Below are 72089 nucleotides of genomic sequence, written 5' to 3'. Positions count from 1 at the left end.
GTGATGTTAACGAATCCGCGCCATTGGAGGCTCACGCCTCGCTTGTGTTTAAATCGGCTTTGAAACGGCAAATTCTTGCGTCGCTGGATAGCGACGCAAGAAGTTGCCGCTTTTCACCGCAGTATGCGTGACGGATAGATTTCGCGGCGATATCATCGAGTTTCCCTTTTAGGAGAAGTCCACGTCATATAATGCCGTCCGTCGATTAGGCATCGCGTTTCGGAGTTTGAGGGGCCGCCGTCGGGTAAAAAGGGCACAACGGGCCTGCTATAGCTACGCACTGACGGCACCTCCGATTATCAACACGATGCCCGCCGTTTCTTCTCTTACAGCTGAAAAAACGAACAAGGGGAAGCGGCAGTAAACTCCGTTCTTTCTTCGGACCTAATCGTCAGCTATCGTCGCCAGTGGCGTGCTGTGCGGCGAGGAGGCGTTAAAGGGGGGGGCGGGGGGGGGGGGGGTGCAACGACTTTAATATTAGAAGAATTTGCATCTCGTCATTTTTACGTTGTTTACCGTGTCCCGGAGGATAGAGAAAACATCTTTCTCATTAAAAAAATGTCGCGATTCCGCTGCATAATCGCAAAGCAAAAGTCTAGCTTTTCACCCCACCTGCAGCCGCAAGTGGCAGCCGAATGAACTACGGCGAGAAGATTACGTGACCTCGCTCGGCTCTAAGCTGCAACATAACGCCCGCTCATGTCAGCAGAGAGAGGGAGAGGAAGCGTCCTCGAGAGAGCACACAGCAAGCTACACGGCACTCCGAATGACGTCACTAGGAGTGCGACCAGGTGTGACCCTGAAGACTGGGAGTGAGTTGAGAGGTGCCAGAAATACCAATATTTATCTTTTTTTTTTTTACACAACAACTAGGGCACGCAGGCGAAATCGGTATTTTGTTCTTTACTTCAGAAGTGTCGGAGGGACACTTCCACAAATGCTTGACTGAAGTATGGAAATCGTTGCACTCCCCCCCCCCCCCTTTCTTTAAGAAGCGACACCGGGTTGTGGTGCGAGAGTTCAACTTTAAAAAATTGTTTTCTCGGATTAAACAAAAATGACTTCGATTAAACTTTCAGAATCAAAAGACAATCGATTGTTCTTCCGAACCCATCATAGTTTGTATTTTTACTTGGACCACCTCAGGGTGAAATAAACGGCTGTTTACGCGTCAAAACGCACTTTTTTTTTGCAATTTCAGGATTTTGTTTTACTGCAAGATGTTTAATTGAGCAGTTTAAAACATTTTTATAGATGATATACCTACAGGGCAGGCCGTCAAAAAGTGTTTTTTTAAGTCCCGGGAGCAATTAGATAATTTTAATAAAATAACGAAAATGTTAAAAGTTTCAAGAAATTTAAATTATTTATCTTAAACAAAACTGCACAAGCCGAATCACATTGCAAGTCGAAAGCCGTGCAAATTTAAGAAAAAGTTACTATGTTTCGTAAAAAAGAGATTTTTCATCAATTATTGAGTGATGCCTAGTTTCACGCTGTTCTTTAAAGTTAAACCCGCGCTCACGTCATCAAAAAGCTTTATTGTCAAAAATATTTCAGGACATAGCTACAGACATTGCTGCAAAAGGCCATGAATTTAGGTGGTCGAGCGCAACGTCTGGGACGTTTGGCATGGAATGACCCACCACCTTCAAGGTTGTCTTTAAGTGATCTGGAGTTCGGTCCGTGTGAAGACGCGTCGAACACGGTCCTCATTTTTGTCGTGCCGCTACCCTCTCGCAGAACAACTTGGTTTGGCATATAATAAACACGCCCTTTTGGGAATTTTGTGTGTTCAACGTTCTCAGGGAGGAGCGACTGTGACGCCCCAAGCGGTTAACTTTAGATTACACGGATGGGGACAACAAATACAATGATTCAGCGCTCGGCCGACATAACCAAACGCGGCGTCAGCGTTCGGCTGGAGTTCGTGTTCTCCGGTGAGGGCGAGGAGGGGCTCTTTTGTTTCCACCTTGGCCTGCATGAACAATGCAGCATGCACGGTCCCAGCTCCGCACAAAAGCCGAAGTGGGTCAAGTTCGCAGTCTCTAAGAATAAATACAGCACTTAACGTCGTTTCGTTGACTGTTAGTATTTTTTTACATTAAACTGCCCAGCGCTCTATTGTAGAAGATGGCATGGGCATGTCTATAAGGCCTGTTGGCATGTGTGCAGGCCTTGTATTGAGTAAACACCGGGGGTGGGGACATTGTATTGTATTGTATTGTATTCTGCGGCGCAATCTCTTTGAAACGAGAGTCGAAGTTCGACACGCCAAAAAAGTTAAAAAAAGAAGAAAAGGAAAGAAAAGAAAGAAAAAAAGGGGGAGAGAAGGGGGGGGTCGTCAGGGCCCACCATCTGTCGTCGATGACCCCTGGTGGGCGGAGGGTAACAGCTACACGATCACGGTGGTCCGATCGGTACGCGCTGACTTCTCGGTGCGCAAATCACCGTCGCACTTTCCACCACGCCTCCAGTCTTTGCCTAGAACAGGCCACGTGGTCATGTTCGTTCGTGAAGCCGAGTGCCTGCTCGATGCGGGAATCCCCAATGGGCGCTGGCAGGAGCTTCTGGCACGTGAGCAGCAAATGCTCGGTGGTCTCTTCGTCTTCTCCACAGGCGCTGCATGTCATGTCCGTCACGTTGCTGTCAAACTTTCGACGGTACTGTCTTGTGCGCAGGGCACCACCGCGGGCCTCGATGAGTAGGCGACTTCCCAGCGTGTTTTTGCAGAACGTTATTGGAGCGATCTCGGTCTTGAAAGATGCATACAAATGCATGCTAGTATGCTGTTTCATTCCCAATATCCAGCGCTCCCTTTCGACAGCCTTTATCTGCGTTCGCACTTTACGCACCCAATCTTTTTCAGCTTGAGGCTCATCACTCATGCAAAAGGCTCCAAACTTTGTGCCGAGGCGGGTGACACGATTCCTCCACGTCGAATGGATGTTCTTGAGGTGAATGTAGATGAAAAGTCGCCGTGCCCAGCGGTCTTCGTCCATATGCCGGAGTCGCGCGTAGTACTCTAGCTTGCTGCTGGCTTCTCGTGCCTCGAAAGATGACCATCCGACGTCTCCTTCAACTAGCTCGTTGGCCACTTGTCCATGGCATCCCAGCGCTTGACGTCCGACATCTCTTTGGCGTCGTTCAAGATATTCACGAAGCTCGCTGGGTATGCCAATGACAGAGTTTCCAAAAGTCAGCCCGGGTACCGCGACGGCCTTCCAAAGTTCCCTGGTAACGACGTATTGGTCGCAGCTCCAGAGGCACCGTCTTCGCAGTATGTTTCGCTTACGCACTGAGGACGTCCTGAGGTTTTGGTGATGCTCAGCGAGGTAGTTTTCTGTAGCTGATAGTGTCACGCCAAGGTACCTGTACTTGGTGCAAACAGGGATCGCCGCACCCTGTAGGATGAATGGTACAATGTTCTCCTCCTCGCGGGAAAAAATAACTGTCGCTGACTTGTCAGCATTGAAGCGTAATTGGAGTTGATCCGCCTCGGTCTCACATGTGGCCAGCAGTTTCCTCATGTCACCCAAACTGTCGGCCATCAAGACAAGGTCATCAGCGTATGCAAGTCCAGGTAGCCGCCATGTAATCACCTCCCCGTGTTGGAGATGCGTCAAAGAAAAACCGATGGCCGTTTTCTCCAGCGCCCTTTCCATGCTAGATGCATACAACATGTACAGTGTCGGCGACAATGGACAACCCTGTCGTAGTCCTTTTTCAACTATAACCTCGTCAGATTTCACACCGTTGAAAGATGCCGTCACAACATTTTTATCGTAGAGCCGCTGGATTAACGTCACCCAGGTTTCAGGCATATTAAGCTGTTTTAATCTTTTTAGAAGCATGGTATGAGGAATGCAATCATATGCTTTCGCTATATCAAGGAAGCAAGTAATCAGTGGTCGCTTCTCCCTCCGTGCAATCTCGATGCATTGCGTCAACGTAAAAAGATTATCTTCCAAGCGTCGCCCACGTCTAAAACCGTTCTGCAACTCAGTCAGTATGCCGCTCTCCTCGGCCCACTGTGTTATACGCCCATTAATTATGGTCGCGAACACCCTGTAGGCGACCGGCGTGACCGTGAGTGGTCGGTAGTCGTGTAACAACTGCTTGTTGCCGCCTGTCTTTGGAATGAAGGAAACTCGACCACGTCTCCAGTCGCTGGGAATCGGGTCATCGCCGCAGCAGATTTGACTAAACAGGTGTGCCAGGTGCTCTCGTGCGTCGGGTCCTAAACCTTTGAGCACCTTGGCGGAGATTCCATCCAGCCCCTGTGCTGTGCTGCCGTTTAGCCGCGCCAGTGCACGTTCTACCTGAACACACCCCACGACTGTTGCATTTTGGTCGACTGTGGTACTCTGCGGGGCATCTTCTAAATGCGGGATTTCATCCCTCATGCCTTCATGATCGCAGTTCATTTGTTCCGTCCCAAAGAGAGTGTAGAGATATTCACCCAGAAGTTCTTTTATGTTCTTTACCTCACTTCCATTGTCCGGATCCACCAGTTGGGGAGAGCTGTCTTTCCCATCTAGACTACTAATGTAGCGCCAGAACTTCTCTCCGGCTTTTTTTCCGCCCTTTCGTATGTCTGCCATCTCCTTGCAGTCATGTGCTTGTTTTTTCTTTTCAACAATAGCTTGTGTTAGTGCCTTGCGTCTTTGGTACTCCTCCCAGAGTTGCAACGTCTCTGGACCTTTTCCAAACGACTTTAGTGCTTGGCGATGTTCTCGGTTCGCGTCTTGTCGGTACTGAATCGCTCTCCCGATTTCAGCGTCCCACCATGGGACAAGCCGTCTTTTTCCTTGGGTGCTCCTTGCCACCGAACGCTTGGCAACTGCCTGCCGAAGTTCCGTGGCGTATTCTTCATACGTTGCGGCCTTCATGCGTTGCTCACTTTCTTCGAAGTCTTGACATACAGCCCCGATATCCCCCTCGCGCAGCCGAAACGTCAATGCGCGCTTTGGGCGACTGCGATGCCGTTGGATTGCTCCGAAATGTAGTATTATGGTACTATGATCGCTTCCAACGCTCCGTTCACCATTGTCGTCCACAACTATTTTTTGAAGGCGGTTTGACAGCCTCTTGGAGGCGAGGGCGTAATCAATGCAGGTTTTTTTGTCCCGCACCATCCATGTATACTTTCCTTCACACTCTTCTCTCAGGTTTAATATCTCCAAGTCCAAATCTTCCGCCAGTTGTCTCAACATGTGTCCATTCTTGTCTTCGCGGCTGTCCAGCTCAACCAGGTGACCATTAAAGTCCCCCATCAGTAGCACGGAATGGCTTCGTTCCAAACTTTGGACGTCGTGTCGAACGCAGTCTAGAATGGCCTTGTTTTCATCTTGCCTGTTATTTCCCACCGAAAGATAAATGGCACATACAGCTGTCGGTGCGTTCCCGACTTGTCCTTCCACCCATATGTGTTCTCGGCACCTTTCAAATTTCCTGACCCATGATTGCCCTTTCTGAGGCCATAGTAAGCCCACACCCCCTCCCCGTCGGTTGCCTTCCACCCTGTTACACCCAGCCCAGCACCATGAAGGGTCCACTGGGGGCTCTTCAGCGTCACGCAAGTGAGTCTCAGCAACCCCAAATAAAGAGAATTGTTGTTCACTGAGCATTATATATAACTCATTCCACTTCCGTTGACGTCTTGCACCATTCAAATTTAAAAAACCAACGATAACACTTCCTTTTTGTCTCGTTCGACCAGGAGGCAGCGGTAGTTCGGAAGTCGTGGTTTGCTTCTTGTCCATACCCCCTAACACTGCATTCCCGCCAATTGTTGGCGGACTATGCGATTCACCATTTGCGCAACCTCCAGCGGCGTCATGCCTACCTGGTGTTGGACGTAGCCAGGGAATAGGGGTGACTCCTGATATGTAGGTAGACCCATTCTCAGTGTTGACATTGGATAACTCTCTCTGTCTTGCATGGTCACCCTCGGCCCTGTCATCCCGCCGCTCTGGTGTACAGGAATAAGGGGTACCCCTATCTCGGGAAAAGTAGGGACCTGGGACAGTTGTTCGCTTTGGGGTTGCAGCATATACTCCGGCTGGTTGCTCAGCGGAGGTTGGTGTCCTTTCACCTGAGTCTTCAGTCGTAGATCCTTGACGTGAGGCACTCCGATATGGGGGTCAGACAACAAAGGGGTCAGAGCGCCCCCTATAGTTCGATCTCCTGCCCAATACTTGTTGAAATTTCACTCGACAAAATGCACGAGTTTGAGCTTTCTACGTGCAGGCTCCTATTTTCCAAATCGTTTTACAACGATGAGATAAACTCTGCATGAGGTCTGGCTTTCTGCTTCCTTCGCAGACTTTCGAGGCGCTTAGACGCCACATCTCGGTTACAGTTAAGGTGTACGTCTGTTTTCCAAAGGAGGCCAACCTTCTACCTTCCATTCGTCTTGTTGATGCTTGCTTCAAAGCGTTGCATGATGTCATTATCTGACTGATCTTCCCTTCGTCCGCCTCTTCGACTACTCACATGCTTTGAAGTTCCCAGAACCTCCTCAGGATAGATGGTTCTTTTTTGTCTGCAGCAGATATGAGCACCTCAACGCAACGTCAGAATCCTGTGGCGATTGTACAATAGTCTTCAAGCTCGCATCCGGGATCTTGAATGACTGGAAGTGAGCGAAGAATCCTACTGCTCAATGCTTTACCCAGTGCTCCTTCGAGCGCTCACAGGAGAAATGATCATCGAACACCACCGCTAGACGTCGCAGGGGGGACCGGGAATGCCACCGCCTGTAGAACACCAGCGTCATTTGATAAAATGAGGCTTGTGAAAGGATTGAAAAATAAAAAAAAATGCGTCAATCGGTACCGCCTCAGTGGGCACAACCGATTTAAAGCCAATTCGATATAAATTAATTGGATCCTTGGATCAAGTGGGCATTTCACCAGGAAGCCAATTGGGGACTGTACTTTGAAAAACTGGGCCACATCAAGAGACAGCTCAGGAAACACCGACAGGGAAAAGGACCCCGCAGAGCCTGACACCAGCCCGACCCCGCGAAGGGGCACTCAAGAGTAACCTTTGGGTCGACGACGGTCGAGAGCATCCCTGCGACGACAACCGCCGCCGCAGTGATATTTGCTTTAGCCCCCCCCCCCCCCCCCCCCGGCCCAAGGGCAGACCCCTGTCAGGGAGCCCGCACCTCAGTAGAGGGATAGTCGCCAGAGCCTCCGTTGCAGCATACAAGCTGGTAGGGCGCACCACGAATCGCAGGCATCTGAGAGCGCTTCGGACTCTCCTCGAGTATTGCACATCGAGGTGGAGAGCCCAGAAAGTATCTTAAACGGGCCCTGCAAGGACTTTTTACTGTTTTTTTTTTTTTAATTTGCACCGAACCTGAGCGCACTGAACGTAGTAAGTTAGTGAAACTTTTCTTTTCGCGAAATTCGCTTTATTTTAAAAGTTATAGGCAATTTAGAATTACAAAAACAAGTAAAAAATAACCTCCTTCATGACGTCGTAGGTCGTGGCTTGAGTGGCCGTGAACTAGAGGAGGAATAGTGAGCTCATCGGGCGCTCACGGCCGCCGCACTCCGTATCGACGGCGCGAGAGGGCGCCACTAAAGCATGTTCTGGATAGGCTGTATGCAGCGGGCAGCCAAAGCGGCTTTAATTGCATTTGCTGCGTGATTAAACACTAATTAGGCATGACACTTCATTGGCCACGAACGACAGCAAATACGGGGTAGAGATCAGTTCAGAATGGGAGCCACTTCGCGCTGCCATACCGCGAAACGGCCAAACCGCAAGACAAAGCCTCTCGCCGAAGGCCTTCGGAACGCTCGGAGCCGGTCAAATCCTCCTGTCCCTACGACTGTAGCGCTACCGCGTACATCCGGGATTTTTCCGTGTCGGCGCCTTATCCCACTACTCCTTTCTAGTATGCACCTCCTTTTCCACAGCTTGGCGGCGGGTATGTCGACGAGTCATTTCTTGTTTCCGTACTTTATAAACTGCATTTCTTTCTTTTTTTCATCTATAATAGTGAACAAAAACTACTTTTATAAATAATTCAAACGGTTCGCGCCACTTATATTTTGTATTTCGACCAAAAAGAAGTTTTTAGCGGTTCTGACCAGTAGTAAGCCCAGGGCCAAAGACGTCACATTTTGCGCGCTTTCGGTACCGCGGGTCGCCCTCGTCGGTGGAGGAGGTTTTCGTGTCGTCCGGTTAAAATATCGCGCACTGAAATTTAGCTACTCTTTCCGTGTTTGCTGGCTTGCCCGAACCCCAAGAGACGTGGAAACCGCATAAAAGGTAGACGCTTAAATATGATTGCAGGGCCCCTTTAAGAACAGCCAGAAGACGTTGGTGGTAAATCTACACCCCATCTCACCAAGCGCGATGCTCACAAGAAGCCAGACCTTTCCCGCGAGGGCGCCGCCATCTTTAATTGTAGTCACTTCCAGTATGGGCGAAAACATTGTTTTGCCGTCGCCACGCGAGTAGAAGGCATTTAGGACATAAACGTAACCGTCACACATTCACGTTGCCTCCCCTCTATTTTTTTGCTATTTGCAAGTCACGTTCTGATATGTTTTCGTCGCCCATACCGGATATGCCTACTTGGCGGTGAGCCACGCATTTCTACTGCGGCGGCTCTGCATGATGTTGTGGACGGCCTCGATTTTTTTTTTTTTTTTTGCAAGTTCAAAGAGCATGGCACATCCGACTGCAACTCAAGGATAACGCTAGCTGAAAAAAAGCGCAGGCTACAGAACGCCCAGGGATACTCTCGGTGCACGAAAGCGAGGCACATGGCAAGGATGTGTCGAGGCGCAGCCTGCTGCAACAAGTGCAGAGGCAGACATACAGCCAGGGTGTGTGACCTAAATTATACTCAGAAACGATCTGCCAACAGATCGAGCGCAAAGCAAAATAAAGACGGAGTACTAGTCAGCCTGCATGTAAGCGAGAATAACAAGCCGACAGTACACACCTCTTTAAAAAAACGCTGCTAGGCCGCCGCCATGTTCCTGATCAGTGTTGCCATCTTTTTTTCTCTTTTTTTTTTTTCGCACGCGCCGTTAAATTGAGATTAAAAGTCACTAAACAGTCGCTAGACTCGCCAGGAAGTCGCTAAAATATTCGCTGAATTTCAAAAGCTTATTAAAACCTTTTAAAGTAAGTGAACCTCAAATAATCATATCTCAGGTATTTTGAGAGGTTAAACACACACTGAAAAACAACTAGGGCGGTTTTTATTTGTAATAATATTTGTAATGTCTCTTAACCTTTTTGATTGTCCTTCAACACTGATTTTCATCTGTCGATTGCAACTTTTTTCCAGAGCCGCACTTGACATGTTAAAGGGATACTTCAACGAAATTTAAAATATTCCCGTCGTGTTCAAAAATAGGTTGAATAGGATCCACAATATACGTAAATGACAATCGCACGTTTGTATTTTGATCCTGGTGGCTGTATTTGTCGTTATAAACGGCCCACTCTGGCAAGCGCTCGGAGAAGGCCCAGCTTAGAGCACGTGACATCCAACGCAATCGTGATGTAGGTCGTCTCAAGACGAGCAAAGCTGCGGCGAGGCTGACGTCGAGAGGATGGCCTAGCCGTTCCAGCCACCGAAGCGGCTGCTTTTGTACGAATTTTGAGTGACGGGTTAATCTCCTCTAATCTTCTAGGGGGACAATAGCGACTTCCGCGACACACAAAAGGGATTCTCGGGAAGAGGGGAGTTCCTCCTTCCCCCCTTCTCTCGTCGTGGCCGGAGACAATACAACCTCCGTCACTAGCTGTCAAGGTTCCTAGACGAGCATTACAAACGAGGCGTTAGCGACATCCACCAGGTGCTCTTTGCTAATCGTTTAATTCGTTTTAAAATTCCTTTTCGAGACTTTTTTCACAAGATATTGGTATTTTCCATGTGATACTGCTCTTTTAAACATATATAGACCAAAAAATGAGCGCCGAAATTTCGTTGTAGTATCCCTTTAAGGCTACACCCCTCTTTACCAGTTTAGAGTGAGCACTTTCAAACAAAAACCAGGCTTTTCTTAGTGCGCGGACAATACTGCCAACAGCCACGTTCTTCAGAAAAAAAAAAGTATCAAAATGTCTGAAAACTGAATGCAGTTCTTCACAGGCAATGGACCTTTTGCAGAAACATCGGTTCGAGAGTAACTGGTTCCAGTACCCTCTTTCTCTTCCTTCTGGCCGAGCAGAGAGGGAAGATGGTTTCTTTGTGTCGACTTTGGGGCGGAAGATTACGCACGATGGGGACAAAGGCGAGTTTGGGGGAGCCGTATCTAGGTCACAGCGTCTCATTGGGTAAACAGGATGTAGCTGATGTTTTGGGAGTGCAACGGGTGGGAGAGGCCTCGCGCGCGCGTTGTTTTCTCGCCACTTAGCCTAGTCGCGTGTCTAGGTGGCAGCACGTATTCGCCAAGAGGTCCATTCCCACGTAAAATTAAAGGGACACTCAAGCGGTTTTTGGAGAAGCTACTTTTTGGTGCGATGGTGTTAAGGAAGTGTCTGTGAATGAGTATCTTCAGTTTCAGAAGGCAGAAACGCCTATTAATCACGCAGGAATAAAATACGTGCGGACTCTTTTCTGTACTTGCGAGGACCAATTAAATTATCGTATGTTTGAAAATTTTGGCGGTCTTTTTAAAGTTTCGCTAAAAAAACAATTTTCAGTTCATTTAAATATGTTGTGCATGATAATTTCACAAGACGTAAAATATTTCTAGTTTAGAATACGCGATAGCGGAATTATCGTTTCACAAACAAGGGACTACGTTTTCTATTTGCCTTCCTCCGCGGGGGGTGAATTTCCCGTTCCCCAGGGATGCGCGGAAGCGCACGTATCTCCGCGCGTTGCAGGCCGGCTCCTTCTATCCGCAAACGTGGCGTCGGTGGTGATCGTCGGAATGGACGGCCTGGTGAAAGCTCATCGTTCCGCGTAAAAGCGCTATCCTTGACTGTGAATTTTCGTCCTCTTTCGCTATGATAACCCAGCACGTACTAGAAGGGAACATCCACCTACTCGTGCGGCGATGTCGTGGCGGCACTCTCAAGATAGCAGAAACGCCTGTGCCGTCGTGTTTGTTTACTTCGACTACAGTGGTGCTTTCTAAGCATTTGTGTCCTCGAACATCGCCCGGATTTCTGATTTGGCGCATTTCATGCGTGTGCTTAAGTTCAAGGTATTACTGGCGCGTACCGTATAAAGGATACGAATTTTCACGCGTTTTCATCACCGGAGAAAAGTGATTAGTGTTAGCAATCCTGAACGCTCGCAACGTCTAGCTGATCACGAAATCATATTTCTACGTTGCTATATCGCTGCTAAGATTACATTGTCTTTTATAATCGTAGAAAAGGCGTGTGGCGATATTTGTACTATTGCAATGTTGTGTATTAGAGTCGTGATCGTCCAAGACGGCGCTGCATCTTTTTATTTTTTTTCATTCGCTGTACCCTGCAAGCCTATCAAGAAAAAATAATAAAGCTTTAGACTAGAAAACTGTCTTTCTATATTCTGTTACGGCATTGAGTAGCAGTGCGTCCCCTTTTTTAGAGGGGCGGGGCCGCTGACACAGCTGACGGCGGCGTACAGAAGCGGTCGCCGTGCTGACGACCCGCTGCGCTTGTTGTAGTGGTTACAGGTGTGTGTACGCGCGGCGCAGTGCGGTCGTTCCGGTCGCTCCGGTTGCAACGGACGCAGTCGTAGGTACGCGCTCGTTGCACATGTCTGAACCAGCCTTCCCCCCGTTCTCCCGAGGCGAAAGTCAACGTGGCGACATCGTTTGACATCACGCACCAGAGGTAACGCTGCGATGTCAAACGTTGGTTTGGTTACGACTTGCCCCAACCGCAAATCGAAGAACGCCCGAAAAGGTCCGCGTTTCGTCGTCCTCGGAACCCGAACATGACTCCGAAGCGCTGCTATCGTCCACATCGCACGTCGGAGTGGCGTCATAGGAAATCATCCCCAGGTCGGCTGTCCGCCGAAGAACTTCAACCTCTAACGGCGTCAGGTCCTCGAGCGTAGAGAACTCCGCCATGATCGAAGCTCGAATGACAAAGAGGTTCGGCCGATGCGGCTACCTCGGGATCACTGCGCGACGGAACGTCGTCCAACGCCATTGGCCCGAGATCCTTTTGATAAGCGTGCGACGACCAATGAGAGTGGTTTCGTTTTCGGATGGATCCGAGGTTTGGCGGCCTTCAATTACATTTTTATTAAAGAAGTAATCACCGTATGACTATACTTTTTGGTTTTTAGGGATACTTAAGGCGTCTAAATTCAGCTGTCATTATCAAAACACGAACTCAAAAACCACTTGACTGCCCCTTTAAGTCCACCTAACACCTCCCTAAACAGTTCGACAATCTTCTCAACGTTTGGCGGAGAACACGTGGTTAGTTGGGCGCGAGAGATGGTCTTCAGGTCTGCAGTGTTGACAGTGCTGACATTGTTTTTAAGCGCGCCGCTAAATTGAGCATATATCCAAAGCAAACTCGGCTAGAGAAGCAAAAGACTTTAGGCCGGGAGCATCTCTAAAATTGTTCGAAATCACAAGATTACGGTTGAACACCAAAGTCGCTAAAAAAAAGTCGCTAGCCGCTAAATTAAAAAAAAAAAAAAAATCCGTTGCTAAATATATAAAAAATCGCTAAAATGGCAACACTGTTGCTGGTGCGGCTGGTCAGAGCCGTTTATTGAGAGAGTTTGGCCATACATTGGTTTGAATAGGCGAGCATCTCGGGGCCAACCACAGGCCGCGAAATAGCCCCTAGCGGTGGTCGTGTGATCTAAATATGTGACACGACTATACTTCGTTTCACCTTATGTGCGAGCGAAGGCAAAACTGGAAGCGCGAGCACGGAAGCTCCGTGCGTTCAGGCTTTGCTCGAGCGCGCGAGCTGGGGAGAAATGCAAAAAGCGCTGGTCTCGCGCTTCTAGCTTTGGCTTCGCTCGCAGATAAAGGAAATGAAGTATAATTTGAGCCGTGCCGAGCGCAACTCTCCGCGTCTCAAGACGCTCGCGCACCCCACCCCTGCACTGTTTTCTTTCAGCCAGTCTCAGGACGCTGCTCTAGCAGTGCAGACAAAGGCATGGGCACGAGCGCGTGGCTTTGGAAAGTGCTTCCTATGCACGAGGTCTCGTACAAACAAAAGCGTTTCGCTGAGCTAGGCTCACGCGCCTGTGCCTTTGTCTTCACTGCAGACATTTGTGAGATGGAGTAGAGGTCTCCTGATTGGTCGACGCATTGTCACAAATTTAGTTTACGCTCTAAGCGTGGGGGGAATATTCGGCGCTGGCAGCGGCCTTTGCTCCGCCTATTGGCCAAACTCTCCCAATACACGGCTCTGCGGCTGGTGCGACTCTCGCGCCCTCTATCAGCTAGAAATTTTCTGCCGCTATCTTGGACTGTGAAAACCCACTCAACGCGATTCTCTACCTGTTTTGCGGTTTTGCATTCTACGTTTCCTGGTCCCTCTTGAAAGTTTCCACTTCATTTTTCTGAAACATGCTGCATACCCTCTTTGTGTTATCTTCCACTGTAAGAAAAAGGGCTGGTAAGTGCCTGCCATTCAAGCGTTTCTGCTCGACATTCATGGGAAACGAAGGAAGGGAAGGACGTCGAACGGCACTCGACGTGAGTTAGCGAACAATGACAACTGTTCTCCCCCCCTCTCAGAGATAATCCGCGTAGGGTCCTTCTCAGTCATCTCCAAAAATATATAGTCTTGCCGGCTCGGGTGGGAAACGGGTCAGTCGCGTTCGTTTCTTTGCCTTGGTGCTGGTGCGAAAAAGGGAGGTTCTCCCCAAAGCGTGCCTCAAAACGAAGTCATCTTGGATTCCGTTCGATCGTCAAAATGTGACTGTCGTCGACTATGACATTTCTCAAATAAATTCATTTCAGATAACGCTGCATCGTGTACTACCTACAATATATTGTTCGAATGTTAACACTTGCTAAATTGTATATCCGTGTCCTGTCCATCGGTAAACACGTTATTTGTGAGCGTGAAAAATGCATGCCTTTCGGCTCTCTTCTTTTGTAAATTATTTTTGACAGCTAAGTTCTTTGTCGTTTCACACGTGGTTAATAGGGTATATATATATATATATATATATATATATATATATGTATATTTAATCTGGTACAATGTTTTTTTCAATATTCTCGGGAAAATACAAACATTATGAAACACAAAATACATCGGGAAAAGGGGAGAATTTAGCCGCCAGCAGTGTTTGAAACTGCGCCTATCGAAATCAAAGTCCACTCGATTAGGGTTAGCGCGGACGCCGGTGAGAGTCTAGCCTCATACCCGACGACTGGGCTCAAAAATGGTTTTGTTGCTTCTGGGGTCGAGTGCTTCATATCGCTGCAACCCCCTCCCCCCCTCCCCCCCCCCCCCCCTCCCCCCCCCCCCCCCCCCCCCCCGAGCACGGGTGTAGCGCTCAGGGGGTGCAGCTGGTCAGTGAAAGGGGGGGTTGCTACGCCACTGATTTTACGTACGGCACGGCCGAGTTATGCGGAAAAAAAACTGTAAAACTCAGTGAATACCTCAATTTCTCTGGAAAGAGACAGTCGAAACTGCCATTATAATTAAAATTGTTAAAATTTGACAGGTTTGTCTACGCCGAGGTGTGAGCGCGAGTTTTCGAGACATCCGTACTAGGTATGTAGCTTCGTACGCGTCATACGAGGCATGGACGTCCTGATCATTTGCAGTCGTATCTTAATGTAACGTGGCCAGAGAGAGGGCAAGAAATATTCCAGTAGACTCATTCATATTAAACTCGGGCTAACTACTTTTTGGGGAGAGGGAATGGTATTGAAAGATCAGTAGAAACATGTGAGAATCAAACGTAGCTTCCCGTTTTGTAAAGCTCCATAGGACATAGTTCTTCAAATGCCCGTTCCGACCATGTTCAAACGCTTCAAGCGAACCTACTTCGGGGTTGGATAATGCTAAAATTAAAGGGACCATGAAGGCAGTTGCGAAGTTTTATTCGACGATTGAAATGGATGGCAGGCATGTCTCAGATACTGTTGACCAAGTTCTAGCCCGAACAGAAGTTTGGGTGCCGCACCAATCGAGCAAACAGGCGCGGTAATAATAGCGCCGGGAACGATGCCTGAGACCCCACCGAGGCGGCGGCAGAAAGGTGAACTAAAGTGCGCCGAAGCGTGACGACAACGGGCTCCTCGTCTGGCGATTGGTTCAAACCACTGATCTCTATTTTAGTAGGCTGGATCCACGTCGGTGTCGCCACCGGCGGCCATTGCTTGACACCAGGCAATACACGCAAGTCTATGGGAGAAACGCACAAAAGTAAGCATATTGAAGAATGTACGCTGTGCTCGGAGGCGAGTATCTTATGGTGCGCTGCGATCCTTATGTCGGGTGTTTGGAGATCGAATCGGTATTTGTCAAACGTCCGGTCGCCAAATAAAAAAATCAAACGTACCGGAGCACCTACGGCTGAGCTGGCAGGCTTGCTCTCGTAGTGTAGTAAACAAAGGAACTTGCCGTCAATAAGACCGTCCTTGGGGAAGCCCAGAAGTTTATGAATGCCAACGAAGTTCCATTTTGACAGCAGCTTTCCGGGAGTGAGCGAATTCCGCGTAGCAAAGCCTTCGAGCTTGTCGTCTGCTAAACCCAACTCAACGAAAGCGCCACCGACTCCGCGATAACTCTAGGTAACTCTCGCCTCATTGAGCTGCCGTACAGCGGAGTCACTCTCGGCCACAAAATATTTATTTATAAGAACTGCGAGGGCTGTCAGTTTTAATATTTGTATGGAAGCTATTTGGCGGGCTTATCGAAAAGCATCCAAAAAGTTTCAGTGCCGAGAACAGCTTAGAAACAAGGGAAAACGTCACTTTTTCTCGTTCTTCCCATAGAGCCCCATGCATTCGCTGGTGTCAATCAATGGCCGCCGGTGGCGACACTCGAACCCAGAACCGACACCACACGGTGTCGGTTCTTGGTCGGTATCCATGCGCGCGAAGGCACAGAGACACGGCACTTCGGCGTGCCAAGGAAGCTTTGAACACGCCGCCAGCCCTTCCTTTCGACGCGTTGTGCCTTTTTCCTGCGACACTGCACTTTCGTAAAATTTTCCACGTGTTCACAACGGCAAGTCTCAACAATACACAGTCTTCAAAAAACTTCTTCGGCGAATGACGACGAACGAGTAGAAAACGTGTCGTCAGCACGCTGGAAAACCGCAGCAAAGGCTAGCAAAAACGGCAAATCGTATCCCAAGCGAGTGAAGCCCGGTGGCTTCACTTGCGGGAGCGGCAAGCGCGATCCAGCAATTGTCATTGAGATCAGTGGTTCAAACGATAGACGCGCTCTTGGTTTCGATTTCGGTGGTGAGATGTGATGAAAATTTTTTATTTGAACGTTGGATAATCTTTTGAAGTTGTAGTTGGGAATTAATAGGTTTCATACCGTGTATAAAAGCATAATCTGAAGCGATCCCTCCGTTTGTCACTGGTTGAACGCATCCCGCACTGCTACCTCGGGCGCGTAAAAAGCATCGAGCAGCCATGGACAAAAAAAGAAAAAGGCACGAGCGCCGGGGGCGGCGGACTTTTGGTTTTGGTTTCGCGCGTCGAGACGACGAGCGAGACACCAGTTCGCTTTGCGAACTGGTGTCTCGCCAATCATTCCGCGTTTATGTGCAGTAGTAGGTTGCGTTAAGGTCGGCTAAAGACGTGCGGTCGATCGGGCGACGTTAGTTTGCATAAACTGCCGACCGATGCAGCAATGCGCAGCATTTGGTTGCGCGCCGTCGTCTTGCGTAGAGCTGTGAACAGCGGTGTCAGGATTTGTTCGTTGCATTTCCGACCAAAAGATTTTGAGCAGCACCTTCACGTCAACCGGAGTCTGGGTAAAAGTGGGGCGGGGAGTCGCTCTGGAGGTGGCGACCGAGGAGTTGGTGGTAACTCTAGGGCGCCCTCGTAAAGCGCCAATCCAGAGTTCTGCGTCCTTAGCAGCATCTCCCGTTCAGTCGGCGTGAGGTCGCTGAACGGAAGCTCAAACTCGTTTGCGAGCGCGGCGTTGTCGTCCATTCCTTTCAGGTTTTCTTCACAGACCGCCATGCACTAGAGCGAACCACGGGAACCACACTGAGTGAGCACTAAATCCTACCGATGCCGACAGTGCTCCCTGACGTCACTTCTCTTTCCAGAGGCGAAAAAGGGAAGAAATCTGAATGTTTGTTTCGGTTTCGCAAATTTATTTGCACATATACGAGGGCGTCATTGAAACCTGAATCCGAGATCCGAAAGAGGGACGAGAAACTTATTCCGAAACCGAAACAGTACCAGCATTAAAACATTTGAAGTCAACCTGAACCAGAAGCCAACATAATCCAAAAAGAAGCCAACATATGCGGTCGGACTGGGTCGGACTCGGCAATCGGCAAAAAGGCGACAATCCGACATAATCCAAATATCCGTTTTGCCGTGCGTTTCGTGTTTCGTTGTCTAGTCCCTGTTCCCGCGGGTTTAGACTCGTCCTCTAAAGATTGCGGCACCTGACGAATTAAGAACCAGCTTTCATTGTTGCCTAAAGAGATCCTACACAGTTGGGAACACGCGAAGTTAACGCTCCACCCTTCCGTGTTTGCGTGTGATCGTGGTGATTCCGAAGCTTTCGACGATGTCAACAGCCATGGAAAGTATCCTTGTTATCGTGTGTGTGTGCGTCATTGGAACGCGAGTGGTGTCTTCGACCTTGTCTCTGACGTGTCTGAGGTAGATCCTACCTGCTAGGTCCACTTTTCGGGTGTCCCTTCTTTTGTAGCGCTGCTTTAGATGTAGTGTTCTGTCGAAATGGTTCCTCAACCGAATTCGCAGAGCATCTGTTCAACCTGAAGTTTGCTGCCAAGGAGCTGGAACGGAACGCCAAAAAATGTGAGAAAGAAGAGAAAGTCGAGAAGACAAAATTGAAAAAGGCAAGTCACGGAGTTACGCCAGATCTCCAGGTTTCGCAAACCACAAAGATATTTTTTTTCTGTCTGTTTGTTTTGTTTACTGTGGAAACTAGTGGAGACTCCATAATATTCTTCGTACTGCGGTATCCTTAAATATTACAACAGTCCACATTGAGTGCAACGTGTGATAAGGGGTGCTGTCCCTGTGCTCCTCGGAACATACTGGCACCTCTGAGAGGTCCTTTGACAACTTTTTCATGTGTTAATTCAGTTCGAACTGGGTTGTGGAGGTTATAGCGTACCTTCAGGACCTTATGCTTCTCTGTCGCTCGCCAAACCTCATGCTTAAAACCTTCGGTGTCGTAATGGGCCTCGTTTGCGTTTACTTCGGTTGGCAGTTCAGGTTAGCTGTGTGCTCGTGCAGCAGCCGAGTGTTCTTGTGTTCGTGGGGAAATAGAAAAAAGGGCCGATACGGACATTGGTATGTTTATGATTCACATTTGTTGATGCAAATTAAATTCCTCCTGGGATCCTAGATCAGATTTCCTACTTACCGGTGTGTCTAATGACAAAACATGAAAGGCCCTTATCATAACTGGGTTACACCTGTCTAAATTTTTTTTTCATTTTAAGGTGTCTGTTTACAGTAATGTAGTGTTCATTATTCTCTTCCTCTCTGCTTGTGCACTGTTTTAATATGATCTGCTGTACAGCCTGATGTGCACTCACTGAAAAGAAACCTGTCCCTTGATAGACCCTTTTTGAAAGTCTGCGCCAGCGCCTGTCTGCCATTGCTTGCTCACACACTCTGGGCCTGTATTGGACGCGAGGGCCAGGTCAGCGTTTGGCGTGAACTTGGTTCAGCTCGTGCTAAAAACGAATGCTGCATCAGCATTCGGCGAGGACTCGGATCCAATCACACGCTTCGTGTCCAAAGAGGCAACCGCCAATGCTGCTTGATGGACTTGTGAAAAGGGACTATTCCGCCTTCAGCTCCGGAGAGAAAGAAGACCCTGTTCTGTTCTCTGGGATCAGCCCTCAGCACTCCTGATAGCAGGGCTGTTAGGCTGTACTTTCTTTTTCTGCCGACGGAGGCCAGTGGTGGACACAGATCAGACATGAGTGCTGCGTCATCGCTCGGCTAGAACCCGTGTCCTCAACGATTGAACACGAGCTCCAGCCAAACGCCGGCGCAGCACTCATCTCCAGTCTGGGACGGACGTGCGTTGGCCTCATGTAGGTAACGTAAGATATAAAAAGAAAAACAGCCTTGCTGTCTAGAAGGTGTTGCCGCAACCCACATCTTTCAAACAGGGACGATAGAACAGTTTGAGAAGGGATTGGTGACGTGTATGAAATTGACGAAACCCAGTAGCTAAAACAAAACTCGTCGGGGCAGGTCCACTCGCCAGCTTTCTCGAGCGAATCGGATCCTGGTCTAGAGATGAAGCTGTGAGAGTAGGTTTAAGAACATGTGGGGAGGATTGCCCACCAGAGAGAAGGACATTGGTAAAATGTTCTCTCCCAGGTAGGAAAAGATCTTGCACGTTGATCTTTAGTAAATCTTTTTCAAACCGTGCCTGAAATACAAACGCGGGAAAACCTTACGAGTGTTTTTTTGCATACCGCAGGCAATTCAGAAGAACAACATGGAAGGTGCGCGGATCCATGCGGAGAACTCGATCCGCCAGAAAAACCAGGCCCTGAACTATCTGCGGATGGCCTCGCGGGTGGACGCCGTGGCCAGCAGGGTGCAGACGGCAGTGACGACCAAGAAGGTGACCCAGTCTATGGCGGGCGTGGTCAAGGCCATGGACGCAGCCATGAAGAGCATGAACCTTGAGAAGGTAAAGCTACCTTGTTTGTTTCTTTCCTTTCATTGTAAAGTGATAGTTTTATACAGGAACACCCCTGGGGCCTTTCTTGCTCTCGTTGGGCTTACCGCACAATGTCACAAGATCACGTGACATTATGACGTCATGTGACATGTGACCATCGTCATGCTTTCACATGGTTCCATGGTAATCTCTCCCACTAAATTTAGTAGGGAAATCGGTGTCACGGGACCTGGTGTCGTGCGGTGTCAGGTCACGTCGAAGAATAACGTCTGAGGTCATGTGACATTTATTTCCTCGCTAAATTTACCGCAAAATTTATGCGGCTTCAAATTGTGGTGTCACGCGACACCACAACTTGAAACTGTGACGTCAATTTTCCGCTAAGTTTGGCAGGGCAACTGATGTCACATGACCAAATGTCGTGTGATGTCAGATCATGTAATATCAATTTCCCGCTAAATTAAGCAGACAAATTGACGCCACATCAATTTTCTGGCTAAATTTGGTGACAGCATTTTAGAGGAAAGAATCTTGATTGGAAGGGCTTCTTTTTAAAAACCCCATAAAGTGCTATCCCACTTTTGATGCAATGTCTAAGCCAGGCGATTTTTTTCTTTGGTGATACAGTCATTAACAGGAGATCTCTGTACTCGCAGACTCATTCCCCCGAGCCTCCCCTTTGTTCTGTTAACACACCCTAGAATCGGTGTCAGACTAAAACCAATCTTTGTGTACGCCTATTTTCCCGGTCGTCTACCTGCCATGAAGTTCCAAATGAACATCTACCAGAAAAAATCACCCACCCTGTTTTTGTGACTAAATATGTGAGGGCGGAAAACACGGAAATACAGTCGTCAACCAATCTTTCAAGTTGTGATGGGACCCCGAAATTGTCCGAATAATCAAGTGGTCCGAAAAATTGATTCCCAGCCAAAATATCATATTTCCACGCATATTCCACTGCGTATTGGCCACTTTCCAGTTGCTTGATGTCAATTTTAAGTTCTCGTGCAACTTCCGCTTTTCACTTTTCACTTGTTTTCACGCTTCACTTTTCACTTGTTTGTTGATCTGTTTGATCATGTTGCTGCAGTTTGTCGGCGCCTTCGTTGGCACAAACAGTGAAGTTGAAGTCGGCACCATTTGGAACTATTTGTAGGCAATGTTTAGTCCACCAAGCTCGCTTCCATACTATTTGATCGATCCTGTTTTTTATTGTTTCTGAGTTGTATAGAATTTTATAGGTTCTTTTCTCTAATTTTCGTGTTCAAAAATCTATGTACCCCGCACTGCTGTGTTAGAACTGTAAAGGGGACAGAGACCCCGTCAGGCATCACGCCTTTAGTCTCTGTCCACCTCCCGGTCAATCCGGAAAGAAAGAAACAAAGAAAGAAAGAAAGCCTATCGGCAAAAAAACCTTCGCGCTCAAGGACCACAAGAACGGCAGACGGCCGCTTTTCTCGCGGTTGCACTCGAGAAGCACGGACCACGAGAAGAACTGGAAGAGCCATAAGAATGGGCAGACGGCAGCCATGTTGGCTTTAGCGGAACTGGGAAACCCAACTAAAACCTCAACCCAGCTTGTTTATTGCGTAAAACGTGGTATAGAGGTTACAGGGCAAAATCAAAACAACAAAAATGGCGGTGACTACTGTAAGCTCGTGGCGCTATCGCAGGGACTGTTTTGTGACTGTAAACTGAGGAAATCGCACAAATTATGTCCGAAATGTCGAGCAATAAGCTTCATGGCATCCGAAATTTCAGTCAGCATTAACTCTATGGGGTGAGTGACAGTTCAGCTAAAACGTCCAAATAATCCAACATGTTCGGCGTCTGAAATATCGGTCGGCGTCTGTATTGACCATCCCATCGAATTCATGTTATATTTTCATGTCTTTTGTCCGCAGATAAAAGAGAATATGCTAAGGTTTCAAACCGAGTAGATTACGTTGAAACGCTGTCTGCCATGCTTGGAACAGTTGAAACTGCACTTCATTTTAATGGGTTTGCTGTTTAGAAAGAAATATATCTAGTCCCGAAAGAAAACTACTACAAACAAGTTCCCAAAATTGCTTATAGTTTTGTACCACACATCAGCCCACTGTGTCCAGATGAGGAATTCAATATTTAGAATGTATAGACCTTTTCTCTGCACTCTCGTCCCCAGCCACCTAATAGGCGTATCCGGTATGGGCGATTAAAAAATAATCCAACGTTTTAACCTGCAAATAGTAAAAAATAAAGAGGAGGCAAAACTAGAATGTGTGACGGTTACGCTTATATCCTAAATGCCTTCTATTGGCGTGGCAAAGGCAAAACAATGTTTTCGCCCATACTGGAAGTGACGTCAATTCAAGATGGCGGCGCACTTGCAGAAAAAGTCTATAGTGTTTTCCAGACTGTGGTCCTCAACTTGTGTATTGTCCACAAAATTAAATTTTGGCTGAAAAAAAAAAACAAAATAAAAAGAAGTTTTTCGTTCCGCATTTAGTACATAGTTCATACCTAAAACAATTTCCGTACACAGTGCACCTCGAAAAATTCCATCTTTATTAGCGCAAAATAAAGCTTGTATCATCGGAAATGAGCATGAAAAGTCCCCGCCCGTAGAAAGTTTGCACCACATTGAATTTAAACTTTTTAACATGTGGGTATAGCCTGATGAATATACATGCAGACTATTGTACGTAATTTATGGTAGTGAAAACAAGTTAAAATCGGTAGCATGTATGCAATTGAGCTCGCATATGTATGTGATTATATGCCCCGCTGTATAAGGTGGCAGCGTGTACCACCTAGAGTTGTTGTTATACATTAACTCACCTCTCTCATTTCACACCACGGCAGTGGCACTTAGGTCAGCCTCCTGGTTTTGCGTGCAGCCAAAAAATGACGATTGAGCCAGCCATTGCAGCATTTTATCGTTGGGACCTGTAGAAATCTGCCCTTTCGTCAAAATGCTGCAGATTTGTGTGGATTGGTGTTGCACCAAAAGAGATAAATAAGTTGTCAGGATGAGTGCATAAGATTTCTCTGCCTGCCCTATCCCTCCAAAAACATGCTCGGCTTCATAAATAAGAAAAACTAGTGTAGGCAGCTTCGGACGACGATAGCGTCTGCGGGAAGCACTTTGCTACATGTGAATTCAGTGCAGGCGTGGATCCAGAGGAGCTCCTAAGGGGGGAGGGACCCCATTATTAAAAGAAAAGGGGTGGGTGGGGGGTGTGCATAGTGGGAAGACTTAGCATGTTCATTTAGCCATGAAACCCCGCTGCACACCTCATTGCATGTTTGATCTTTGTTAGAATGCACATACGAGGGGTGATCAAAAAGTTCCGGGACTGATTTTGCAGCGTAGAAAGTGAGGGCAGTACAGTGATGCACGCGCAGCAGTCAAAGTAAAGAACCTTCATGTTTCATTATACCAAAAAGCGTCGCTCTGAACATTTGGAGCTGCGCTACGCTAGTTTGTTTGACCACATACACGAGCATGATTGCGATCTTTCCATGCACTGCAAACCAAGGCGAGAACGAACATCAATTTTACGTCAAGCTCAACAAACATAAAACAGATCTCTAAAATGATTTAGAAGGCTTATGTAAAAAAAACAAAGTGAAGTGTGCGAGGTGTTTTGAGTGGCACTCGCGCCTCAAGAATGGCAGAACATCACCAAAGTCAAGGAGAGGTCGGATAAAGTCCCCCTACCGCTTTTCGTCTTCCAGTGATGTTCTGCTGTTCCTGAAGCGCAAGTGCCACTTAAAAAACTTCGCGAAATTCACTGCCTTTTTACACAAGCCTGCTGAATCATATCGAAGTTTTCTGCTATATATTTGTCGAGTTTGACGCAAAATTGATGTTCGCTTTCGCTCTGGTTTGTAGTCTATAATAAAATCTTCATTGTGCCCATGCACGTGGTCACGAAAACTCGTGAAACGCAGATCCAAATGTTCACAGAGCGGCGCCCTTTAGTGTAACGAGACACAGAGCTGCCCTCTCTTTTTACACTAGAAAATCAATCCCGGAACTTTCTGATCACACCTCGTATAAATAGTTGTAGAGAGAGGTCTTTACTCCTCAGCGACACAAAATGTCGCATTCTGGGCCTGTTTGCAATATCCCCAGCCTCAAAGCGAGAGATAACGAAATCTTGATTGAACTCTGTGCCCACTTTGCACTACCGAAAATTAGGGTTTAGTGTTTTCGGTAGATTCCAATAAACCGAAAAATTAAACCCTTAGTCGGTTTTAAATCAGGAAAAAGAAAAAGAAAAAAAACTCAGAAATGGAGGTGTTCTTGATAAAAAAAAAAAGGCACGTTTTGTAGGAGGAAAATCTTCATTTACAGTTTTATTTGGACGCATAACACCGCCCCCAATGAACTGTCTGCGAGGCAGGTTCTTGCTCTCGAACCCCACATCCCGTACCTTTTCCTCGTCGGCAAGGGGGTGTATTTCGATTATTCAGGCCGTGCGAATGTTTCCCGGAGCTGGGGATTCCCATGCCCTATTTTCTTCAACATAGTCTCCGATAAACCTTGTTTTTCTGTCCAGCACCAAAAGTTGTCAACGAGCTACACCAAATCTGCAGGGAAAAGTAAACTACGATAAGACATTCTCCATTTTGAAGAAAAATAAACCCTGATAACATAAAACCCTACCTTAGACCGATGAGCTAGGCAGCACCAACGCATGGAGACGCTCTCGAAGTAATGAAAGTTCTAGTTAGCTAGACAGGGCTCTGGAGGTTGACTAGGCTGACTCCCAAAAAAATCAGTGTTTATCAGGACTTATTTGAAGAAAAAATAGGATGGGATTCTTTTACCTCCAAGGGAGCATGCTCGCGGATCCGGTACCGATGAAAGAAAGGGAGGCGATAAGGAGTCTGAAGGAAGAAGCAGCCTCACGTACAGTTGAGTGTGGGTCGTGTTCCTGTTCAAAACAAAATCGAGCGGTAATACTGGTTCTCTTCCCGTGAATCTTGGGTTTTTAATGTTCAAGGACAGCTCCAATTTGTGTTTTTTCTGTTTTCCCGGATGTAACAAAACCAGCTCAGGGTAAATTTTTTGGTTTTTCGGTATTTACCGAACACACGGAACCCGACTTAGGTATGTGTGACAGAACCTCTCATCACCAGCATCGAGTTCAATTACATAACTATATTTCACAGATCCTCATAAGAAATTTCAGCTTTTGAGGTCATTAAAGGAAATTTGTGTATGGTCTATTATATGACGAAACATTTGCCTAAGAGCTCTATACCAGAATATGTGGTACAATAAGGCATACAAAATAAGTTTGAATATTTTATCAAACTATGTCCTGAGTACACTTTGAGCGTGACTCGGTTGTTTTAGTATATAACCAGAAAAACAAGCACTAAATAAGTTAAGGGCAATATAAAAAAGCTTGCCATTTTCATTGCACTGCATAGAAAGTAATGTATCCGATAAGGGGTAAATCGGCAGGCCGGACTTGGTCGGCTCTGGCACCATACAGAAACAAACACTAATCACAAATCCTGGGAATCAAATTCAATTGCTTGTTGCCATTCAGTGTGGCCATAGGGCGCAGGCTTTGCCACCTTCGTCCAGCCAAACATTTTTTTTTATAAAACTTTGGTTGGGGCTAGTTGGTACACATCGATTAAAAGGTTAAAAGCGCGAACAAAGCAGGACGAAAATAGAGACACGTAAGACACGGACAGGTGTGTTGTACACATCTTTTTCTTTTTTTTTCGTCCTGTTTTGTTTGCACCTTTTAACCTTTTAATCAATATGTGGCGCCTGTCCGTGTTGTGTGTATCTCTTTTTTCGTCTTCTGCCTTTTAATATTTTAATCAATTTTTTTTATGTCCATACGCGGGGGACCTCAAGAGAATGGAGCGACAGCCAATAACTTTGAAATTGTTCACAATAATGCTAGCTCCCCCTTTTTGCCTCTCGAATGAATTCTTAGGAATGGCAACAAAACGTTTTCCAAGTTGGTGATCTGTAGCCTTTCCCACTCAGAAGTGCTAATGGTAGCTCGAATGCACCTTGTCTGGACAGGGTGCTCGAAGGTAGGTAATGATCCTCGAAGATCAGATGCCCTGATGCCCACAGAATGGTTTTATATTTCTGTTGTGCCCAACTCTGCTTATTTTCGACATCCTTTCTTCTGTTTGGGTTTGGTGACATTTAATACCCTCTGGTCGGTCAATGCCCTCCGAGGTTGGTGGTGACGGTCGCTACTCTAAAGCCCATTGTCAGATGGAGACAGACACATTCTTTTCTTTTCTATGCTGCATAGTCACGAGGACGCAGGTGCGCTTTGACACTTGGGTTCCCTGCTTATCATGTTACTAGCAAGTCGCAGGAAATGAGTTTGAGTCGTCTGTGTTCGGATACAGATGTTTCGAATTCGTCGGAGGTTCACGCCAGGTTCTGGTTTGCGGAGTCCGTGCAGCATCGCCGGGGGTGGGGGGTGCTGATATGTCTTGGGAGGGGCCCGGGCCCCCGGGGCCCCCCCCTGGATCCGCCACTAATTCAGTGACACTTTTTACTGTATCATTCATTTTCATGGTTCCAACACGAACATGGGAGTAACGTCAAGAACTGTCGCGTTCATAGAAGCTAACAGTGCTATGAAGTTAGTTTAAGCTGGCAAAAACTTCATAACAGGGACGTTGACTGGGGTAAATCGGCTTGGCATAAACTGCAGATACAAGGTGACATTAGCCATTGTCACTGGTGACAATTGCAAACTCCTAATGCCTAATTTATGTGGTGCGATTCTGCTTGTGATTTGTGGCTGTGAAAACAATGCAGCTTTTGTGGACGCATCTTTTGCAGAACGAGTAACGTCGCAACTGAAAATCGCGAGCAGAATCGCACCACGTGAATCTAGCTCTAGCACCCATTCTGCAGCATTCACACCGGTAGATCACTGTACCCCACACCATTCATGCCGAATTTTGCACTGTATTGAGCATTGTCCATTTCACTGAGGTCACTAAAGTTATCGGACATTTGAAAAAAGACTTGGAGTCAACAATTTCAATCCCCCCAAAAAGTGTGGGACTCGCATCGATGCTCGCAACATTGTTTCGCAACGGTTTGTTGGTGGGGAACACTGTGCTTCTTGCCTGCACCACGTCGTGAACGTATGGTGGAATTGGTGCCACTAGGGGTACGCCAGTTTGTATGTAAACACGAGTTTTTGCATATGGCAGTTTTAGTTGGCAGAATAATGACACTGGGCAGAGGTACAGGTGCACCAATGGGAGCTGGCGCTGCGGCTTTTGGGTCAGGGCAACACGAAGGCCATGCGGAGAGCCACGGGTACCTCAAGCCATCTAAAATGAGGTTGGAACGGATGACCGCATTTCCCATCGTTGCATCGTGGCAGTCGATCTCACAGCTCAACCTGCCGGAGACACCCCGTGCAGCGTTTTACTTTTTCCGGCTCTCACTAAATGGGGCCAGCTTGCATTGCCACCGACTGTACTAGGCGTGCAGCACCAGAGCCAGCAATCTCTATTTTGGTCTCCAAAATCACAAAGGTACGCAGAGCCAGCCAGCATCTAGCCAATACTTCACGATTTTTTAGAGCGCAGCTCTTAGGGGCCCGTTCCCGGCTTGAGCGGCGTCGCCGTCGGCGTCGGCGTCGGCGTAACCGCAACCCTCGTAACCCTCGTGAGGGTTACGAGGGTTACGAGGGTTAATCTCATGAGGGTTACCCTCACGAGGATCACGAGGGCCACGAGGGTTACTTACCCTTGTTACCCTCACGAGGGTTACGAGGGTTAGTTACCCTCAAAAGGGTTACCTTCACGAGGGTTACCCTCACGAGGGTTACTTACCCTTGTAACCCTCACGAGGGTTACTTACCCTTGTAACCCTCACGAGGTTTACGAGGGTTAGTAACCCTCGTGAGGGTAACCCTCGTGAAGGTAACCCTTTTGAGGGTTACGAGGATCAGTAACCCTCGTGAGGGTAACCTTCACGAGGGTTACCCTCACGAGGGTCACGAGAGTTATGAGAGTTACCCTCACGAGGGTTACTTACCCTCGTAACCCTCACGAGGGTTACGAGGGTTAGTAACCCTCGTGAGGGTAACCTTCACGAGGGTTACCCTCACGAGGGTCACGAGGGTTATGAGAGTTACCCTCACGAGGGTCACGAGAGTTACCCTCACGAGGGTCACGAGAGTTGCCCTCACAAGGGTTACTAGGGTTACCCTCACGAGGGTCACGATGGTTACCCAGGTCAAGTGACCCCCCCTGGGGTCACGTGACCTGGGGATACCCCCCGAGGTCACGTGACCCCCCGTTGACGTCATAGCCACTGATGACGTCACCGGCATCCGCATCGTCATCGTCATCATCACTGATGACGTCCCCGGCATCCGCATCGTCATCAGTGATGATGACGATGACGATGCGGATGCCGGTGACGTCATCAGTGACGTCACTGATGACGTCACCGGCATCCGCATCGTCATCATCATCACTGATGGCGTCATCTGTGACGCTACTGATGACGTCATCGGTATCGTCACGTGGCCCCAGGTCACGTGACCCCCCCGACGTCACGTGACGCCCCAAGGTCACTTGACTCCCACAAGGTCACGTGACCCCCAAGGTCACGTGACCCCCCGCCCCCCGAGGTCACTTGACCCACCCCCCAGTACCCTTCCCTCCTCCTCCTCAAGAGCTGCGCTCCAATTCGGCGTTACAGGGAGTTGTAAACGGCTTTCACTTTTTTCTCTTCATCGTACCTGTTGAAATTGGTTTGGGACAGGGTATTGCGACACCACCGCGGGAGCGAAAGTCTAAACTTAGTCGGAGAAGCAGCTCAAAGTTCATGTCCACCGTCTGCAGACCATAGATCAAAACAGGCTCCGATGGAGTACCGTCGGGAGGTAGGAGGAGCAGACAACACACGAACACCGTCTGATAGAGCATGGCAATTCTCGTCAGTGTTGGCTGTCAGAGAAATTGAGCTAGCTCGCACGTATATTATGGTGATGCACGGGATCTTTTCAATCCAGTCGTGGCAAGGCCGCACAGTCAAAGCTGCCGTACGCAGTTTATTCTGTGTCCCCTAACCGACAGCGACGGTTACGGGACACCGAATTTGTTTCAGTGCCCCCTAACCTTTGCTAACACACAAGTTTTGTTAGACATATTAAATACTACTCTTTGTTTGATCGATAAAATAGCTTGTCATAACGTTCGTCGAGCTGAAGTAGAGCACCGTGGAACATGAGTTCATTGTGTCCGCAATCTGCGGTGTCGGTTTGTCGTTTGTGCGAGTTTGCAGCGGGTGCCCACGTGTTAATTGCTCTTTTTTTGTATTACAATTCGCCACCACATGATGAAAAATTACCCACCCATATTTTCCCAGTTCACATCTTCATCTTGGGGGGACGGCTTGTCAAAACTTTACAGTTGTCTAGAAATCGGTGGTGCAGTTGGGGAAGCTGACGCTGGAATGGAGACTGTTTATGAACGAGTCTTTTGCCTTCAGTTCTCCACAAAACCGTGCGAATGCCCAATCGTAGCGATCGATGGCAGGTCACAGGACGAGGATAATATCCACACTCAAAAATGGTATATGCTTAGATTTCATTTCGGCAGAGAATTGTTTCCTTTACCTCGTCGTTCACCATGTTCCTTACATACAACGTGAGGATCGGCTGTTACGCATGCTCTGCAGAAAACAAGATGCGCAGGGCTTGTTCACGAGTGGTGTTTCTTGCTCGAGTAAATACGCACGGTTGAAAGCCGAGTTATATTCGCCAACATGATAAGAATGCAGGTCTTGTCCCTCGGACGCTCGGCCTCAGCATGCGCTCACTGTCTTCTGTTGTGCTTCAGCTGCGCGTGCACACTCGATGCTCTTGAGACTCCGAAGCTTTGGCAAAGATAGGAAGCTCACACTGGAGGCAGAACAACCGAAGGACTTCCTTCCCAGTCTTGTCTTGTCAGGGACTATAGTAGGTACCGGTTACCATATTTACTTGAATCTAACGCACACCTTTTTTCCGGGAAAATAGGTCCAAAAATCGAATGCACGCTAGAATTGAGTGCGACCCAAAACTGCGCTACGATATCGCCATCGACATTTCAAAATGGCCACTCCATTGCACTCTGAGGAGCTTAGAGCGTAGCCAGCTCGTTTCTTGCGTTCGTATCAGCGTGCAAATTACCAGTGCAAAGACACGCCGCGTTCACCATGATGCTGGGTTCAAAAGAAAAGTAATATTGTGCGCGGAGAGCTATGGAAATCGACCCCACATCACGTGCGTTTAGTGTTCCAGAAACTTGCGTCGCTGCAGGATTTCGTCGGATGGCCGAAAGATGCGTGGCGCACAATCCTGTCTGCCATGGTTATCAAGGCCTTCAAGAAGTGCAGAATTTCTAACGCTATGGACGGCACAGAAGATAAAACGCTTTGGGCCGCTGACAGCGATAAGGAGTCGTCCGACAACGATGACGAGTGATGCATACCGCCCCACGGGCGCTGCACCGGACCGTTGTCATGATGACGACCTTGCCGGCGAGAGTCAGCGCCATTCATTTCATCGCAAGATTGAAGCATTTGGAATAAATCTTCGTTGTTCCAAGTGAGAACAACGTTTCATTTCTGTATCCAACCTAGAAAATCTGGTGCGCGTAACAATCAAGGTCATCGCTTTTTTATTTTTATTTTTTTTATTTCGGACCTCGAAAAATGGGTGCGCGTTACAATCGAGGGCACGTTCGATTCGAGTAAATACGGTAGTAATTTTAAACAATTACGGAACTGGGAAAAGTGTTGCACCTCTTGCCAAGAGTTTGTGGCATACTCGTAGTGGGCTCCTTGCCGACCGTTGCTTGTGTGTCTTGTGCCCGCAGATCTCCGGCCTGATGGACAAGTTTGAGAAGCAGTTTGAGGACCTGGACGTGCAGTCGGGCTGCATGGAGGACACGATGAGCCACACGACCACGGTGACGGCGCCCCAGCACGAGGTGGAGGGGCTCATGCACCAGGTGGCCGACGAGGCCGGGTCAGTGCCTTCTCCTTGTGCTCTAATGATGATGTCTGTTGACCCTGGGTTTGTCGGCAGATGTGTGCACGTACAGCAGAAATCACACCTCCAGTTTTGCGGACTGTTGATTTATACAATGTCCCACTGATATCTATTACGACCACTTAGCTTGGAATGTTTTAAGGTGTGGAATGCTTTTTAATGGAATCCCCTAATCCCAGAAATTTGTTTGTCCATACATTTTCCAACTAAACTTATCGGGGAAATTGATGTTGCGTGACTTAGCTTAAACTTCAATTCAGTTTCCCCGCTAAATTTTGTAGAAAAATTTATGTCTCATGTCCCACATACCTATTCAGTTTATCCTACAGACGTAGTGGGGAAATCAATGTCTTGTGACCAGTGCGCCAACTTAGTTTGCCTGCTAAATTTAGCATCGAAATTAATGAGCCACAAGTTCATCTTCACTCCCCAAAACAACTGTTTAATGTCTTCTAAACAAATTTTAATGACCTCTCCTTAAAGGGACCATCAAGGCAGTTTGGAAGTTTTATTTGATGATTGAAATGGGCGTCAGGCACTTCTCGGACATTGTTGACCAAGTTCTAGCCCAAACAGACATTTGGGTGCCGCACACATCAGTTAAACAGGTGTGGTAATAATCATGCTGGGAAGATGCTTGAGACCCCCCGAAACGGCGCCAGAAGATTGCACTGTGTGACATCGAAGCATGACGAGAACGGGCTTTTCGCTAGGCAATTAGTTCAAACAAATGATGCGCTCTTGTCGTTGCATCGGCGTCGGCGAGTCAAAGGAGTCGCCCGCTCTGAGGTGGTGCCGGCGGCGGCCAAGGTGTAGGCAGCAAGTCCGGGGCACCCTCGTAAAACACCATTCCAGAGTTTCGCGTCCTGAGAACATCTTCCATAGCGTCGGCGTGAGGTCGTTGAACGGGAGCTCAAACCTGTCTGCAAGCACGGCGTCGTCGTCCACTTTCCCAGTTCACAGGCCGCAGTAAACTATTTGCCACTCCCAATGCCCTATAGATGGCTTGTCAGTAGTTTCGAGATGGCGGAAGAGACGGAAATAGATTTTCCATGCTCCCGCTCGCTGATGCAGGTCAGTGTGCTTAAATACAATTTATGTGGCCACGAATGCGAAACGGTCAGGACAGGAGCATGTAACAGGTGACCGAGGTGTTGACATACGTAAAGAAAACCAGTATGTTTTTTTTTAGAACTGTATAACATTACAGAAGTTGCAACACTTCGTGGAAGGCGAGCGTGCTTTGGGCGCCAGTCACATCATTGTGTGTGGCAAAATATTTTTGTATGGCGAAAATATTGTGGTGTTAGTTCTGTGCCTGGCCACCAGGGATCTAAAATGTGAGCCGTGCATTATTACCGTCAAGCTTCAATAGAGCACTGCTCACAGTATTTAATGTGACAGTGGCTCACAGCTCACTGCACACCGTCGTGGCTTTCGTGCATTGCAGCACGTTATCAACCTTCGTCATGGTTACTAATGGGCAGTTTTAGCATAGCATAGCCGCAGGCTACCGTACAGTGAGGCATTGCGATGAGAAGTTTGCGCTGCACCTTTGACAATTGATTTTCAGCGCGTGCCAGGAGTGTTACTGTCGTTAGGGTAGCCTATGATAACGCTATGCAAGAACTGCATAATAGCGCTATCGGCGTGTTTGCAGTTTTTATTTTTGGCTATTCATATGCAGTATGTTTCACCTCTGTACCGTGTTGTTTGCATCATCGAGACCGCCTTACCAAAACTACCGTAAAAACCCGCGTACAATGCGAACCCACGTATAATACGAGGCATGACTTGAGGGTTGCGAAAAAAGAAAAAAGTTTTATCCGCGTATAATATGAAACAATTTAAGGAACACGAAAATTTTCCACATAAAATACAACCCAGGAAGTCTTAAAAAGACGGCTTTTTTGCGTCGTAATTGAACCTTAATCACTGTCATCACTTTCATCAGACTCCTTCCGACGCCTCCTTCCAAAGGCAGACAGACGTCTTCAGTGCCGTCGAGCGCATTTGAAATCCCGCACTTCTTGAAAGAGCGAGCGACGAGCGTGCGCCGACGCAGTGAAAAGCGGAAAGCGAGCGACCAAATGTTGGCTCGCCAAAGTTCTCTCACCTTCTCTTGCAGCAGCTCGATGTTTACGGCGAGGTGCCATTTACGTTGCTCTTTTACAAAGTCCCTGAGACTTGCCTCGACGTCGGCGCTTCTTCTCGTTTCGTTGCACGTGAACAGAGCTTGCTTTTGTCCTCTCCATCCGCGGATGCTGCCTTCATTTACGGCGAACTGGCAGCACTCTTGCCGATGTCTTCCGCTACTAAAATGACTTTTTTTGAAGGCGGCCAAGTTTTGTTTGTGCGCCGATGCCATTACCTACCTGACCTGACTGTGGACGAGTGGTGGCGCTTCAGACATTGTGATTTTAATGATGATGATAGCTTTTTTGAACGCCATATTGCTTCGAAACCGAAACTACCTCAAACTGCGTTAGATCGTGCCTCATCGAAGCTCAAAATTGTCGGGACCCGCGTATAATATGAGCCGCAAATTTTACATGGTAAAGTTTGAATAAAAACCTCGTATTATATGTGGGTTTTTATGGTACTCGTTCTAAGCATGCCTCACAAACAGCACACAGACAAGCTTAAAACTGCTACAAGCATTTCTTTATTTGCAACAAAATGGTGGGTTGGTCTAGTAAGTTCATTACATACATTTGAGCACGAAAAACAAGGACAGAGTGAAAAACGATGGTAGGCGCTCTTTAATTGCCTTTGTAATAACTGGAATAAGGTTTGCGTAGTCTGTCTTTTGTTAGTGCTTGGAGAAAACTGTCATGTTTCTTGTCACAGCCTTTTGGCGCATAAAATGCAAACCCATTCCCGATGTGTATTGCTCTATACACCGTTGCGCGAGCGGTTCTCTCCTACTTTCTGGAAAGAATAAACTTTTCGTAGATCAGACTAAAGAGCTTTGCACTACTAGCAGGAGGTTTTGCCGTCACATTGAGCACGGGTTGTGTTGGCAACCTCAGGACCCGAAATCCGCAGCCTATGCGATCTACGGAAAGTTCCTGATGATATGAGACACCCCGGTTTCTTTGTGCAATGCTGTTGCAAAGCAGACCACAACAATGCCTGTTTTAACGCACTTGCTTTTTGCTTGAAAAACTACATGATGCACGAACACGCCGATCAGAATGGCAGCACCAAACGCAATGGTCCCTCCCGTTGTCTAAGCCGCTGTTCCCGCTCCTCTGGTTCTCCACTTGTTCGCAAGAGGGTGAGCGGTGGGCTGGAGTTCCAAAAAGCCAACCGCGGGAACCGCGCGGAGCGTCCACTAAATCTTACCGAAAACCAACAGTGCTCCTCGACGTCGGGTCCAAATGTTTGTTTCGGTTTAACAAATTTACTAGTAAGCACAAAGATAAGTCACGGAGTTCTAAAAAAAATTTAGTGGCACGCTAGGACGGCAATGCTTCTGAAAATACCTTCTTTTTAAAAAATTTGAAATTGCCTCATAGTCCCTTTAATACTGTACTCTATGCATTATATGACAATGAAGATAAAAGACACTGGCAATGTCAATGTAACTGGGTGTGAAAAGGGGTGGGAGGGGCTGGATCCTTTTGGGGTTAAGGGGGAAGGGAAAGGGGGGGGGTTAAACGATCCTATTCCATACACCACTGTTGTATAATGCCATGCCTGCAAATACAGGACTAATTTTTTCAAATACTGGGCACGGTATGTGCACTGTGTGTGCACAGTCTACGTGGACAGTGTGGGCGGCGGAGTCTGCTGAGCACAGGGTTATTGTACTCTGCAGACTCGTTCAGCAAGATGTATTGGTAGAAATCTTTGTGATCGACATCACTGTTGCACAGGCACAATGTGCAGGAAAGGGCTGAAGGGGCTGTGCTACCAACGGGAGCATGCAGTGCCAGCCACGCAGCAGAAAAAAGCGAGTGACCCGCCACCCGAGGGCTTTTTAATGTCCACATTTCAATACTTTCCAAGGATATCCTGAACACGAAGCCAAACTCCTTTCTGATAAATGACTTTTTCATAAAGGTTTCCACATTTTAACGTGATCCCCAAGTGAAATTTATTTTTACACAATTTCTTTTATGAATGCCCCCAAGGTATGAATAAATCCTTTTATATATCTTTAGGTATAAAGCAGTAAACTTGAACTCATTTCAAGAAGCAGGCCGCATAGACAAAATTGAATACCCCAAGGGCTGGGGCCCCAGGACAGAGTGGAAAGGGGGGGTAAAACGTTTTGCAAGTTTACTCGCATAAAAAGTGTCATAACTCACAATGCGTCATAAAATAGGGAGATGAAGGAAGTCGAAATAGGTTTATTTCATGCAAAACAAAAAATGAAAGCATCAAGTTTTAAATATGCTTACATGACACCTGACACCGCTTTGCTGCAGCAAGCGAAGAAATGTCTGCCTTAATTTTAGCTCTTGCACAGAGACGATCCTCATGGTCGATCGCAAATGTTAATCTGTTATTCTTGACTCGAGTGTTGACTTGTTCACCTTTAGCAAGGAGAAAAGGTGCTCGCACAAGTAGGTACTCCCGAACATGGCGATGATCCTCGCTGCTCGTTGGCATAGAGCCGGGAAGCATCCTTTGTCCAGACACTTGAAAAACTGTGGCATTCCCACGTCCTGGAACTTTTGCCTCAGTGTATTGTTAGCCTGCAGCTACAGAAGTTTCATCTGGAACTCTGGATCGACATCATCTGCCCACACCGAGAAGGGCAACAAGAAAACTTCGAAGTCCTTGGAGAGGCTGCTTACGTCTTGAAATCACTCTTCAAATTTTTTTTGAAGACTGCGAGAAGCTCAGAAAAGATTCCACAAGATTTTTGATCCGTGTGCCCCAGCGACTTCAGAGTTGAAAAGTGATCAAGCTTTTGCTCTCCTATCTGCCGCTCCCGGAGCTGCAGCTTGCCTTGAAATGCCCGAATGTTGTAATACTTTGTGATGATCATTTTCTGCTTCCCCTGAAGTTTATTTAACGTTGAGGCAGTTTAGGGGGTGCTACGTACGCGCCGTACGAGCCAGCGGTACGAGCCATGTTCCCCGACCGACGGAGAACAACCTGACACCGCCGATTTCGCAAGCGGGGCCCGGCGGAGTTTCCCTCTCCCGTCTCTCTCCTGGCTGAAACATAAGCAGCGGCGGATCACCGCCGCTCCCCGGCACGCAGAAGATGCTCTGCGCTGGTTTTGACTTGACGCCTTTCTTTCGCTATAATAAACACAGTTAACCGCACCTTGACTCAACCACCGTCACTCATAAAGTAGTCACATCAATGGCGACGAGAACAACGATATCGAAGCCCTCATCCAGATGCCCAACATCTGACAAGGCAAGTCCCGACGGTTTGTGATTTCTTCTCGGAAAGAACTCTCAAGTGAAAGAAAAATGGCGACTATCGGCACCGCCCCAGCGTACGACGCGGAGGTGGAGCCATGGGCGAACTACGCAGAATGCTTGGAGCAGTTCTTCGTCGGTAATCGGATTATCGACGACAAGCAGAAGACCGGTATCTTTCTGTCTTGCGTAGGACCGAAGACCTACGGGTTACTTCGAAGTTTATTGACTCCCATAAGGCCAAGCACAAAGACGTTCGAGGAGCTCCTGGGGACCCTGAACCAACACTTCTCACCGAGACCATCCGAAATAATGGAACGGTATAAGTTCAATAGCCGCTCCCAGCAAGAGGAGGAAACCATTTCAGAATTTCTGGCAGCTCTCCGGAAACTCACCGAGTTCTGCAACTTTGGCGACACCCTCGACGTCATGATACGGGATCAACTGGTCTGTGGTGTGCGCGATGTAGGAGTGCAGAAGAGACTGCTGGCAGAGTCAGCGCTGACCTTGGAAAAAGCAACGCGCATAGCACTGGCGGTGGAGACCGCTAGCAAGAATGCATCAGACTTGAGAGGAGAAGGCTCGGTCCATTCCCAAGTCAACAAGGTGAGCGAACGAGCTGTGAAGAATAAGCATGTGGGACGCTTTCCGCGAAACAAAGCACCCCAGTCTCAAGGGCATCAGCACAGGAAGTGCGGCTGATGTGGCAACAGCGACCACGATCCAAAAAAGTGTCCTTTTATGTCAACTGCCTGCTTTAAATGCGGAAAAACGGGACATCTCGCAAGGGTGTGCAAGTCGCGCTCTCAGGCAAGTGGTTCGGCACGCCATGGTCAGGCCAACGTCATCGCTGCAGCACAATCGGACACCGCAGAGGAATTGGATCTTCGCGCAATCAACAGCGTCAGTGAGCTGCCGATGCACAAGCCATGGACTATTCCGCTGAGTTGGAACGGAATTCCTGTCAACATGGAGGTCGACACCGGTTCCCCAGTATCAGTCATTTCGGTGAGTGTTTACCAACAACACCATCAGTCATGGCCTAAAATGACCTCTTGCCAGACGAAGCTATCGTGCTACCTGGGTGCCCTACCAGTTAAAGGAGTTCTCCACATGACAGTGGAACACGAAGGACAGAGTGCAAAGGCGTCAGTGTACGTCTTGGACTGCAATGGACCGAGTCTGTGCGGCCGCGACGTAATTGGAGCGCTACGTCTACTCCAGAAGATCAACTTCGCCGAGGCGGAAGACCGGGTCTCCGAACTCAAGACGAAGTTTGGAAAGTTGTTCAAGCCTGGAATAGGCCAAATGGAGGGACCACCAGTGCACCTGCACCTTCGCCAAGACGCAAGACCGAGATTCTTCAAGGCAAGATCTCTTCCCTATGCGCTGCGAGACAAGGTTTCAGCTGAGCTCGACCGTCTTTGCCAAGAAGGAATCCTGTCGCCGATGACACATTCTGAATGGGCGACTCCCATCGTGCCGGTGATGAAAAAAGACGGTTCCGTGAGAATCTGTGGGGACTTTAAGGTCACACTAAACCCTGCCTGTGACATTGAACAGTACCCTCTCCCAAGAATCGAGGACTTGTTCGCATCACTGAATGGCGGAGAATGCTTCTCGAAATTGGACCTGAAGGATGCGTACCAACAGGTTCCCCTCGACGAGTCGTCAAAGAAGGTGGCAGTAATAAACACGCATCGTGGACTCTACTGCTACAACAGACTGCCCTATGGAATCGCCTCGGCCCCGGCGATATTTCAGCGCAGGATGGAAGCACTCCTACGCGACCTTCCGGGGACGCAGGTTTTCCTCGATGACATTCTGGTGGCAGAACGCCAGGAAGAATTCGGGCGAAACTTGGAAACTGCACAGCAGCGGTGTTCGTCTTCGAGAGGACAAGTGCGAATTCCGGAGGCAAGAGGTGACCTACCTTGGACACCGAATTGACCGTGATGGGCTACATCCTGAGGAACAGAAGCTAAAGGCCATCAAAGAAGCGCCAACACCAAGAAATGTGCAAGAGCTAAGGTCGTTCCTTGGATTCTTCACGTATTATAGGAGCTTCATTCCCCGCATGTCAACCATGCTGAAACCCTTGTACGACCTACTCAAACTGAATGCGAAGTGGCAGTGGGACACGGCCCAAGAAAAAGCGTTTCAGGAAGCAAAGGACGCAATCCAGAACTGCGGATTTTTGGCTCATTTCGACCCATCGAAAGAAGTACTGCTGGAGTGCAATGCCTCGACGTATGGAGTGGCAGCGGTGCTTTCTCACCTGATCGATGGCGTCGCGAGGCCGATTGCGTTCCGCTCTAGGACCTTATCGCCCGCTGAAAAGAACTACTCGCATCTCGAGAAAGAAGCTCTTGCCTTGATCTTCGGTGTCACCAAATTCAGAGATTATCTCCTGGGGAGACAATTCACACTGGTGACAGATCACAAACCCCTTGTTGGACTCTTCAGGGAAGACAAAGCTATCCCAGCAACAGCGGCTAGCAGGATCCAGAGGTGGGCTCTGACACTTGGTGGATACATGTACAACATATGCCACAGGGCTGGGAAGTGCAACGGCAACGCCGACATGCTAAGCCGGCTTCCACTGAATGATGGAAGTCAATCACCGACAAGCCCAGAGCAAGTGGCCTTTGTGAAGCAACTGGAAACAGGACCACTTTCGGTGAAACAACTCGCGGATTTGACAGCTGCGGACACGGAGTTGAGTAAACTTCGAACGACTATCCTGGAAGGATGGCCAACTCAGCCACAAGATCCCACTCTCGAACCCTTCTGGACTCGTAGAGCGGAGATGTCGGTGGAGGAAGGACTTGTGGTGTGGGGGAGAAGAGTGGTAATTCCACGAAAGGCAAGGCGAGCACTGCTGCTGGAGCTACACGACGCCCACTCTGGCATGGCTGCGATGAAGTCCCTGGCCAGATCGCTCTGTTGGTGGCCAAACATGGATCGCGACATCGAGAACATGGCCCGCGACTGTCATCAGTGCCAGCAAGCGCAACCTATGCCGCCCTCAAGAGAACCACTGTCGTGGCCAGCAGCGACCATACCCTGGTCAAGAATCCATATCGACTATGCGGGGCCAGTCGACGGACAAATGCTGCTAATTGTAGTAGACAGCTACTCTAAGTGGATTGAGGCTGTTCCGGTGAAGAGTGCTACTTCAGAAAAGACCGTAGAAGTAATGCGAGGATTATTTGCTCGTTTTGGAGTACCATACTGTATCGTTTCGGACAATGGCACTCCCTTCACCGGACAGCCCTTTAAAGATTTCACATCCCAGAACGGCGTGCGTCACGTTCGAACTGCACCATATCACCCACAGTCGAATGGACTCGCCGAACGGGCTGTGCGAACGGTGAAGTCGGCGCTGAAAAAGATTTCTGGCAAAGACTTACAGACAAAGCTGGACCGCTGGTCGCTTTCATACCGGCGAACACCCAACAGCACGTCAGGAAGATCTCCGGCAGAACTCTTGGTAGGACGTCAGATACGTTCGAGATTGGACCTCATTAACCCCGCGCGGCTGGAGAAAAAGGAAGAACAACAACCTCAGATCATCGCTGACAAACGACTTCAACCAGGAAGAACCGTGTTTACCCGCAACTACGGATCGGGTTCCCGTTGGATTCCGGGAGTCGTAAAGGAGACGAAGGGAGCGCGCATGGCAATCGTTACTACACCAGACGGCGATGTTGTCCGACACGCCGACCAGATCAGGCTGAAGATTCCGGAAATGGAAACACCAACTTCTGAGGACGACACATGGGTGGACGACGTCGGCATTCCCGAGGCGCCAAACAAGCCAGTGCCAAGAAGGTCAACTCGTCCGAGACGGAAGCCTTCGCGCTTTCAAGCCACTTAATGTAAACTAAGGGTGGAGGAGTGCTACGTACGCGCCGTACGAGCCAGCGGTGCGAGCCATGTTCCCCGATTGACGGAAAACAACCCGACACCCCCGATTTCGCAAGCGGGGCCCGGCGGAGTTTCCCTCTCCCGTCTCTCTCCTGGCTGAAACATAAGCAGCGGCGGATCACCGCCGCTCCCCGGCACGCAGAAGATGCTCTGCGCTGGTTTTGACTTGACGCCTTTCTTTCGCTATAATAAACACAGTTAACCGCACCTTGACTCAGCCACCGTCACTCATAAAGTAGTCACATCAGGGGGTCAGTTATGTCAGTGAGGAAACCAAGATAGAAGTTGCTTCGCGTCTGACAGCCTGGCGGTGACCTTGTTCTTGCTCTTCAAGAAAGCATCTATGTCTTCTCGCAGATCAAAAAAATGTTTAAAGCCCTCATGCGGCTCAACCATTGTGCTTCAGTGTGATACAGAAGCTCACCATGGCTTGCAATCAGCCACCTCCAGAACAGAGAGAAACTGTTGGTGGTTTAGTGCTCTTGAACAAACGAATTTGACTGCGCTGAATACAATGTCCACGATGCTCTTCATTTGCAGCAACTTGCTGCACTGTGCCTCTTGATGAAGAATGCAGTGAACCGCTGCAAACTGCTTAGTGATACCAAGTTAAATGAGTTTTTTCCTCAGTCGTTTGACAAGCCCGCTTTTGCTCTCAATCATTGTTGGCGCACCGTCAGTTGCAAGACAAACCAGCCTCTCCCATAACAGTTTGGCACACTCGAGAACTTTTTTTGATGACGGAAATGGTTTCGGCTCCTGTGGCCATTTCCTTCATCGGCACGAGATCCAAGAGTTCCTCCGTGATGTTTAAATTTTTGTCTATGCCCCTTACGAAAATGGTGCACTGAGCATTGTCCGTGACATCACTGCTCTCATTGACAGTGATTGAAAATGTGTCAAAGGCATGACAGAGGGTCTGCAATGATTCTTCAATGCTGTCACTGATCACGTTAATCCTTTCAGCCACAGTGTTTGACGAAAGGCTTATTTTCTCAAAGGTTTTTTTTTATGGTTGGACATGCAGTGTCAGAAACTTCAAGCAGCCACTTTTTGGTGAACAACCCTTTGCTGAACGGTTTTGAGGGTTTGGCAATAAGCTCAGAGACAATGAAGCTCGCTCTTACCATTTTGTCGCTTGTCTGGTCGGCTTTCTGAAACAGGTCTTGCTGCTTTCTTAGCGACATCTTGAGTTGAAAAACCACATCCTCACGGATTTCTCCAGCGAGCGCATCATACTTCTCACTGTGGCATGACTTGAAGTGTCGTCAGATGGTATACACCTTGGGCACTGGAATGGCCTGCTGGCAAATCAAACACAACACTTTGTCCCACGATTCTGTGAAGAGTAGGCAAGTTCACACCGCTCTTGAAACATTTGCTTCTCATCTTCAATTTTGCGCGTCGTAGATGGCTTCGCCAACAGCACTGCAACATCCACCTCAGAGCTTCTTTGTTTTTGTGAGAGCTGCTGTAGCAAAACTGAAAGATGTGCAACCAAGCATGACGCCAGCGCCAATAAGTCGAAATATCGGGCGGACGGAAGAAGACCCGGAAATATTTTCCAACTAGTGTTTCGGGAGTATCTGAATCATAACTTAGTGGTTGCAGTGACGTCACTATGTCCTGTTGGCACATTGTGTGACTGTGACCTAGATAGAATTCCTCCCAGACTAGAAAAGAGAGACAAAACCCCGAACATGGCTTTTGTCCCCTTGTGGCTTATCTTTTTCTCCAAAGTTGATACAAAGATTCAATGATGGATACAGTTGAGGAAAGAGAGAGAGGGGGAGGAGAGGAGGCGGGTGAGCATAGACTGGAACTTGGGGAGTGGGCCGCTAAAAGAGCTACACAGGGTGCATGTGGCCTGTGGGCCACATTCTTGAGACCCCTGGTATAAAGCAACCAATTTTGCATACCTTACCATGCTCACACACTCCAGTGACAGTTCCAGAGATACTTGATGTCAAGTACCAGACCGTAACTTAGCAACTCAGTAAATATATATTTAACAGCAACAAACCCATGACAAGTGTTGACAGCAAGGGTTGGTGAGGTAAAGGTTGGAGTAGCCTCTGAACTATAAGCCCAGTTCGTGGTTAAACCTTCTGGTTTGCAATGGATGGCACAAGTGACACTTGTGATTAGTGGCCAAGCAGTTCACAGAACAGCAATTTTGAAATTCACATTGTCTTATGTTCTGCCTTTGAATATCTCACACTACGAAAGAACCTTATTGTTACATTCTCAGTTTATACATTTTGACAGCTGTTAGGTTCAGGAATGCCGGTTCTGTCGAATGTCCCATAGAGATATGTCTGTCAATTCCTCATTTGTTGTGTCAGTCTTCTGGTTCTTGCGTCTAGAAAGGGCCGCACCGGCGCACCGTGATTGACTGCCCGTATGCAGCCGCACTCTTCCGTTTGCTCTACTCCCCACCCTTTTTTTCCTTTTTGCCTCTGTGTGCAGTGCTTTTTGCCAGGCGGACATGACCTTGGACTAACCACACTTAAAAACTGTTTAGGCTTTCACAATTGCCTGTTCACCTTTCCATCTCTTCTCTCACATTCTTTCATATTTGCTGTGTTTGGTTAACTTGGCATCAGAAATTTATTTTGTGTGGACTTCAGAGTTTCTAATTGTGCACCGCACGCAGCAAGCCTGTGGTTATCAGGCTTCACTGTTTTGCACTTGAGTTCTAGGATCTACGCTAACACTGGAAAGCATCTGGTTTAGCTCAATGACCTTGGGACGTTTGCTGACTTTTACCATCCGATTCTCTTTGATATCAATTATAGATAGACCCCTAATTTTAGACAATATTTGAAGAAAAAAAAATAATTGATCCCTATTTGAACAAATATGGTAGTTCTCCACAGCCATAGAGGTCCCCATGAAATAAATTATTGCAGGAGTGTCACTTCCTGTCTCATTTATAGGCCCTTAAAACTGTTATCGTTCATTCTGTTTCTAGTAAATTACGAATTATTTTAGCATTGTTCCGTGGCAAACGTGTCAACAAGGCTCTACTGTAATTCGCACTGATTTGAAGTAGCATTTATTGTATAAAGTCTTTCTTTTTCTTTTTAATGATGGTGTAGGTGCTCATGGTAAGGTTGCTTTCCCTTCCTTTTTTATTCGGTCACATCGAGCGACATTTCATTTGGCAAACATTTGAGTGACCCAGCGCTCGACAAGAGCTCCGACTGTGCTACTAATTGAATTTACAGGGAAGCTGGCATTGATCAAGCACGGGCTAATTTCTCTCGTTTCCCGTGTCCTTCCAGGCTGGAGCTGAACATGGAATTGCCCCAGGGGGTGAACAGCACGATCGGGCAGTCGAGTGCAGCTTCCACTGAACAGGTACAGTTTCTCAAATTTCCTCAATCATGTCATTGATGCATTGAGAGAACCTAGACAGCACTCGCTAACTTTGGAGTTCTCAATCCTTTCGATGTCGAAGAACCCCCCATCCTGCTCGACTGAATTCCGAGGAACTTCTCTTTCTGTCGCCATCGGTGCAATAAAGCCAGTAGAAGCCTACAGACTTCGTAAACCGTAATGCTGAAACTGTAAAAACCACTTTACAACTTTACTTAGGGTCAGCACAGTTGATGGATTTTTGGCAGTTTTGGGAACCCACGAGGGCACTCGTGCCTTATACCAAGCAAAAGCTTGGATAAAGCAACTCTGAATTACAACGAGTCAGCTGTGTTCGAAATGGATGCAGTTGTCCCTCGTTATAAGGAAATCACTTAAGAAAGCCGACATGGCCAGAGCAGTGTTTACATTCCTACGCTACACTGTGTGTAGCATCAGAATGTGGTCAGGGAAGCATAGGAGCCCAAATGTAACCGCCCTTTTGAAAGCCACGACACTGGCGTACGGCATGCATGTGCGTTGTACAGAGTGTTTACCAAAAGTCGCTTTGGTCTGCGATGAAAAAGGCGACCGACGCAAGAACAGAATCGCCAAGGGGTTCGACAACTTGGCGATCCCAGCATCGACACTGTCAATCGCCTCGCAGAACAGGTTCAAGGAGAGTTTCCCAAGCAAGGGCGAGTGCACCCGTGATTCGAAAATCAAAGACCGCCAACTGCTTTGTGCACACCGTATTTTCTCAGGTGCGCTTGCTTGCCGAGCCAGCGGACGACTCCCAAAGCTGCAACAATCCCTACAGGAGTGTGCGCAAACACGTTCGTGGAGCCATCAAGGAAAACTGATTTGTTGGCGCTTGTCGATGCGGACATCCTTTTTCTTGCTCCTTCTGCATATTTCCAGATGGTAGACCTTGTGTGCGGCTAAAGTGTAGACAAAGAGACATTTTACGAGGCAGATTGAGAAGTGCAGAGTCTGCAGAGACACGAAACATCCTACAGCTGCTTTGGAACAAAGTGGAGTGCAGTGTCAGTGATAGTGATATTAGGGCGCCTGAACTGCCTTGGGGAGGCATTACAGACCACTGCTCGAGCAAAATACTCAGCAAACTTGACGTACCGTTGAAACTATTTTACAAACCCCACTTTACGAAATTTCCGATTTAACGAATAAATTCTAATTCACACACAGGTTCCTTTAGGGCTCCATGCGTTTGTAAACTCGAAAAAGCCAAATATATTTTACCATCGACCCAATCTAAATATGCATTCTCAGAAGTAAAAAAAATTCAAAAGGTTTAATTTTAAGTATATTTTATTTAGAATGCCTCAAAGTTTGTTGCTCCCATGCCAGCAATAAGTTCAGACGACCCTAGTTTTGTTTTCATGGAAAAACAAACTAAGCACCACGGGCTTTTAGTCAATTATACCAGGGGACGCTAGATCTTTCATGGCTTTTCATTCCTGTCACATGCAAGAGATAGCACTGATGGAGTTCGCTAGTCGTTTGTTTCGGTTCGGTTATGTTCGGTAGTGGTTTGTCCTCTTGTTAGGCCTAATGACAGGCACGGCGGATATGAACAACAGGGTATCACCAAGACGAGATAGGCGGGGAAGTTTTCAGTTGTCGCACCTCGAGTGCGAGATTTCTACTGGACAGTTCCATGTCTCTTGATCTTCGAGCGCACATGGACAACCAACGCCTGACAGAATATGAGTGCACGCTGAATGCTGGGAATCGGAAAGAGACGATGATGCCATCCGTGCACTTGTCCTATCGGTGGCTTCTGCATCGTCGTGAAATGAAGCCTCGAAGAAAAAAAAGTGCTCACCCTCGAGGAAAATGCAGAAATAATTTATGCTTGGTTTAAAAAGGTCACCCTTTTCACGTCTCCGATGGGGTATGTGGACTTCAATGCATGCCCCGGCTGGCTCTCGCAGATAAAGGGGCACGGATTGCGGTGTCAGAAAAAAATTTATATAATTTTCTCAAGAATTCGAAGGTTTCCTTTGCAAACTAGCAGTGCGCGTCATCTTTATAAACTAAATTCCTACGTGCGTGAATCACATTTTCGGCGCGTGAGCTCTGCGCCAATGCTGTATCGCGGTCAGTGTCGCGGAATGGGCACCCCCATTCCATTCCAATTCCATTCCGGGGAATTAGAGTTTTTGATGATTCCATTCCTTTCAACTCCTAGGAATGGGGACACTGTGCCCACTCCCACTCCTGGAATGACTGAGTCGCTCCATTCCATTCCTCCAATTCCTAAACGTTAAAAGTGTCACTTGACAGCTGCTATACGTTGCAGGGTTGGGCAGAAGTGTTCAGAAATGTATTGGGAAATACAAATACTGGGATAGATGAAAATAGTAACTAAAATAATGATACTCCAAGTCTCAAATATATCTATAAAAATATATCATGATACGTATCGGAAATACATTTTAAAAAGAGGCAAAAAGTCTTTGGAAATACAGATACAAGAATACATTTTAGGGAGGGCAGAAATATAAATACTGATAATACATTTTTCAAATTTCTTTGAGACGCCAACTGAGATGAGGCTTCAAGTTTGAAGTGGAAGTTTCTTTTTTTTTTTTGGTCCCGAAATTACTTTTCCGCAGGCTTGGCACTTCGTCTTGAAGGTAGTGGTTCCGGACGAAGAGTCCTCAATGGATTTAAAAAAACGTTCCATCAAGGATTGACCGCGGTCCCTTCCCTAGCATCCTGTCTGACTGACCAGTGATGCGAAAAGACTTCGACCTCTAAAATAAACTCCATGAAAACATCACCACTTCCCTGTCCAATAAGGGCGCCCCTGTCAGCACTGATCACATGACGTCACGGTGGGATGAACTACCGTAAAAGCCCGCGTATTATACGAACCCGAATATAATACGAGGGGCGATTTTGGAACCGCGAAAAGAAAAAAAAAGTTTTCATCCGCGTATAATACGACCAAAAGGTACCTGCATCGAGAACCTTTATTAGCACCATGCGCTCATTCATCGCTATCGCTCTCCTCGGACGACTCGGACGACGCCTTGTCCGACATCTCTTCCCACAGACAGTCGTCCTCTGTGCCGTCCAGCGCGTTTGATATGCCACATTTTTTGAACGCGCGAACAATCAAGCCCGTTTAAGCCGTCCAGTGGGGGTCACCGCGGGCTCTCCCGAGCTCATCCACTCCACGTAGTTTTGCCGGACACGGTCCTTGAAAGGCTTGTTTATGCAGACGTCAAGTGGTTGTAATTGAGATGTCATACCTCCCGGGATAACAATGAGTTCTTGTGCCGCTGCACGCAAAAAGGGCGGCCTTTTGACGCCGCCAGCCTCGAATGCTGCCTTCGTTTACGCCGAACCGTCCAGCGGCGCTGTTTCCGACGGCCTCGGCGGCCAAAATAACTTTCCTTTTAAACGCGGCCGAGTACTGCTTTCTTGGTGCTGGCGGTGCTGGCATCGTGAAGCTCGTCAGTTGGCGTCGGTTGGCGAACGTGGTACAGAACTGTCGCAAAATGGCGTCGACACATGGTCACATTTCGTTGAAAATGTCTTCTTTTTTTTTTTTTTAGGACAGCTGCTGATGATGATGATAGGCGTTTCTGTTGCACGATATTCTGAAACCGAAACCGTAACTGGGTGCACGAAATAAGCCCCAAAAAATTTGGGACCCGAATATAATACGAGGGCGAAATTTTGGTATGCTAATATTAGAAAGAAACCTCGTATTATACGCGGGTTTTTACGGTAGTATTCTTGAATCTGTAGGTGTTGCCTTGAACATGAAACTTTACCCACGCTGCTGTTATAAAAGGACAATACATACTTTCGTTGTAGCTGACTTCGTTGAAGACCATGCAGGCAGTTTCATTTGGAATTTTCGAGAAAAGTAGACCACCTGAAGCATCCTGAACTACATGTATTATCTTCTGTTACGGTTGAAAAATCAATACGGTGGCATCCCCGTTGTGACGGTCCTTCCTGCCGACTCTCCGCCTCCAACGCATGAATGGCAGTCTTCAAGTTTCGCCTAGCATCACTCAAACAAACGTCTCGTGGATTGCGATCTGAGATTGCCGGCACAGGTGCGAGCTCTTCGAGAAACAGCGCGTTCGAGACGACTCGAAAGTGTACGAAGTCTGGGTCCGGACAGCGAGGCCACGTCTGGCCTCCTTCGTGGGTATCGAATCACCAGAGCAGCAGGTCACGTTCACGTTGGCTGATGACGTACCAGCCATGCAATATTACAGGCGCAGACGCATTCGGATATGTGTTGAACTTCACTGGTGAAAGGCGCCACTGCCCCCCCCCGCCCCTCTGTTCTTTGCTTTGACGCTTGTTTTTTGTTTTGCATTTTTCTCTTTTGCGCATAAGTCTGCTAGGGCCTTACGCGGGTTCGCAGTTTCCCGCTCATTTTATTTCTGAACAACCGACTCCCTGACTGGCTCGGTATAGCTGAACGTAAAAAATAAATAAATAAATAAAATATAAAGAACCTGGCCCATTCCATTCCCATTCCATTCCGGGCAAAAGGCATCTAATTCCATTCCCATTCCATTCCCCTGAACGTTGCCGCCATTCCATTCCCATTCCATTTTGGGGTCGCGAAAATGCGGAATGATTCCGGGAATCATTCCAACTCCGGAGTGACAACTCCGCAACACTGGTCGCGGTAGCTCTGGATGCTTTTGCATTAAAACTAGGTTTATCAAATTTAATGCCCAAAAAATGCCATTTTCGATATAAAGGGGCACTAAAGAGGGTTCTGTGATTGTCTGTTCTTGGTCATAACTGATTCTACAGGCCCTAAGCATCCTAAAAATCCAGAAGTAACAATCACGCGATGCGGATTTCCCTATTAAAAACGTGATGAAAGGTTGGGAACCCCCTTTTTGTGTGTAATTTTCCGCTCGGGAAAGGCGGGGCATACCCCATCAGCGGTGTCAGCGAGGTGACGATGGGTGCTTGTCGCCCAATCGCAAACCGCCTCTCAATCTCAAGCGCATCTCCGAGAGAGACTGCTTGCGATTGGCTGACGAACGCCCATCATCACCTCGCTGACATTGCTGATGGGGTATTCATATCGTAGGAGAAGCGCTAAGTAGATTCACTCACCCTCAAACTCACACTCACACCAGAAAAACGGTCATTCACGTCGCGCTGTCGCGACGTGAATGACCGTTTTTCTGGTGTGAGTGTGAGTGTGAGTTTGAGGGTGAGTGAATCTACTTAGCGCTTCTCCTACGATATGAATACCCAACTCGCCCAAGCATCCATTCTAAGAAGCTGATGGGGTATGCCTCGTCTTTCCTGAGTGGAAAAATCGGCTCAGAATGTGATCTGTACCGACCTTTCCTCACAATTTTACTACAAAAATCGGCGTCATGTGATTGTAAATTTTAGAGTTTTAGGATGCTTAGGGCCCGTAGAATCAGTTATGCCTGAGAGCAGGCGATTGCAGAATCCTCTTTGGTGCCCCTTTCAGGGGGGACACTACCTGGTAATGTCAACTTGCGAAACGCTCTCAGTCGGCGTGAAATATGCAGGTGGTGTTTGCAGCCATATAGAAGGAGGGCATGCAAAGTTTCAGCCCTGTTTTATGAGGTACTATACCCCGAGAGCAAAGTAAAGCTTAGCTTCACATGGAATCTGCTCAATGAATCTATCATTGAGAAATAGTGTTGATAACCAGATATATTTCTGGTGGAATGCGTACTGGAATGCCTGTTGCCGTCTACCGTGAAAAAGAATAAAAAAAAACAATTTTCGAATAAAAATTATGAAAAAAAAGTTTCTTCTACATTTACCAAGTTTTGCAAATTACAATTTTTTATAATAAAGGAACATGAAAATGCAAAATCTATGTTCATAGTAATGGGCTCCATGAAATTTCGGCATACAAGCCGCAAATATTAATTCTTTTGATAGTCTCGTTCTGAAACTATAGTTTTATTAAAGTAAAATTTATGCCAAAAAGTGGAACTGAGAAAAACATGTTCAAAGTGCTCATACTTCGCTCTACCTTTTCTTTAGCATTAATAAACCAAAATAAATCTGAAGAGATTAAAAAAAAAAAGAAAAAGAACTATGTTGTGCAAACACAAAACTTTCTGGGAATACTCTCTTGGTGTTGGTGGATGTACATGGCATTTTTCAAAATCAACATTTTTTGCAGAAATTTCTTTTCTGGGTTGTGTCCCCCTTAACAAAGTTACCATTTAACTAAGTAATTTGTGGCTCCCCTCAGCCTTGTTAGATCAAGTTTTAACTGTTATATTTTTACTTGTCAGTAAAAGTTGTTCATTGCCAAGGTTTGTTTATGTTTTAAGCTTCTGCAGTGTTCCTGTCCACCTTCAAGGATACCGCCACTGTTTTATGGCTCTCCCAATTTCATCAAGTTACTATACTTATATTGAAGTTTTTTGCCGTCTCGTTGACTGTTGTAAGGAGGGTTTACTGTAAATTCACTCTTGCTAGCTTCTGGAAGACAGCTTCCCCTCGGCAAATCTCGAAGCTTCGCATACACCCGATTAAGTACTTACTTTCAAAGGCAAAAAAAAAAAAAGGTAGAAAAAAAAAAATCAGAAGTTTGAGTTTTGTAAGTTTTCTTTGCAAACATCGATGTGCATGGACAGAACCTGATTCCTGCTCAACAAAGGACAAAGGTTTATTGTGAACATTGTATCGATAAGGCGGTAGACTTGTTCACTCATTTAGTCAGGCACTTAGGAATATGGAAAAGCCGCCTCGGTGGCTCCGAGGCGAGAGCGCCGGCCTACGGATCGCCATGTGGCGGGTTCGAGTCCCGGCCGAGGTGCCCGCAAATTGACGGAGGCTTATTGCGGAGAAGGCGCAGTGGAACCGAGCTTTCGGTTGCACGTCAAAAAATCCCAAGTGGTCGAAATTAATCCTCAGTCCTCCGCTGGGGCGTGCCAGATGCCCGTCGTTGGTTTGGCACGTGAAACCCCCAAATTTTTAGGAATATGGAAAAGCGAACAAATTTTGGGACGCTGAATGCCCGTGGACTGTGTGGATTCCCGGTTTCAGAAACTGCGCTATAATTGAGTAACTAAAAAGTTAGTTGACTGTCTTCTTGGCACACCTCTCACCGATTTCCTCAACATTAATGTTCTACGTAAAAATAATAGCTCTATATGTCTTGGTGAGCATCAAAATTAAGGTGTCTACCATAAGATATGAAGCAAGTGCTCACCCAGTGTTTGGAGTAAATCCTAAATACGTAGGGCATGACTTCTCAAACTGGGTTCCTAGGAAGCAAAGTGTTCTCTCCCCTTCACACAGTACATACCTTGTGAACAAACACATACAATTCTAACAATAAAGACCACTTGCCTGGCCTGATCACAAAAACCTGTTAGTCACCGATTAAATTTTTGAACGCCGATAATTCGGACTTGTTCGATATTTCAGACCTAGAGGAGAAACTGTGACCTACCTGATGGAAGTAGTGCATATTCACGACCAATGTTTTGGACAACCTGAAAACCGAAAGTTCGATTTTTTGGGAAACACCATCGAAATGCAGTCATTTTAGATTTTATGTGTGCTGCACAAGCATTGGCTTGGCAGGGCTACTTAAGTACTGCTAACCCCTACCGCTAGGTGACACTACGCTATGCCTTTTCTTTTTCTCTAGCTGCACGTCATTACCATCATCATTGTTATCATTTTGCTGTGCTAATTTGCCATTCTGCCGTCATGGACTTGTGCCTCCCATCTCGACCCAGTGAATTGTGTTTTCGGACTACTCTGGACGTCATGGCCCATCTGTTCTTTCGCCGCCGCAAAGTGTCGCTAAGAAGTGCAGAAAATTTTAAGTAAAGTACTTGATCATAACGCTAGAAAAGAAGGCAGCGATTCTGAACCTAATAGAAAGTGGCCGAACGCAAGCAGGGACGTAACCTCCTCTTGCTTTCACCATTGCCGCACCGCTGACCAATTGTAGCAGACGGTGTTGTGTCGGTCCCTTGTTCCCACTTGGTCCCACCGTGTAGCTTAAGGCCCCAAGGCAATATAATTAGCTTTTTTAAGCCCGCTTAGACGTATTAAGGCAAGTTTATAATCTGCTCATTTTTCGGAATGCTCCATTATCCTGACATTTGAAGTCCGAAAAATCGGTCGGCGACTGTACATTGTTATCATGTCTCGAAGTCAGAAATAATGAATGATGAGTTGGATTTGAAGGTTGGTTTTTAATCTGATCGCCAGCCAATGCGCGAGGTGGGGCGCGCTCTTTCCATTCACCTGTCGCACATTTTGTCTTCTTCTATGTGTTAGTAACCTTATGCGTTTCACAAGATCCACAGATTTGCTTGATCGTCCCTGTCCCTAAGTAAAGTGTTTTCCAAGCTTAAGCTTTCCAAGCAGATCTGAGCCACCCATTGTTGCATAATTATGAGGTAGACATTCTGTGGTATGTAGTATGTACAGTATGGTTTGCAAGGTCTGTAAGCTTCCGCGCTGCTTTACTGCATCAGTGCCAAGACCAGTAGGAGTTCCTTGGCTGCCGTTCAAGGCAGATAGATGTTCCTTGAGATTAAATAGCCTAAAAACGCCAGACTTAGGGCATGGGTGCCTGTTTAGGTCCAAAGCAAAAATGCAAAGGGCACATGATAGGCTCGGCTTCACCTCGGCTTCACCTTTTTGTAACGACGTGCTCAAAGGAGCCTCTCAGTTTACCTAGTTAGGGGTGGGCGCTTGACATGTCCTTTGCTGATTTTTCAAATGTTTCAAGACTAGCAGGTAGCTGCTTATTATGACAAGGATGCATGCTCAGTATTTTGTGGCAGCTGTGAATATTGCAAGGGTGATATTCTTAACTGAACCATGCTTGTTGCACTCTTGAATCACCTTATATTTCTTTTTTTTAGGACGAGCTGACGCAGCGCCTGGCCAAGCTGAGGCAGCTGTGATTGACAGCAGACTTTTTCAAATGTTTTGTTTGGCGCAAGTTAACACTCACGCCTCCAATTATTGCTGCTGTGGATCGGCAACATTGTACAGAAAGATGACATGTTTATGTTAGGATGCACCTTGTTATTTTGCAATCCAGCCAGCTCCTTTAAAAATTTAGCATGTTCACAGATGCAGGTGACATGGACGCTTCTAATGCTAAAGCCTCTGCTGTGGTAAACGTTGATCCTAGTAAATTTGGTATGTGTGCTATGTATGTCATTCAAGCGTGCAGCGCCACGAGACACAATCTTAACATGTGCCTTCTAGTTCGGTATTGACTGAAAAAAAGATTGATTCATTTTATGAGGAAAGCTAGCCGAATTCAGAATCCTTTTTTTAATTTATAATGTTTTTGTCAGGAGGTGAGTCTTAAATATTGTGGCGACATTGACTTGCACCCTTTCTCAAACTTGAGTGACCATCTGAGTGATAATTTTACGTCCGTCGGATTTGGTGACTGATAACTGGAATAGTCAACAGTGGCCTCAGTTACAGAAGGAATCACTTGCTTTCTATAAGTGTCTAGAGCTATAATCGATGTTGACATGAGTTGTCTTCTTTGTCTTTCAATTTGCTTCCTCTAAGCTAGTAGTATACTCTACTAATAATGCTGGTCCTGATTGCGAACCAACATCCCATATTTCTTTCATTCAGTTAGGCCAAGCTACCGTGTAAAGTTACAGTTTTGCTTTCACGTTGCTAGAAACAAATATGCTACTGGAATCGGTTTGCATACTTGATGCATCCTTCAATAGTTGGCTCTTGCTTTCTTCTTTCTTATGTACAATTTTCCAAACTTCCCAATCATAATAGTTCATACGTAAAGGCTGGTTTGCAAATTTGCGTTTGACTGTGCTGAGGGTGTTGTAATTTCTTCTAGGTAAGCTTTAACTACCGCATGGACTCGAAACTTTTCCAACCTGTGTATAAGTAGACCGAAGGTTTTGCGGCATTTGTGAGATCAAATTAGCACATTATTTATGAGAAAGAGTTGCTTATGACATTGTCATCATTATTTCAAGTCCACGGTGAAACACCCTGTGGGTAAAAAATTATAAAAATGTATGTATATGCAGGCCAGATGTGTTTCAGAGCCACCCGGTTTGGGCGTCGGTGTGCCAGCGTTTGCAAGAAATCGCAACAAACTCGGCACACTTGGCGCGGTCAAGTGCAAATCTGTGAATCAGCCTTAAGCATGCTTTTCCTATCTACAGGAGTGCTATTTATATTATCGATGCTCCTGGATACTTAAAATAAAAGTTTGTTTCTTTCTTGTTTTTAGTGGTATCTCAGAAATTTTGTGTGTCCATGCCTTAGTAAATTACTTCTGAAATGTAATATAACGGTGCTTTCTTTGCTCCGAAAGTAGTTAATGTGATTAGTAACAATTGGGGTTGTGTGGATATTTACACAGCGTGTAGTTGGTCAGCCATTTCAAAGTTGCGATAAATCACTCGCTGTAGATGAGCAATTTAGCCAGTGCAGTACAACCACTAGCCTGGGGTCTTTAATGTGCACCATGCGCAGTAGTGATACACGACCGCACATTGGTACGATGATCATCCAGATTGAAACAGGCAGGGGTGGGGATTGATATTGTGATTAGGATTAACACAGGACGCAGTGTATTCAGGTACATTTGTTTTGGAAATGAATAAATTATTTCATGTTTACTTTTTTTTTTAAGCAACCTGCTTTGAGTATTGTTGATCTGACAAAATCTGGCAATGAAAAATGTATTCCTTACCCCGTTGTAGGTTTCACAATGTAGGGTTTTATGCTGAATGCTTTTTGTGCCTTTGTTTTACCAAGTTCGTTGATTATAAGATCAAGTTCCGTATAGTTGGATGTTCGGTTGTGTTGCTGCACTCTCCTTAGTTGGAACACTGTAATTGCTGTTGACTGCTATGCAAATTTCATAGGACGTCATGATGAGACGTCACCATCAAATCGCCACAGGGCCCAATAAATGTACAGTGAAGACTACCCTCGTAACAGTCACCCCTATCAATTAACACTGTATTACATTTGAGACCACATGTTCATCCATTCTGACAATTCAAATAACATTTACAGCTCTTCTTGGCAGATGAACCTAAGCTCCGCAAATGTGCTTAATTACTTTCTGACCAAAACAATTACCAATAAGTGATTTGTCATCTGAAACATGTTTTATTGTACCACAGATACATAGATGTTCATTTTACATACACTTGATCCGAACGATTAAATTTAATACTTGGAAACTAGTGCACTAAAAATGCTTGGTTTCCTAAAACGAATTTTATGCCTAATTCTTTTCAAACAAGCTGCTCGCTAATAAAACAAAGGTCAGAAGTTTTTGCTCCATTTGTGCCAAACTGCACTAAAGCACTTACCCTGCTTGCTGCATACCGCTACATTTCATGAAATACGAGAAATGTGCACCAGTATTGCGTCAAGGAGAGTGAATTTCAATTCGTCCATACAGAAACTAATAGCTCGGGTGTTGCTACACTCACTAACTGTTACGGTAGCCGTGTGCGAATTTTGAAATTTAGATTATCGCTTCCACTGACGAACAATTTTGTTTGGTTTTTGTATCGAACACTGACAGGCAGTCCTCGGAGGTTTAACAGTATTGCTCATTGTTCGTGGTCTGTTCGGGCGGGTTAGTTAGCTTTTCCGAGTGTGCTTATAACCGTGCACTACATCCTTAAAGGGATGCTACAACGAAATTTCGGCGCTTATCTTTTTGTCTATATGTGTTCAAAGGAGCAGTATCAGATCGGACAGAATAATATCTTGTTAAAAAAGACACAAAAAGGAATTTTAAAACAAATTAAATGATTAGCAAAGAGCACTTGGTGAATGTCACTAACGTCTCGTTTGTAATGCCCGTCTAGGAACCTTGACAGGTAGTGACAGTAAGTGTCTCGCCTCCGGCCACCACGAGAGAAGAGTGGAAGGATGAACTCCCCTCTTTCCGAGAATCTATTTTGTGTAACCCAGAAGTTGCTATTGTCCCTCTACAAGATTATGGAAGATTAACCCGTCACTCAAAATTCGTACAAAAGCAGCCGCTTCGGTGGCTGGAACGACTTTGACATCCGCTCGACGTCAGCCTCGCCGCAGCCTTGCGCGTCCCGAGACGAACTACGTCACGATTGCGGCAGATGTCACGTGCTGTCCGCTCGCTGCTCTGTGAGCGCTTGCCAGAGCGGGCCGTTTATAACGAAAAATACAGCCATTAGGCTCAAGATACAAACGTGCGATTGTCATTTACGGATATTGTGGATCATATTCAACTTATTTTGAAACACTACGGGTGTATTTCGAATTTCGTTGAAGCATCCCTTTAAAAAAACCTGAAGAGAAAAAAAAAAAGGTTTTTTTAGACGGTCTGGTTGGGACATGTGTGTCGAAAAAATAATTTTACGCGAATCTTTTTTTTTATGCATTATTGACGGCTTGAGGACGCGATTTAGTCGGTAGTCACCTTTTTTCCACTTGTTTTCTCTCGGCAATTAGGGCACATGGAGGAGCGGTCGATCGGCTTCGCCTTCACGTTGAAATGGAAAGAGCGAATGAGCATCCCGTGACGTCATGAACTTTGTGCTCAGAACTTCAAATAAATCTCTCGTCGTCAATATTTCACTAAAAAAAAAAAAGTTTCACGCAAAATTTATTTTTCGGCACAAAAATCTCCACCAGAAAATTTAAACAAAAAATTTTTTTTTTTTTTTTTTTTTAGGTTTAAGCGTAGGCTTGCGGTCAGGGCTTGGGGTGCAGAGAGGAGGGGGAGGGAGGGGGGGGGGGGGTCACTAGGTACACCACATTGTTAGTAAACATGTGAGTGGTGACCCAAAATGAGCCTTTTGTCAGCTGAGAACCATTCCAAAAAATGAGCAGCGATCGAGCATATGGTGTCGGCCGCTGTGTTCAAATGACAAAGCTAAAAAGAAGGCTCGAGGTACACCTAAGCACTTATGAGTTGTGAATGCGAAAGCATGTACATCATACTTCCTCTCCGCGTGTTGGCGCTGCGCGTCCGGTGAATGGGAGCCTCGACGACGCGCGCCAGCCAATGGGACCGAAGTGTAAAAGGTGCTGTTGGCTAGCTTTGCGCGTGGTTTCATAGCTGGGAGCTGGATTGACTTGGAGAGAGGATTTAAGGTGTCGTTTGGCGCGGTTTCAAAGCTGATGATGTCGGCTCGCTCCATGAGACAGTTAATGCTTTCGCATTAATATCCAGAGGGGTGCTTGGCGGCGCCCCCTTGTAGGGCTGTGCGGCTGAAGTTTCGCCGCGCATACGCAGCGCCACTCCTCCCCCTGGCGAGGCGCGCCGATACTTGTTAGAAGTACGAGGAGCAGACGACGCCGGAGGCTGGTGTGTTTGTCGTGCTGGCCTCGCGCTTCGTAAAGTAATGTACCGAAAGCAAAAGGTACAAAATGTCACTGCATCGTATTAAACAGAAAGGTATCCGCCCCCCGAAAAGTTTTGTTTGGTTCCTGGGAGGTGATTCAAGAAAGATCGCCAGAAGCATGAATCGCCAGCTGTGCGGAGGACAGGTTTAATTATTGTTTCTCTATCTTGTCGCGTGATTCAGTAATGCAGCTACGCTTGCTTGTCACATTAATAGTCACTTTTCATAGGTCACACGCGAGAGCATGCAGGAATTTTCCGTTGCTTGGGGCGGTAAGAGCTGGCGCCCGTAGGGCCCGCAATCTGACACTGACGTTCAACGATAAGTCCCTAATGTAATAGCTACGATGATTCCCCATGGCTGTCTACAAACGAAACCCGAATATGCAGTGACCATTTTTTTATATAAACGACTTTAAATTTGAGAACCAAGCTCACTTTGCTTACCTGCCCATTTTGTTCCCCGATGTTAACAAGAGAAAGCGGGTAAGCGGCAACAGACTTGGGGAAAAATTAGGCAGATAATTGTAGCCCCCATTGCGTACGGACTTGAGCGTGTAATTGAAATGAAATTAACGGCTGTATTGAAGCTTTTTTTATTATTAAAATTATGTAGTTAGCCCACAACATGTATAATTACTTTCCAAGGGCCTCTCAAAATTAGACTAGAACATCCCTGGCTCGACCAATTTGAGCGTGTTGGCAATGTTAGATGTTCCTAATGTAATAGCTAGGATGGTTCCCCGTGGGTGTCGACAAAATAAAGCCGATTATGCAGTTACTATTTTTTAAACAAGTTTAAATTTGAGAACCCAGCTCACCTTGCTTACTAGCCAATTTTCCATTTTGATGAATTAGTGGAGACTGGGTCCAGAAAACAAAAAAACATCAACCGTGGACAGAAAGAGGTATCTCTCATACACGGTTGAAATTTTTAGTTTTTTTTTCGCCCCAGTCTCGGGCAATTAAACCAAATTGTCCATATACACAGCGGCTCGCCCGCGTTATCACAGTAATTTCTATCAATTTTGTTCCCTGATGCTTACAAGAGAAGGCGAGTAAGCAGCGAAAGACATGAGGGCGAATGAGGCAGATAATCATAGCCCATATTGAGCACTGACTTGAGCGCATAGTTGAAAAGAGATTTACACTGACGGCCGTACTCTAGTTCTTTTTTTATATTATTAAAATCATGTAGTTAACCTACAGCAGGCATAATTACTTTCCAAGTAACTCTACAACGTCAAACCCGGACATTCCTCGGCCAACCAATAAGAGTGTGTTGGCAATGTTAGATGCATAAATTGAAAGCAAAATAAAGAGGACGAGGACAGGGCACGTCACAAAGGCCAGTAACTAAGCATTCATGACTGAAATTTAAAAAAATAAGTAATCTTTTCTTGCAGAGAGAGAGAGAGAGAGTGAAGGAATATTGACGATCCTCTCCTGGCACACAGACTCAAGATATATCAAGTTTAGTAACTAAACAGCAAACAAAACAAATAGTGACGCAAATTTTTTTATTCGTTGTGAACCGGAACAGTGTTCAAAATTATCATTCTGCGGTCACATAAAAATAAGTTGAAAAAAAGTGAAAGCCGTTTACAACTCCCTGTAACACCGAATTAGAGCGCAGCTCTTGAGGAGGAGGAGGGAAGGGTACGGGGGGGGGGGTGAAGTGACCTGGGGGAGGGGTCACGTGACCTCTGCGGGTCACGTGACCTTGGGGTCACGTGACCTTGAGGTGACCTTGGGGGTCACGTGACGATGCCGATGATGTCATCATTGACGCCACATCATCAGTGACGATGACGATGCGGACTCCGATGACGTCATCAGCGGTGATGACGATGCTGATGTCAGTGACGTCACTGATGACGTCATCAGTGATGATGACGATGACGATGCGGATGCCGGTGAGGTCACCAGTGACCACTGATGACGTCATCAGTGATGATGACGATGCGGATGCCGGTGACGTCATCAGTGACGATGTCATCGGGGAGGTCACGTGACCTCGGCGTTTGGGTCACGTGACCCTGGGGGGTGGTCACGCGACCTCGGGGGTGTCACGTGACTTCGGGGGGGGGGGGGGGGGGGGGGGTCACGTGACTTTGGGTGTCACGTGACCCTGGGGGAGGGGTCACGTGACCTCTGGGGTCACGTGACCTTGGGCTGACCTTGGGGTCACGTGACCTTGGGCTGACCTTGGGGGTCGCGTGACCTTGGTTACGCCGACGCCGACGCCGCTCAAGCCGGGAACGGGCCCCTAAGAGCTGCGCTCTAAAAGGGGACGCTTTACAACGCAAATGCAAGTCGATTGGAGATCCCTCTCTTCACTAATAGAATTAAAAGTGGGTTACTGACGCACGCACGTACATGAATTGCGATTCTACCGCTTTGACGGCAGCGACAGAGGCGCTCAAATACAGCAAGGTGTTGCGTCGTATAGTAATATATATATATATATATATATATATATATATCTTCTGTTGGACCCGCTCAAAATAAAAGCGGAGGCCTTATTGACGTACCGTTTCGGTTTTTTATTAGAACTTGACCCAGTGTTGCGATCAGGCTGTACATGCCTCGTCATTAACTTCAGCCGGATGAATTAGAACAGGCGCGGCATGCTTCCATCAGCCGGTAACTCCGAGAACTGACCTGAGTTCAAGGAGTGTATGAGACAGCGCAGCTCTGTGCGAAAATACAATTTAAACAATACTGCATCCTCATCTTTGTCCGAGTAGCCCCGACTTTGAAGAGCTAGCGAAATCATAAAGAAAAAGAGCATTTGTCTTGAGGCGGATGTTACAGTCGACGCTGTCTTGCATTTGGGAGACACATTTCGCAAACGACAAATATTCCTATGCCTGGATTATTTCCTCCACCCCGGAGACCTGACACACAGGCAACCTTTCTTTGCGGAGTTTCGCCTCCTTAAAAAATGATAAGTTTTTTAACAGACAGGAAAGCTTCAACGCGGTGCCCGCCATTGCAACTGGCAGCGTTATGGGACGAGCGAACGGCTAAGTAGGGCGAATTTGGGCCACGGCGCGGCGCCACTGGTATCGCTCCAGCGCGCCCCCTGGCCCAGCCGAACGGTCCCATTGATGGCGCCCTCCCACCCGTCAGGCCGGTACTGATCAAGGTTCTGCCCATCGTTTTGCCACAGCGCTGCCGCGTGCTAAGGGGAAGAGTACTTCCTCATACATGGAAGGTATGCGCCCAGGCGTTGTGGGCCTAATGAAAAAGAACAGAATTAAACTTGGTGAATGTTGACGTAAAAACTCTACCTTGCAGTAAAATGTACAAAATAAACCCACGATCAGCGAACATGATAGAAGACGATATACTGACGAGTTGCGTACACCTGGCGTGCATCATTGGTCGTAATTTGTTTTTAATGCGAGGTAAAACCGTGATTAGGCGTGACAGCTTTACATTAGGTCTCATTTTTATTTGAAATCGCTCGTTTAGCTACCACCTCTAGATAGGCTTTCAATTGTTCGAGAGCACAGTCAGTAAAGTCAATCAACTTAGCAGTAGTATGGTTCGGGAATCATCTTTAAAGGGGTTATGACACAAAAATTAAACTGATAGATTATTCTTGAAATGGAATGCTCATAGGCTACTTAGTATATACACCAAGTTACGCGATTTTTAGAGCTCTGGTAATTGCAATATTCAATTTACGAATTTTTATCATTTTCATCTGGCGACCAGGCAACACTGCCCAAGTTAGTCACACCATGGTGTCCATAAACCACGTGACCATGAACGCTCTCTCATTCTAGGCGCCCTCATGATCGCCCGAGCTCTCCTCGCCGCGGTACGATCAAAACGGCTCACGGAACTCGGTAACCCGAACGCTACCTTCGTTCTCACCCCCGGCCCGTTGACCTTCCACCCTGCATGCGCCTGCGAGATATTCCCGGACGACGGTGACCACGGCGAGCTCGTCCGTAACTCGTCGTCGCTGGAGCTGGTCGCCAGCGGGTCGCAGTCAAAATGAACAGCTTCCAACATCTCTTGATAGCAATCACTCTAATTGCTGCGGCGATCAATGTCGAACACTTTGACAAGGCGAGCGATGCCGTTGACGTAATCGTCACGGACCGCATGCTTGCAACGTGGAAGGTAAACGAAGAAGCTGAGGCTCGAGACGCCAAGAGAGCCAAGTCTGTGAGTGCGTGCAAGGAGACACCGCGCTGGAGGCTGACTACGTAGCCAACCTCCAGCTCCACCCGGATCCGCCCCTCCGAGGGACCCGCATAGTAATCGATTTATCCACGAAACTATCGCGCCATTTTCAAAACAAATTTAGCAGGATTATAGGAACATACAATGGGTCCTAGTAGTATAGTTATCTTATATTTTATTTTTGGCGTGTCATAACCCCTTTAATGATTTTTTTTTTTTTTAATGGGCCTATTGCTGACATTTCTGTTTTGCATCATAAAATTACACGTAAACGTCAGCGATATGCATAATTAAATCACTTTTTTTTTAATCCGAATCCCAAGCAATCGTGCAGAAAACCGAGGGGCAGGTCTGTCAATTTTGAACAAAGAAAACATTCAGTGAATTATTGTCTGCATTTAGCGTGATTACTAAAGACTATAAAGTCCTGTCACTGCGAACTAAGCACGATATTGTCACCGTTTTTTACCGACCTCCCAGCGGCGTTTTAACTCCCTGTTTGGATTGTTTCGGTGCCCTTTTCGAGTTTGCAAACTAAAATAATCGCGACATTATATGTGGGGGTGATTTTAATGCAAACATGCTGAATAGTAATGTTTCAAAAAGACTATTAGATGACTTAATAATGATAAATGGTCGGTCCGTAATTTTATTCACCAACCAGAGTAAACGTTACCTCTGAAACCTTGATTGACTTGTTTATTACTAAGAAAGCGATGTAAGGTCGGGAGTAATAAGTTATGACCTTAGCTATCATCTCCCAGTTTTCATGTGTGTCAAATAAGTTGTGCAAAGAAAAAAGTGCCAGTGTCCTTTGGGTCAGTCCAGTGTATTACGCCGAACAGTTTGGAGAGGTTTGCGCAGAATGTAGCTAATACAAATTGGGATAGTGTTTTTGAAAATGCGGACCCCATTGAAGCGCACGTTTATTTCTGGAGCGGTTTAAAAGCAGTTACAGGGTTGGTTTTTAGAGCGCAGCTCGTAGGCGTCCGTTTCGGGCTTGAGCGGCGTCGCCGTCGGCGTAACCGCGCGGCGCATTATGAGTAAATTTTTCCGAAGGAACCCGAGGTCCTCCCAAAAGACCTCGGGTTCCTTCGGGAGGACCTCGGGTTTCTTCGGGAGGACTTCGGAGGACCTCGGGTTCCTTCGGGAAGACCTCGGGAGAACCTCGGGTTCTTTTGGGAGGACCTCGGGTTCCTTCGGTGACCTCGAGGAGGGGGGGTCACATGATCCCCCGAGGTCACGTGACCCCTCCCCCAAGTTGCGTGACCCCTCCCCCCGAGAACACGTGACCCTCAGTACCCTTCCCTCCTCCTCCTCAAGAGCTGCGCTCTAATTCGGCGTTACAGGGAGTAGTTGTAAACGGCTTTCATTTTTCATACAAATTAAAGTGAAAAAGCGAATTCTGAAACCTTAGATGTTCAAAACGTGTTCGATAAAAAGTTTGCAAAGACTAGTGATCCCCTGAAGACGTTTAAACATTATCGCAATCAACTTACAAAAAATTTCAGAAAAGCTAGGGAACGTTTTTATCATGAATCTTTCAGGTTCAGTATGCCGTAATGACCTACTGAGGAAAATAATTATTCTGTTGGGCGTGGTAAACGTTTTAACTACACAGAAGGGCATTTCTTTCGCTGGCGTCAACTTAACTGACGTATCTTTAGCAGATGCATTTAATGACTGTTCATAAATTTACCTCAAGATATAGCCAAGGCGCATGCGCAAACATAACGATTAGGAGTGACTCAATTTATTTACGCCCAGTTACTAACGCAGAAATGTTTACGGTTTTTATGCAATTGAACAGTCACAGTTGTGATGCGGATGATACGCAAATTAGACCAGTCAAGTATGTTTTGCCTTTGATCACTCCTCGTCTCACTCATTATTTTCAACTTTTGTCTTTCGATCGGAGGAACAATAAAAAAAAAACGGACAGAACAGCGAAGTCTTGAACACAGCTTGAAGTTTATTTAACAACCATCGCCTTATATGCATGTCCCATACCTTTCACAATTCAAACAACGTCCTCGCCCACTACGCAGTGTACCCCAACTTTCAACCTATACCGACAACCGCACAAAAACCCGAATCACAAAAGCATACAAGCCTGAAGCACAAAGGAACACAAACCCAAACACAAGAGACAAAAAAAGGAGAGAGAGGATTGTGAGAAATTCCCACACTTGGCAAGGTCAGACTGTGAACCCGGCACCACTACAAACCTAGAAATTTTTCTTTCCCTTGTCAAGGCATATGGAAGGTTGACTGACACAATTCTCGGAGTTTGAAATACACATAGTTTTTTCTCCGTGAAAGACTTCAGTGCCCTCCCACTCGGGTACTCAGTTATGGCATTCGTCTATATGGTTTGCAATGTCGGAGTTTCGTGCATTGTTTTTAACCGCCCTTTTATGCTCTAAAATAAGATCGTTTAAGCAAGGACCAGTCTGTCCTACTTAGGAAAAAACGCACCGCAGAGGAATATTATACTCGACCTCTTCTTGACAAAGCACTGCAGGATACCTGTGTTCTTCGTGCACCCCAAAACCGCCCCTGAAAGAGGCGTCAACTTTTCTAGCTTGTGCTACGATTTAAAGACAACGTTAACACCGAGCTTTGACGCCACAGCCCGGACATTGTGCGAAATGGCTTGATAAAATTGAACAGACACCACATTCTTTAACACTGTTTTCTCCAGAGGGGCAAGAACAATTCGTTCCAACACTTTCATCATTACATTGGCGATAACCGCCTGTCTGTAACCCGCCTCCAAAAGGCGCTCCAACTGCAAGGCTATTACCCTCTCCATCCAGTGTATACAGGACTTTTTGCGTGCGTTTCCTCTGACAGAAACAACCACACCTCTCTTCACGGTTTTAGAATGACGACTGTCGGCGGCGTGTAACAACTATGCCGCTTCTTTCCCGTACCTCCAGCAGAGACCACTCTTGGTATACAACCTAAAATCCTAATACTGAATTTCGCCATGGACAGGCTGCTCCTCCATGAAAGTTAATTACCGAGGGCATTTATCCAGCACACTCTACTTGATCGCCTGCAGCGAAGTTCCCTCAGATACAAAAATCAAAATATCATCTCCGAATCTTCGGACTTGTATTAGCATTTGGCAAAGATGCTACAAAATCACTGACGTGATGATCCAAAGGGATCAAAAACATTTCCGAAAAAAAATTGGTGCGATTGAAGAGCCAATACACACGCCCTCTTTCTGAACGAACAGTTCTTTATACTTAACAACCGTAGAACTCAAGTAGTACTCCAGGACACTCATGAAGCTGTCAACATCAATTCCAGATGCGGATTGGAGTTTTTGCCAAATTGTGTTCACACCAACATTTTACTCTCATCAGTAGTAGCTCAGTCCGTTTCATGGAATAGTATAGATCATTAATATCTAAAGTTAAAGCATTGCAAGGCTTCCCGTGATAAGGGGTTAACAACTGAATCAACAATCGCTCAGAGTTTCTTAAAGACAGTGGACTATCCACCTCCACCCCTCCGAGACATTTCTGTACAAAACCAGACAAGACCTGCCAGGTGCCGTTTTCATTCACAATAACTCTTAGAGGGCATTCGGGCTCATGGTCCTTGAGCAGGAACTTCAACCTTATAGGGTTGACTGCGCCACCTTCCCCAAACCTTGCAGTACGCAAGTCAGGTTCATCCAGCACTGCGCAAACTCTTCGTTTGACTCTTCTTAAATCACCAGCGAAAGGCTAAAAAAACTTTGTGATCGATAGATCAGCTTTTTCCCTGAACATCTCGTTCGACAAGACGGCGAATTTTCCCAATGTGTCAGTTTGGAGCAAAGCGAAATCCTTAATTTTCGAGATCTTTTTTTATATCACTGAACTTTTTGCATCTAATCTTGTCTGTCAGAAATGACGGATCTACCAGTCCAGATACCATTTGCAGGGATGCATCGATGAACAGCCTCTTTTTTTCTTGGTCAAGGATCTTCGTCGAAATCGCAAGCACATCCGAAACAATGTCAACTCTCGGTGGCGCCTTATATCCAAGGAAAACTTTAATCCCTTGGGCAGACACCCTTCTGTTCTAACATTTAGTTCCTCGCTAGAAAAGTTTTGTGGCGTCAAAATTCGGTGTTAACGTTGTCTAGCACAAGCTAGAAAAGTTGACTTTTTCAGGGGCGGTTTTGGGCTGCACGAAAAAACACAGGGATTTCGCGGTGCCTTGTCTGGAAGAGGTCGTGTATAATATTCCTCTCTGCCGCGGTTTTTCCATCGTAGGACAGACTGGTCGTTGCTTAAACGACCGTATTTTGGAGCATAAAAGGGCGGTTAAACTACAAACCGAAGTTGTTGAGTGAGACCGCGTGCTTTCGCAGATCCATTCTTTTTCTTTCTTTTTTTTTTTAATTTATGACGCGGGTTGCATGAAAAGTAGTACAAATCTGTACCGCTTCCTTGGTCACGAGAGTGAAAGTTATACGAAGTGGTACAGTTTCCTCAAAACAGCCGTTCAAGAAGAAGCAATATTGTCTAATTATGTTCCCCATTCTTAAAAATATATATACTTTCGTTTTTAGTGGCGACATCATAGTTAGGAAATGCGGTGTGTGTGTTTGTGTGTGGGGAGGGGGGGGGGGGGGGGCGTTGAACGCGCAGAGCCCCTTGCTACAATAACTCCCGTGGACCTGTGTCCGCGTCACGGAGCATCACCTGCACCGCCTATCGTACAGTGCAACTCGAAGGCTGTGCCTCGGGACTCTCCTATGTAATGACCCGGCCTGCAAAACGCTTAAATTTAGGTACTCGAAAGCCTGTGGCCACAACGGCACAGTCGAAGATAGCACAGTTGGCCGCCTACCAAACACTTTCGCAGCAAACCAATTGCGCGTCTTCGCCGCGTATAAAGGGGAAAAAATATTCACATACTCGCGAGCCGTTCAACGCATCCCTGAACTCCTCCAATGAAATATCAGCAGGCTTCCCGCACGTACATCAATCTCATTAGTCCAGCGCGGGGCGTAAGCCAAACGAACTACCGTTCGAAAGAGCGCGAATCTCGGTCGAAGGCCAACCTCGATTGTTGACCTGCAGGCGGCTCGGTGGCTGTGGCCAGTCGGGGCTATTTACGAGTCGATGCAAATGTCCGCTTCACACGAGCCGAATTGTGACAAACTGCGGCCTCCCCGGCGTGACCCCGCGGAGCTTGCATGACCGCTTGATTCTCCAACGCGCATGCAGTGCACGCGTCCTCCGCCATGCACTGGCGTGGTTGCGCTTTGCTGAACCATCGATCAGAGCTGTCCGGTGAGACACGCATACGCGTACCGGGGGAGAGGGTGGGCAAAGGGGAGCTCACCTGTGCGATTTTCGCGTGTTTCAGTGAATACGGCAGATATCACTGGTGTCCTAAAGGGGCCTTTGGTTGCCTTCATTTGAAACCGTTTCGAACCAAGTTCAAAGGACCAATTGTGTGGTCTCTAAGACAAATGGAAGACGGATCTTGTTGTGAACGAACTCTTACATTTTTTTTTCAGGTGTCAAATATTTTGTTAAAAAATTACCTAGCTCACTGAAGGGCATTACCAATTGCACGGCCGTCATCTCTCCTGTAAAAAAAATAGTTACGCTATCGTTCAGATTGCGAAAGAGAGATCACTGGTTCATCTTGAATTGAACCACGTATGCGCCTTTTGTAAGGCTACCGTTCATATGTCGTTCATTTTGACGAGCATTACCACATCGCCGTAAAACTAGCAACATGTATACACCGACATGCCTAAAATCGTAGCTCATTTACCGATCAGAAAAAAAAAAGTGTTGAATGAATGTTTTTTGTCTTCACAGACGAACTATGGTCGCGTGATATTATTTATTCAACGATTCCCTCCGGGTCCTACCGCCGGGGATGATCGTGCATAACACTTGACTTTTGGACCTAAAACCACACTATGTCAGCGCCTTCTACTTCTTTCAACTCGTGTCCATATCCTTCAGTATCATCCAAGCCATGGTAAAAGGGACTATGGTTACTCTCTTCGCCCTTTTCGCAAGATTCCTCGGCCCAGTAGCGATGACATCTTGCAACTTATACATCATCATGATCTCAGCTGTCTGTGGGCCTATAATGGTATGTATGAAAGGCCCGAAAGGCTACAAAGAAGGAAGTCCATCAGCACAGACTCGAATACAAGAGGTTAGCCGACAAACGGAAACGCTAGCGAGAGGGCTTCCACCAGATTCAGCAGGACGTGAGAAGGTGACTGACTAGTTGAGGAGGATGCTCGAGAGTCCAGTTGATTCAGCGAGATAGACAATTTGCCTAGAGAGAAAAAGCTTTTGAGGCTATGCAAATAATGTCAAAACAAGTTCCGTCTCACACCGTTGCCTTGGACCTAATCAAAACAAGTTCCATCTCACACCGTTGCCTGGGACTTAGGTCAACGTGGAAAGTCTTGTTCCCGACGTCATATCGACCGTGCACAATGCAGTTCGAGAGTTTTTAGACAGCTTTAAAAGGGAGAGATGCGCTGTTGCGCTTTGATAATAATAAAGACGATGCATTGTAAATAAGCATAGCGTTTTGACAGGAAGCTACACGAAGCGTTCAAATTCGATAACATCAACACACCTACAAGTTGCGCGTTTCTGAGGCATAGGCGCGAGAGCACAGCTCTAGAAAAATTTTATTTTCATTAACATGTACGCGAAAATAAGCACTCGACACGCGCTCGTGCTTTTCAGAACGCTGCACTCAACTCTTATGAGGGATAGATACTACCCGTACCACACAGACCACTTATCCCCGCTAGGGGGCTGGATGGCGCACTGAGCAAACAAACACAAACCGGTATGACGCCAGCGGAATGGTAAGCGGCTTGTCCCGGGAGTAAGCGCTCGACAGGCTTTTCCACTCTTCAGAGTGCTGATTTGAACAGCGTCCAGGACGCTGGATTTTTTCTTGTCATCTCAAGAGAGCCTGCTTGTTGCGCAGTAACAGCGCGCGCAGAACCGTCGGAAGTTTTGTGGGAAGCCATTCGATGTGAAAAATATGAGATTTTATGTTAATCAAGTGTGCATATGTCTCACGTTCAAATGCAATGTTTTCGAGTTTTAATTGAAAACGGGAATATTAAAACCAAGCCAAAGATACAAGAAAGCATAGAACAAACTATCGACTGAATGCACTAGGAAGCCGAGATAGACGCCCGAGTTCCGGTACAACCATCGAATAACTGAACAGGAATGAGTTGGAACAGTATACAGTGACACTGTACTGCACTAAGCTTCCCAGGAAAGCTGTTTGAACACATCCATTCCAACGTTTGCTGTGCGCGCGTATCGAGTTACTGCTCGCGGGTTCGTCATACTGCGATTTCGCACACGTGGGCTGGGATTTTTTATACAGTGAATTTGTCCGTATGGAAGATTCCTTTCTAAACAGTTCTACTCCAGGAAACATTTTAGGGACAATTTAACCGCTTTGTTTTGGCACCAGAATGCCGTCCAGTTTTCGTGTGATCACCCATATATAGAGCCCGGCATATTTGCGGATGAACCGCGTATTATCCGGGGATATTTTCAGGGAACTGGCGGATGCGGCGAAACATGAATCAGGTTTGGCGGATTCCGGATCGGATACGGATGCCGGGGGCTGGGTATGCGGATCGGATGCGGGTATCCGCTGATCAACATCGACATTTTTGCCGAAGCGGCCCATAATCGTGTGCGACCGCAGAGTGTAGTGACGTTCAATGTTTTGCCGGGGCAAATTAATCTAGAAAAAGAAAGGTGCCCATCGGGGAGAAATTTGTTCTTTGCACCAAGATCTGATTCTCACCGAAGATCGCTTTAGAGCGTACTACCTCGCCAAAAATGTAGTCCATAGAAAAAGTAAGAATGTAGGGGCATCAATCGTCCCGGCAAAGCGTGTTCTTGTTTGGCAGGAAAAGCGCGGAAAACGTTCTTCGAGCGAAGAAAACCCAAAACTTAGAAGCCACCAAAGAGTAAAAGAAGCCTCCCCCCCCCTTGATTGCATGATGTAAAATGAATCTGCAGATTGTGGGTCGAATGTGGTTTCGAATTTTGCGGATGCGGTTCGGATGCGGATGCAATGTATGAGAATGTGGATCAGGTGCGGATATAACAATTTAAGAACATTGCGGATGCGTTTCAGATGCGGATACAGTTCGCCGATGTGGATGAAATGCGAATGATCAAACTGTTATCCGCGCAGGGCTCTATAATTATATGCAGCCGGGTCTATCTTTTCCCAAAGCGGCCAGCCCCTGATCACACAATAAATTCCAAGCATGTATAATGTAATCTAAATTCCAATGAAATATGTTCGCTTATGTACGTTCACAACTTTAGCAACTTCTTGTTGTTGTTTTTTTTCTTTTTCGAGCGAGGAAACATGGGTAAGGAAGAGTACTTCAGTTTCTGAAATGCAACACTTTTTATTTCTAAAATACGTTTAGTCTAACAGGCGCAGCCTGAATGAAGGCTCCGTCATGGAAATTCGGTTCTGCGCTGGTAAATCGATGTGCGCGGTCAACAAAACATAATGCGTACATTTGAAAAAACAAATTTCATAGTACAGGTAGGAAGTTCTGAGTTCTACACAGCCGGGATTATGCAGTCGAAAAAAAAAAATGATGAGATAAGATTATTTTTGGGAGGTCTCCGAGCATTCACGTTCATGAGTGCGGTTCAATAATCAGCTTCAAGGTCTCGGGATGCATATAACAAAGTATTCTTACCGAGACCTCGTAAGTAACCTTTTGCTACCTACTCGTAAATAACAAAATGTTACTTAGGTAATCTTTCATTACGAGTAAACACATTCGTAAATTTATGTAAACTATATTGAAATATTTTCTCGCATCGCTTAATTATATAGGATTAACCTTAGGTTCCCTCTCAAGTAATATCAATGCCCTTGCTGCGATCAATTAAAAGAAAAAGGCTACTCAATTTCTGTTTGCAGCGAACGTATGAACTAATTAAAAGGACGACGAACGCAGCCATATTGTTTTTCTCGAGACCCCTCAGTGCAGGGAAGGGACCGAGAGGTTGAAGACGGAGCAGACGGCGTTGTGCGGCAGCCGCAAGGCGCTTCCCTGTCCGCACCCGAAGGCCTCCGAGAACTCGGGCATGTGCCTGAGCGGGAAGTTGACCCGGAGCTCGGCGGGCAGTCTCCTCTGCGCCAGGTACTCGTGGGCCTTGAAGGGGGCGTCACTGTGCTCGCAGTTGTCCAGCGCGTAGTACAGGAAGAACAGCTGCTGCGAACTCATGTCCCGCAGCGGACGCAGTCGGAAACTCACTCTCCAGATGCGTTCCACGTGGAGCAGCTCCTGAGAGAGTGTCGTGAACAGTACACTTCGTTTCGCTTGAAGTACGACCGCAGTAACCAACAAATACTTTACTAGGGGGAATACATTCCACTCCTCTCAAATACACGGCGCGGACAGGTTTTCTGGGCTTGGCGAGAGCCACCTATCGTCGGGGAGGTCTCGGCTATCGATGATATTCATGTTCTACATACCAAATTCATTGTTGTGGAAATGCGCGAAACACGTGCCGCGCGCCACTTCTAAGAATAACATGGCGTCTCAACTCTAGCTCAGTGGTGCGCTAAATACCTTGCTGCACTGTGCCGCCATGATCTTCCCAAGGATCGCACGTTGCACGTGCCTCGTGCATCGACGCACCTTGCGCTACTTTTGAAACATGAAGGGGCTTGTGGAATCTGAGACGACACCGCCGCGGCCGCCGCGAACATCCACGTGCACTTGCGCGTGGACCGACGCGGACCTCCACTCCGTCAGCGGCGCTGTAGGCGTTCTGTCTAATGCAAATGAGCAGAGTAGAATGTATTCCCCTTAGTAAAGTATTTGGAACCAAGATCAAGAAGCGGCGAAGTGCATCCTCACGGCGCTCGTCGTGCCACGTGCCACGAGCGAGTGCACCGCCGCTATTTGCTTCCGAGAGCTGCATGAAACACGTGCCTTGTGTGTGCGCGCATTTGACGCAACTCGTAGAACGAACACAAACATATATCGAGGAGATTTAGTCTTTTAGAACGTTTAGTGCCGAAACGTTTCGGTGACGCCTTTTGATGGTTCCGCCACGGGACGTCAACAACGTCACTACCATGAATTTGCCTCGCCGTGATTTCACAATTTGTGATCCCGTCTAAAAGGCACGGTGGAAATTTGAAGTCATTGCATTTTTATAGACACCTTCAACGGTCACAGTCTGACAGTACTCTTGCCTTCGTCGGTGAAAGCAGAATGAATCCCACTAAGGACGTCATAGCGTGTGTTTGTCCAATTGCCGAAAGCCGCTCACAACAACTCTTTCGGTCGCACATGTCGGTATAACGGAATGAGAACGTCAGTGAGGTCGTCAGCTTCCTCCGCCTCCAGCTTCCCACATTCGATGACACCGGAACCCTTGAATACGCTGATAACGCTTTGGCATCTCGTCAGCGCTTCTGGTAGCACGTGCAGCCAAAGCGGACATAAGCCAAAAAGCGCATGCCGGCTGGAGACGGGGTATCTGATAGAGACGCCTTGCCGTTCTCGCCCACAGTGATTTTCCTACACCCCTCCCCCTTGTTTTTCAGGAGGCACCCCCTTAATTCGCTACAAATCCTCTATTCTCAATGCTACACCCCCCCCCCCCCCCCCCCTCCCTTAAACATTTAGACACCCCCACCTAATTTCAATTCCCGGGGAAACCCCTGCTCGCCCATTCAGTGACTACATACATACGAGGGGCGTTCACAAAGTTCGTATTATTGTCAAGAAGGAATAGAGATGCAGCACTGAAACTCGGGCAGGCCTTTAGTCTTTCTCTGCATATTCGCCACCCAAAATCACGCATTTTTTAAGCAGTGGTAAGCCTGCCGGAGGCCATTGTCATAGAACTGCTCGTTTTGAGTGTCCACGAATCGCTC

At 47.0% G+C, this 72089-nt stretch overlaps 2 protein-coding genes across 2 annotated transcripts in view; one reads left to right on the top strand and one right to left on the bottom strand.

Moving 5' to 3' along the window:
• Positions 1–17428: 17428 nt before the first annotated feature.
• On the top strand, positions 17429–54508 carry LOC8042528 (charged multivesicular body protein 1b). Its single transcript, XM_029986452.3, has 6 exons — positions 17429–17704; positions 17883–17980; positions 19591–19806; positions 30676–30827; positions 43456–43531; positions 52438–54508. The coding sequence occupies exons 1-6, from the start codon at positions 17686–17688 to the stop codon at positions 52477–52479; spliced, it is 603 nt and encodes a 200-aa protein (XP_029842312.1). The 5' UTR covers positions 17429–17685; the 3' UTR covers positions 52480–54508.
• A 15668-nt stretch (positions 54509–70176) lies between these two features.
• The window catches only part of LOC120847459 (endothelin-converting enzyme 1-like), a 14630-nt gene continuing 12717 nt past the window's right edge, over positions 70177–72089 (bottom strand). The window contains exon 3 of the mRNA XM_042291420.1: positions 70177–70482. Within this exon, the coding sequence (XP_042147354.1) occupies positions 70177–70482 (306 nt within the window). The remainder of the gene's footprint in view (positions 70483–72089) is intronic.

The sequence above is a fragment of the Ixodes scapularis genome, unplaced genomic scaffold (assembly GCF_016920785.2).
Source record: "Ixodes scapularis isolate PalLabHiFi unplaced genomic scaffold, ASM1692078v2 PGA_scaffold2__306_contigs__length_199485367, whole genome shotgun sequence".
In the NCBI taxonomy this organism is placed as follows: Eukaryota; Metazoa; Arthropoda; class Arachnida; order Ixodida; family Ixodidae; genus Ixodes; species Ixodes scapularis.
This window is presented reverse-complemented; position numbering and strand designations above follow the sequence as displayed.

Bases quoted from the DNA above. Each gene is read 5' to 3' on its own strand.
- LOC8042528 (XM_029986452.3), top strand. The intron at 17,981-19,590 runs GCAAGTCACGGA...TGCATACCGCAG, and splicing joins AGAAGACAAAATTGAAAAAG to GCAATTCAGAAGAACAACAT. The intron at 19,807-30,675 runs GTAAAGCTACCT...TTGTGCCCGCAG, and splicing joins AGAGCATGAACCTTGAGAAG to ATCTCCGGCCTGATGGACAA.